Genomic DNA, 69,874 nt, shown 5'->3' on the forward strand with positions numbered 1-69,874 from the left:
TCTCTCTGCTCCACCGATTTCAAAGCAGAGAGGCTGTTTATTCTTTTGGCGAAAGGCATAATTTGAAAGGCGTAATTATCTTACAATGTTATTACCAACAGTTGAAAGAAAAATACACATTGGCAGCTGCAGCTGCGTGTTTGTGGGAAGAAGCTGGTTTTACGCTGCCTTGCCAACCCCCAGGCACATGTTCACACTAGGGACTAGAAACTTCCTCCCACCTGAGCCTTCAGAGATTACACTTCCCAATAATCCCGGGGAGGAATTGTGAAGCACAACAAGTCTTGCATCCTGCATTATTATTATTATTATTATTATTATTATTATTATTATTATTATTATTTCTTACATTCATATACCACCTTTTCATCCAAGGAGCTCAAGATTTCCCCCCCCCCCACCATTTTATCCTCACATAAACCCTGTGAGGTAGGTTAGGCAGTGACTGGCCCAAGGTCACCCAGTGAGGTTCATGGCTGAGTGGGGATTTGAACCCCCGTCTCCCAGGTCGTAGCATGTGTGGATTTGAACTCACAGGCTCTGGATCCCCAGCCACTGGCTCCCCCCACCCCACGAGTAACAGGCCCAATGGTCTCCCCGGCTGGGACAGTTGCCCCTGGCAACATCAGTCTCCCTCCCTTCTGTTCAGCCAGGTGTGGCAAACAGGATGCAGGGGACAGGTGGGGAATCTGTTGCTAAGCAACAAGAGACCAGGGACCTCTCAGTGGGATGATGGGACTAAGAGAGATGCTGGAGTTCTGGCTGTGTGTTTGTATGTGTGTGTGTGTCTTTTTTTCTTCTGAAGTTCAGCGTGCCTGCCTTCGTTCTTAAAATCAGCAGAGAATGGAACTGTTTTTCAGCTGTTTTCTTGGAAATAAACCTCTTTGTGTACAAAATACAGATAAATAAACCTCTTTGTGTACAAAATACAGAGATAGAGATCAAGAGAGAGAGAAGTGAGGAGAGGTAAGGGAGAAAAACCAGCCCTTCAGCCCTTCAGCCCTTCAGGGTGGGGCAGGGTTGGGTTTGGAAAGGGACCCTGCAAAGGCAACAAGTTCGAATCCTTTACTGGGGAGTGAACAAGATCTACACCCAGTATAGGCCTGACCAGGCACTTCGTTCTGCAGAACAGAGCTGAGCATTAAGTTCACACTTGCAAGGAATCTGTCCTTCAGGACCTAATCTCTGGAACTCCCTGTCCCTTGATATTAGGCAGGCGCCTTCGCTGTTTCTGGAGCCTGTCTAAAGACTGCGTTGCTTTCAGCAGGCCTAACCAGACGTGTAATTTGGACCGGTAATTATATTTTCTAATGTATGTTTTTCATAGCTGCTGATTTTGCTTATCTTTGGATCAATTTTGGGTTAGCTTCCTCTTACTGTTAGCTAAGTTCAGTAGCCTGTTGCAGCAGCCAAGCCCTTCTGATAGTCTTACGGAGCCTCCATATCCAGGCACAGTCTAACTCGTTCCCTAGGTCTTATGGGCATTTTGGCCACTGTGAGAACAGGATGCTGGGCTATGATGGGCCATTGGCCTGTTCAAGAACTGGGCTCTTCTGATGTTCTTAATTGTCTCCGCCAATCCTTCTGGCACGCTGACATTCTCCCCAAGCCACGCCAGCCACCCCTCCAGGCCCCGGACGCCAGTCAGCCCACCACAAAGACACTTCTCCTGTTTGACAAGAGAGCACCCTGAGCCGGCTGGGAATAAGCGCTGGGTGGCTCGGCAGAGTCCCGTCTGGGCTTGCAGGCCTGAGGGGAGCAGCAATGGGGCAGGCGGGGAGCAGGGGTGGGTCGAGAATGCCCGCACTCAGCAGAAACGTTTGCATCCCGTTGAAAATGCAGCCTTGGCAGTTTCATTCAAAGGCAAAACTCTCCGGTGCTCAGCGTGAGCTACTGGTAGACGAGGCCGGGCCTCAATTGGTAGCTGGAAAATCAGGCCACACGACTGGAAGTTTCTACTCATTCACAACTTTTACAGCGAGAGAGGGTGGCTGCCATGAGCAGGGTTGGTGTGTGTGGCCCTCTAGGCCGCTCTGTCTGGCCCTTGCAACTTTCCTCAGGCCACGCCCCTTAAACACAGGCCACACCCCCTCAACAGCCCTGCTTCTCACATGGCCAACATATTATCTGCATTAGCTTAATAACTGCTTTTGTCTCTTTATGGCCGCTGCAAGTTCCAAAAATGATTTCCTGAAGCTGACTACACCAGGGGGTGAGGAACCTCAAGCCAGCAGGTCAAATGCGGCCCCCCGAGGCGCTTAGCCCGGCCCTCAGAAACCTGCCCAGGGTCACGCCCCTGTTTTGCACACTCCCCAAGTGTTTTTGCCTGACTGGATTGTGCCCTTGAACGATGACCATGCCTTTTGCTCGATTATTGGATGGAAGATGGAGCATATAGTTCTAGATCTGGGAGGGGACCCTCCCCTACTAAACCCTAGAAATTAATAAATGGTGGGGTTTTTGGTTATTTGGGATGTGAAGGGAGAAACGCCAGCTGCAGAGGAATTCCCGGGCTAGCCTCTGCAAAAAAAAATGACTTGCCCAAGCCAGGGCCATTAAGAAATAATGCAGGGCCACTGAGAGCCATTGGCAATGCAACAGAACTTTCCCCCTGGTCCTGAGGTGTGAACAGATCCTGGGGGGTTTGGAAGGTTGCCAGGGTTAGGTGACAGAAACAGAGGTGTTTTGGGAAGAAGAAAGACTGGGTTCCATCTTTGGCAGGCTGGCTGGAGGCTTCTTGCAGTGCTGTGGGGGACAAGCCCCTCATGAAATGACCATGCTGTAAGATCCGGACTCCCTCCATGCAGACGGAAGGGGTAAATAGGTGAATAAACCATATTTCTTAAAGCTACGCCAGTCTCCGCCGTGTCTCAATTCCCCAAAGGAACACAGACCCTGGAAGACAGCCTGGAGCCCCCTGGGATGTTGCTATCGCTCAGCAAAGCGTGGGGAGCTATGCCAGATTTACGTATAAGCTAAACAAGCTATAGCTTAGGGCCCCACTCTCTTGGGGGCCCCAAAACAATTTAAAGGAGAAGAAAACCCTCAAATATTTTAGGGGGGGAGGAGCAAAGAGACCTCAACCCTAGAAGTTAGGTCCTATGTCTGGAGAAGAGGGGACTTTGGTAGCTGTGGGACGGCAGGGACATTCAATCTCTACAACTGCTTCATAGGCGCAAGACCTACCGATGAGCATTAGCTGTGCTCACTAGGCCTGACATCCCTGTGCAAATCCTGTTTTTTTTCTAATAAAGAGTTAACTCTCCTTGCTTTGTGTGATTTACTGCTGGCTTGATCCTGACACTGTGGTTTCCAGCAACTGATATTCTAGGGCTGCCATATTTCAAACAGCGAAATATTTTGTTTTGCCCAAAGTTGTCGAGCTTTTTTGGCAATGCTGCTGACTGCAGTATTCCGGATATATCAAGGAAATGCTGGTTTCAAAAATCATGGCTAGTAGCCATCGATAGCCTGCTCCATGGCTGCTCCACCCTCTTTTGCCTCTGGCATGTGGTCCCTGGAAGGCCCTTGGGCTGAAAAATAGCAGAATCATAGAATTGTAGAGTTAGAAGGGACCCCCAAGGGTCATCTAGTCCAACCCCCTGCAATGCATGAATCTCAGCTAAAAAGCATCCACGGCAGATGACCAATGAGGGCCCAAAATACATAGCTCAGTTGGCTAGAGCATGGTGCTGATAATGCCAAGGCTGTAGGTTCGATCCCCGTAAGGGACAGCTGTGTATTCCTGCACTGCAAGGGGGTTGGACTAGAGGACCCTCAGGGTCCCTCCCAACTATGTCATTGTATGAGTCTGTGCTTCTAATCTTGCCTCCCTTCTCCCCCTCCAAAAAAAAGAAGAAGGCAGCAAAGAAACAAACCCAGTGAAGTTTTAAAGCAAACTTTATTGTGGAAAGAGAAAGAGGTGTGGAATAATCTCCTCACGGCACAGCCTCCAGATCAGAGAGGTGTCGTTGATGGGGCCTTTGTGAGGGAGAAGGAGAGAACAGGTGCGAGGCTGAGCTCTCAGGTCTCCGGCCTGCACAGACACCACAATTGCCCTTGATTCTGCCCCACCCCTCAGATCACTTGCTCCTCGGCATCTTGTCGGGGTAGCCCTGGAAGAAATCGTTGCACATCATGGCGACGCAGGCCAGGAAGACGGCGTACTCTTGGAAGTCCACCTCGTTGTCTTTGTTGTTGTCTAAGTTGCTCAAGATCTTCTGGAAACTCGCCTCGTCCTTCTTTTTCTGGGGGAGGGAGGTTGGATTTCATGGTAAAGGTAAAGGGACCCCTGACCATTAGGTCCAGTTGAGACCGACTGGAGTTGCGGCGCTCATCTCGCTTTACTGGCCGAGGGAGCCGGTGTACAGCTTCCAGGCCATGTGGCCAGCATGACTAAGCCGCTTCTGGTGAACCAGAGCAGCGCACGGAAATGCCATTTACCTTCCCGCCGGAGCGGTACCTATTTATCTACTTGCACTTTGACGTGCTTTCGTACTGCTAGGTTGGCAGGTGCTGGGACCAAGCAACGGGAGCTCACCACGTTGCAGGGATTCGAACCGCCGACCTTCTGATTGGCAAGCCCGCGTAGGTTCTGTGGTTTAACCCACAGCGCCACCCGCGTCCTGGATTTCATGCAGGAGGTTTAAAAGGAGATATGGGGTTGTCACAACATGGCCGGGAAGGAACGGGGCTGTCGGACGCCTGCTCCATTGTGCGAGAGCTTTTGTCTCACCAGCTTCGCAGGGAAAAACCGGCTGTTTATTGCTGAATCGGAACGAACGCTGATTCGCAGAAAACCCAGTTGGCATTCATTCTGATTCAGCAGTAAACAGTGGAGGGGGGGAGGGTGTTTCCCTGTTGCCCCAGCCACTCTGGGTTGCTTCTAGCCACAGAGGCTACCTTTGCCCTCCAGGGGCAGGGTCAGACCCAGAGAAGGACTAACCTTTTTGCATGTGCGTGTTTTTAGTTCTTGGACAAAGCAGTGCCATCTGCTGCCTTGGTAAAGGGTTGCTGAAAGGCACACCTTTCAGTTACGTCTGTCTCTCTGACTTGCTTATGCGTCCTGCTTCCCCATTGGGCTTTTGTATAGCCGGCACATGGATGGAGGACGATGGACACTGATAGCCACCAGACTGCTCCAATGGCTTGGAGCGCAAGGCACACCCATCTGCCAGACTGCAGGGCAAAACCAGTTGGGTCTTGCCCAGGGATGGGGAGCCTGTGGCCTTCCGGACTCCAGCTCACATCAGCCCCAGCCAGAATGGTCAGGGACGAAGGGAGCTGGAGCCCTGACCATATCTGGAGGGCCACAGGGCCCCGCACCCCTGTCCCAGACACATGTCCCAACCAATCAGGGATCACCTATTAAATGCACATGCAGAGGTGTGAAGCAGGAATGGGGAGCCCGTGGCCCTCCAGATGTGGTTGGACTCCAACTCCCATCAGCCTCAGCAGGGATGCTGGGAGTTGTTGTCCAACAGCAACTGGAGAGCCCACAGCTCTGCATTAGAAGATGCAATCGGGATAGATGTCGGAAAGGCAAATGTCAGTCTAGTTCAGGGATAGGGAGCCTGTGGGCCCACTAGATGTTGCTGTATTCCAGGCCCCATCATCCATCAGTCAGAGATGATGAGAGCTGTAGTCCATCTGGAGGGCCATAAGTTCCCCACCCTTGTCCTAGGCACATGCCCCAACCAATCAGGGATCACCCAGAGATTCTAGTCCTCATGGTTCAGAATAAAGGGCAGCACGTCTCCAGAGTTTCAGGAAAGGATTCTGTTGCAGCCCTACCTGGAGATGGCAGGGATTGAACCTTCTGCATACAAAGCTGATGTTCTACCACTGAGCTGTCGCCCTTCCCTGAAAAATAATGTACGTTTCTAGTCCTCATGGTCTAGTAGCTCTCCAGGATTTCAGGAAGCGATTCTCCTGCAGCCTTCCCTGGATATGCAGGGGACCTTCTTGCGGAGGAGATGTCCCCCCCCCATTGAGGTTCCCTCCTTTGACTTACCCCGAGGAACCCAGGCAGCTCCTTCAGAAGCAGCTCTTTCAGCTCTGCCTTGTTCAGCTTGTACTTGTCTCCTTCCTTTCCGGAGTAGTTGTGGAAAGTTGTGACCATCGCCTCCAGGGCTTTTTCCAGGGGACTCGCCATTTTTGGGTGCTCTTGGAACCTGGCAGTGGCAGAAGAGTGGGTTGGGAATGAGAAAGCTGGCCAGGTGTTGGACGGTGGGGACACTTGCCCATTGAGACTGACCGGGCAGAAAACAGGGAAGCCAATTCCGCCTTTGTCCCCATCTTCCTCCTCCTCCTCCCTTCTGCAAAGGCAACACTAAGGCTACGTTCACACCAGATATTTAAATCACTATGATACCATTTTAAACACTCATGGCTTGCCCCAAAGAATTCTGGGAGCTGTGAATTGTTATGGGTGCTGTTAGGAGACCCGAACTTCATTCCCAGAGTGGTTTGACAAGCAATCCCTTTTCTTCCCGGGGAACTCTGGGAATTGTAGTTCTGTGCCTCGCATAGAGCCCCAAGTGGTTGGAATTTGTACTGCAACATAATTGATATATTCTTCACGGGAGTCTTGTAGACATAGCCAAGGGTCAATATACTCATTTGAACAAGCACGGTGCAAGTGCTGTCAATCACATTATAGTCTCTCCTTCATCAACAAGTTAATGCAAAGCGGCTAAGAAAGTTATGGCTAAGACAACTGGGGATTCTCGTAAGAATCCATCAGAGGAATTCATGCAAACTTTGATCAAACGTTGTTTGGGTTATGAGACTCCGCTAAACACCAAGAAACTGAACATTAAACAGGTTTAAATGGTGGTACGATTGGTGCCTTTAAAGCATCACAAGGAGTGAATCAAGGTTGCATTCTGGCTCCCACTCTTTTAACGTCTAGATTAATGATTTGGTGCCAACGCAAAACTTCCCACTGCAGTAATTAGGGACAGAAAAATCTCAATAGTGATGTATACAGATTATTAAGTGCTCCTCTTTCTTTCCCGATTGGGCGTCAAAAAATCTCTTGGAGGTGTTCAGCACATACTGTAACCAGGAATGCCTATCTATAAATTAAGATCAACAGTATGATGTTTGGCAAACATAGTCCTAGGTATAAATGCTGCTTAGAAAGGGACACAGGTAGCACTGTGGTCTAAACCATTGAACCTCTTGGCCTTGCTGATCAGAAGGTCGGCGCTTCAAATCCCTGCAACAGGCTGAGCTCCCGTTACTCTGTCCCAGTTTCTGCCAACTTAGCAGTTCAAAAGCACACCAGTGCAAGTAGATAAATAGGTATCGCTGTGGCGGGAAGGTAAACGGCGTTTCCATGCACTCTGGTTTCTGTCATGGTGTCCCGTTGCACCAGAAGCAGTTAAGGCAGGCATCCCCAAACTGCGGCCCTCCAGATGTTTTGGCCTACAACTCCCATGATCCCTAGCTAACAGGACCAGTGGTCGGGGAAGATGGGAATTGTAGTCCAAAACATCTGGAGGGCCGAAGTTTGGGGATGCCTGGGTTAAGTCATGCTGGCCACATGACCCGGAAAGCTGTCTGTGGACAAACGCCGGCTCCCTCAGCCTGAAAGCGAGCTGAGCGCCACAACCCCATAGTTGCCTTTGACTGGACTTAACCATCCAGGGGTCCTTTACCTTTTTTTCTTTTTACCTTTGCTGCTTAGATCAGCAAGCTATAGGACAGGTGCGCTCATTTAGAAACCTGGGTCTACTCATTAGCGAAACCCTCTCTTGGAAGTGTCATAATGGAGACAATGCAAGTCAAAGCACAGAAAACCATAGGGGCATTGATGAAGTTCAGTTGCAATAGGAGAGGGTAGCTGATTGAACCTGCCCTAAAGATATTTGGTAGCAAAATGCTTACTCAAGTGCTCTATGTTGTTGAAATCTGGGGCTCTGATTTGAACTCTTATTAAAATTTTGTAAACGGTGCAGAAGATATATATTTGGAAGCTACACTTTCTACCATCAGGAATATTAGCAGTTCTTCTTCGTAAAGAATACAGGTGACCAAAATTCAAGGCATGAGCAGACTGCACTCAATTAAACTACCTTTAAAAAATTGCTCCTATGCCTATTGAGCATTTTCCTGTGCTATGGAATTGGGTGATAACCAGCTCTGGAAAGCAGCTTCTCAAGATAGTTTAGACTATTATTATTTCCCAGAACTGAGCTCTGCTTCGTTGAGGAGTAAATGCGAACTAGGTAAAGGTAAAGGTAAAGGTACCCCTGACCGTTAGGTCCAGTCGCGGACGACTCTGGGGTTGTGGCACTCATCTCGCTCTATAGGCCGAGGGAGCCGGCGTTTGTCCACAGACAGCTTCCAGGTCATGTGGCCAGCATGACTAAGCCACTTCTGGCAAACCAGAGCAGCACACTGAAATGCCGTTTACCTTCCCGCCGGAGTGGTACCTATTCATCTACTTGCACTTTAACGTGCTTCCAAACTGGTAGGTGGGCAGGAGCTGGGACCGAGCAACGGGAGCTCACCCCATCACGGGGATTCGAACCGCTGACCTTCTGATCGGCAAGCTCAGTGGTTCAGACCACAGAGCCACCCGCGTCCCAAGTGCGAACTAAGGGATTGCCTTTTCTGGATAGAATCCAGAAGGAACCTCCCACAAACAATTTCCCCCTTGGTATCCAGGGACCCAGGTGGCGCTGTGGTTAAACCACTGAGCCTAGGGCTTGCTGATCAGAAGGTCGGCGGTTCGAATCCCTGTGACGGGCTGAGCTCCCGTTGCTTGGTCCCAGCTCCTGCCAACCTAGCAGTTCGAAAGCACGTCAAAATGCAAGTAGATAAATAGGAACCGCTACAGCGGGAAGGTAAACGGCGTTTCCATGTGCTGCTCTGGTTTGCCAGAAGCGGCTTTGTCATGCTGGCCACATGACCTGGAAGCTATACGCCGGCTCCCTCGGCCAATAATGCGAGATGAGCGCGCAACCCCAGAGTCGGTCACGACTGGACCTAATGGTCAGGGGTCCCTTTACCTTTTTATCCGCTCTCGAGAAAAGAGCATTCCAGAACTAATTATCTGACCACACTCTCGCCAGACAAGAAATGCTTTGATTGAGCTGCATCATTTCCAAGTGATGCCCACTGCAGTCTTGGATGGTCGCTTCAACAAGATCCATCATTCAAATGAGTGGTCGCTTCCACCTGAGGTTAACCAAAAATACAAAGTCTATTTTTGGTTAACCTCAGGTGGAAGACATTACTCATTATCTGTTACCTTGTCCCTTGTATAGAGAGCCCCAAGAGATCGCTTTCTGAAATCTTTGCACATACAAGCAAACAGGCCCATCCTGGCAGAAATGGATTGGTTTCTTTTGAGTGACAATAAGACCTTTGTATCATACAGAGTGGCCCTTTTTGCACTGGCTGGAAGAAAAACAACAACAAGCAGGAAAAAGGAGTTAGATAAAATCACTATAAATTGTTGTGGTGATTTGGAGGTTTAATCTGGAGTCAAGCTGGAATTTGAGTTTGTTGGTGTCTCTGGTAATTCTGGAGGTTGGAAAATTGGATTCTAAAAAGGCAAGATAATATTAGAACTGCAGATGTCAGAGATGCACAAGGGAAACTGTGTTTTAACACTAAGGAAAGTCTTTTTTATATTATGGATTTTTACCTTATGGGCGTATGGTCTGTATTATTTTATTAACGCTTTTGCTTAATGCAAGCCTTTGTCTAGAACAATAAACTTATGACATGGGTGGCATCAGAGTCTATATTTTTATTTTTCATCGCCTCCAGACTGAGGTTTGCTGAAGGAAGACAACACCCAGCTTTAGTCAGCCACAGAATCTGGAGATGGTAGAAAAAGGAAATGGGAAACTCTGAGTCATGATGAAATAATCAGTAGTAGAATTTGGTGGCAAAGTCAGAGGAGGCTTGAGTAAAACAGATGGGAGGGGGGAACTCCAGAAAGGAATCCGTACTTATTCGGGTGGAGGTGATACCCCTGTCCCCTAAACTGATGGTTGTTCCTCTTGATCCCAGACATGTGGGAGAATTTAGTTGCAGTCAGTCACTGGTTTTGGAGGGCAGGAGGTGAGGAAAGTACATTGTGTGCATGTTCTGGCACACCTTTTAGAGTTAAGTGTCAAGAGGCCAGTCCTTATGACTAGCAGGTTCTACCTGGAGGGAGGGACCGTTTTAGGGATGAGAAAACCATTCCATTTCACTTTCCCGCAGTTCCTCATTTTTCCAACTTTAAGTTCAGCACTCCACATTTCCACATCAGCTTTCTTCCTTGAACCCCGATTAAAAATATTTTTTTAATTTTTTTAAAGAATTGAGCCTGAGCTTGTTCCCCCCCTCCCTCCCATGAAAATTCATCAGCAACTTAGTGCAAAATTTCCCCCAATAAGACACATCCTTGGAGGTCGTTTTGCCTAATATAATGCATTCTAGTTTCATGGATTAGCACATTTTAAGGCACACATTCCCCTAATCTATGCCTTTTGGGAGGGGGGGGTTACACATTACTTGGCTGGAGAACCGCTTGGCAAAATTCAAAGAAGTGCGAATTTTCAAAGGTTGGTTGTGTTTTAGTTCTTGTGCTATTTTGGAAAGAGTGGGTTATACTGTATAGGTTTGTTTGCCTTTAAATACAAATTGAGCTGAATCCCCCCCCCCCAAAGTCGCTACCTAGCTGATCGTGATCCACAAGGAGAAAAGTCGCTTTGTGATCAGCTGAATGCGCAGTCTGATATAGGGCAGGATAGACACACATAGGATTGCACTGAGAATTGCTGTACCGAGTATTTGAAGCATCCTTCTGTATTTGTCATGGCTTCCCCACCACCACCACAAATAATCCTGGGAACCGTCATTTGTTAGGGGTGCTGAGAGTTGTTAGGTGACAAACACTCCCCCCCCCAAATTCTCCACCCAGAGCCCCAATTTCCAGAGTCAATCCATCTCTCTTCCTGTGAAACTGGCAATTGCAGCTCTGTGAGGGGAATATTTGCTGTCACACACAGAGAGACACACTACTTCTCATTCGAAATGAAAGGCAAGGACCAGCTATCAGGTTCTGAAAGAATCAGTGCCTTCTAGTTGTCCAGAATCTGACCATGGGTTGTGGGGGGGGGCGGCGGGAAGCAATGCCTCCTACTTTAAAAAGCCACACCCTTTAGCCACTGGGAATCTGAGCATGCGTAGAGTGCTATTATTTGGTAGGAAAGTCCTATTATAGTCGTACCTCGGCTCCCAAACGTCTTGGGAGTCCAATGTTCTGGCTCCCGAACGATCGAAAATCGGAAGTGAGCGTTCCGGTTTTGGAACATTCTTTCGGAAGCTGAACGTCTGACAAGGCTTCTGCGGCTTCCGATTGGCTGCAGGAGCTTCCCGCAGTCAACCAGAAGCTGCGCTTGGGTTTCCGAACGTTTCAGAAGTCGAACGGACTTCCAGAACGGATTCCGTTCAACTTCCGAGGTACGACTGTATAGATAGATGAATAGATAGATACCTAGGCAGCCACACCCTTTATTCACTGAGCATGTGCAGAGTGCTGTTTGGGGATGGGGAGAGAAAGCCCTGGCTGCTATAAAAACAAACCCACAGCCATTAGCTGCTGGGAACCCGAGTGCATGCAGAGTGCTACCCTTCCTGTTTGCTGAATAACAGCCCCTTTGCAAGCATATTGGATTGCGTAGGAATCAGAGGCGTCCTGTTGTAGAGTCGCTGTTCTGCTCTCTGTTGCTACCTGTGGTAAGACTCTGGCTGAAGGGAGTGGAGGGACACAATGCTGTGCATGCCACTCACTGGAGAAACAAATTGCACTTCTGCAAAATATGGATGAAATTTGGGTGAAAACAGTCATTCTTACATCTATCGAATCCTGGCGTAATTCACTGAAGAACATCTGGGGACTTGAGCTCCTTTCCAGGGCTGGTAGCATTAAGTGCCTACCTCGCTGCAAAGAGGTCTGTTTTTTGTGTGTGGGTGAGATCCCACGTCAAGAATCATACTCGGAAATGGACACATTGAAATCGATGGACTTACGTAACGTTGAGTTGCAGCCGTATTACTCCTCCTCACAGCAGACCCACAGAAGTTAATCAGCATGGGGTTGTATCCAACCACATTCTGCTCAGGGCCATTGCAGTTAACAAACCTGAGTTCGTGTCGATTAACTTCAGTGGGTCTACTCTGAGTAGGGCTACCTTTGACTACAGCTCAACGGTGAATTTTGGCCCCTTAACTTCACTGTGCCTGCTCTAAGTAGAACTTAGTTGGGTAACCACCATAGCTGCCAAGTTTTCCCTTTTCTCACGAGGAAGCCTATTCAGCATAAGGGAAAATCCCTTAAAAAAAGGGAGAACTTGGCAGCTATGGTAACCACCCTAAAAAAACCCACTGATTCCTGTGGGTCTACTCTAAGTAGGGTATATTTGGCTACCACTCCCAAGCCACAAGGAAGTTCTGCACTTCTGGAACTGCTCCTGGACTCCGGCCAGCAGAACATCAGGCTGAAACTGATCCCCTCAGGAAGACAGCATCATCCTTGTTCTATTGACAAGGGTTTAATTTAATTTAATTTTTTTAAAGAAAAACAGACTAGGCGCTTAAAAATAACAAACAAGACTTACCACAGCAACCAAACACCAAAGCGATCGAGGAGGCTACAGGGCAGGATATGAGGGCTTGTGACAACTCAAGCCATATTTAAAGCCTCGGCAAATCCGGCCTTTTATTTCGGTTGCGAAAAGTGTACACCCACCGGGTTCAGAAAGAGACCAATAAGGATCTCCCCCCAGGGTGTGTTTTTGTGGGGGAGGCTGGTGAGGATGCCAGGGCCATTGTGATCGCTGCCCCGCCCCTCTCTTTTGCACTCATCCTCGCAGCCCTCTCTCCAAATTCCCAGACCGATTCTTTCCAGCTGTCTGGCACAGAACGGCCTTGAAATGCCAGCTTTGGAAAGGCCGGCGTAGAAGTTCCAGAAAACAGGAGCGGGAGGGAAAGCAAGGGATGGCAAGTCAGAACAAGGGGAAAGAATAAGCAATGGGAAATGATGAGAGATGTGTCTTTAATGCACCAGGTCCGCTGGTAAAATAATTTTTATTCTTGGTAGTCGCGCCTGCCCTGTGGAATGCCCTCCCATCAGATGTCAATGAAATAAACATCTATCTGACTTTTAGAAGACATCTGAAGGCAGGGAGGGTTTTGTTCTACTGTTTGAGGTTGTGCGTTTTAATATTTTGCTGGAAGCTGCCCAGAGTGACAGGGGCAACTAGTCTGATATAGAAATAATAAAATAAAATAAAATAGTTATTGCTGTTATTGCTATTATTATATAAATGTCTAAGACTGATAAGTCTGAAAGTATCTAGTAGCCTCTCCTGACACATTCAACTCCCACTCTCACAGCTCAGTTTTCGGAGACAGTTCAAGACAGCAGTCTTCCATGATCCTTGGTATATACACTGGTACCTCAGTTTATGAACAGCCCTGTTAATTAACTATTTGGTTTACGAACTCCGCAAAACCAGAAGTAGTGTTCCGGTTTGCGAACTTTACCCTGGTCTAAGAACGGAATCCGAACGGTGGAAGGGCACTGGTAGCGGGAGGCCTCATTAGGGAAAGCGCGCCTTGGTTTAAGAACGGATTTGGTTTAAGAATGGACTTCAGGAGCGGATTAAGTTCGCAAACCGAGGTACCACTGTATAACATTTCTATGACATTTTACACTTCTAACTTTGAGGCTCTTTCCCTCAAAGGTATGAGATGCTAAGGATCTGTCGCTCCACTACATTGTTGTTACTTTTTGTTTTATCCTTTCAGAAGCCCTTTTTTCTTGTTCTATTTCCCCATTTGTCTTGAGGCCCAAAACTGCTTTCTCGACTTAAGTAACAAAACGAAATAAAGACAAAGTTGATGAGAAAGAAGACGTGTCTCGAGATTTCAGAGACGGACACGGGGACCTCCTGGCACGGTTTTCCAACCTGCTTTGCAACCTTGGGCGAGTTGGGGCGCCATCTTGGTTTTCATAGCAGTCGGGGCTGGACCGGAGGGCTGTTCTGAAAGAAGTCGTGGAAGAAGGTGCAGGCCGCCGCGATGAAGCGAATGTACTCTTCAAAGTCCACTTGGTTGTCCTTGTTCGTATCCAGCAATGCCATCAACTCTTCCAAAGCACCGTCTTTTATTTGAAGCTAGGAAAGGAAAAGAAATGAATGGTTGAGAATGGAGAGGAATGATCGGGGACTGAGGGTCCCTTACAGAATTATCAGCCTAATCATCACCATCATCGAATGAGGGATCATTAAAGAATTATTATTATTGTAATTTCCCCAATATATACATAGAAATGTAAGTTTGTCATCATGCTGCAGTTCAGGTGGCCACCAACTGCAGCATGATGAATAGCAGGCAGACAGGAGGGTGAGGAAGCAATGCAGTCCAGATGAGATGTTTGTGGTTTAGAAAGGTGGAGGAGCTTTGGGGAGAACTGTGGGGGGATATGTAAAGGGGTGGGTGAGGTGTAAAGGAAAGGGGGCTAGTCAGATGTGGGGGAATGGTGGTTGGCAAAAGGTAGGTGGGTTGGCGAGCAGCCGCAGCAGCCCCTAGTTGTTGCTGTTGTTAGTCTTGACTGATGGGACCTTTAAGAATTATCAGCATGGTACAACAACAACAACAACAACAACAACAACAACAACAACAACAACAACATGATCATAGACTTGTAGACTTGGAAGCAACAATGAGGCCTATCTACTCCAACCTCTCTGTAATGCAGAGTGACTGGGGCAATCCAGCCAGATGGGCAGGGAATAATTCTTATTATTAACCTTACATGGGGCTCAAACCCACGACCCTGAGATTAAGAACCGCATGTTCTTACAATGAGTTGGAAAAAAAATGTTTAAAATAACTTTTTCTAAAAACCCCAAAGCTTTTCTTTTAGGAATTCTAGGTGCTGAAATCCCAAGGGAGCAGAAAAGACTATTTATGTAAGCGACCACGGCTATGTGGATGTTATTGGCCCAGAGATGGAAAGAAATAAAGTCTCTACCAGAGAAGAATGGCAGATCAATTGATGGATTATGCTGAATTGGCAAAAATGACCAGAAGAATCAGAAATCAGGAACACCAGAATTTTAATAAAGAATGGGGGGAAATTATAATTTATCTTAAAAACCATTGTAAACAGTTAAAAAGGTTAGTAGGACTGGAATAACACTTGTAGTTTAATGGTGAATTTTGGACATAACGGAGATGTAAAAGTTTTGGATTATCATCAAAGAGAAAGGAGGAAATGATTAACAACAGGACCCACAAAGGGGAGGAGGAAAGTCCAAGAGATTCCTTGGAATTTTGTTTTTATGCTGTATGTTTGATATGTGACTGTAAAACTTTGATTTGTAAAACCAAATAAACAAATCTTTAAAAAGCACGCTTCATGTTCTACCAACTGAGTTATCCTGTATGATGATGTATTGATGACTGTGATTATTGTGATGCTGTTGCTGCTGCTGATAATAATAATAATAATAATAATAAACAAACAAACAAACAAACAAACAACTATTTATATACCACCTATCAACTGAGCCCCCTTTACAGGGATAATTTGGAAATCTACGAAACTGCCCCAGGCACCTCAAAATACACATTTCACAGAAAGAATACTGGTGGCATTCAGAATCCCCCTCCAAAACAGGCAGATTTCTGATGAATTTTCATAAGGATTTTCTCTCACACACGCACATACACACTGCTGCGAAAATGTGGAGAATGGATCGGAACAAATTCCATCCGCAACCCATAATGCTCAGGAGACCGAGAATGGGGTTGGAAGGAGACCTACGGTTTTCAGGCTGGGAAGCTCGTTTTCCAGCAGTTCCTTCAGTTCCCCTTTGCTGAGTGTGCGCCTGTCGCCTTCCTTCCGGCAGTAGCGCTGGAAAGTGCAAACCAGCCCGCCGAGGGCCTGCTCCAGAGTCTGATACTGCTCCATCGCTGAATCCGTTGGCCAACAACCCTGCAAGGCGAGGAGATGGGTGGATGAAGGGGGTGGCTATTTTTATGCATTGATTAAAGACAAAACATTTGCATCACTTCTCAAGCGATGTTTCCCAAAGCCATGTAGAAATAAAAACCGTAAACAAAGGTAGTGCATTTAATATGCAGTCCCTGATTGGTTGGGACATGTGTCCAGGACAGGGGATGATGGGAGTTGGAGTCCAGCAACTTCTGGAATGCCACAGGTTCCCTGCTAGGGATCTACCTCAGGGATGGGGATCCTTTTAAAGTCCAAGTACCAAATTTTCTTTTTGGCAATCTTTGGCATGCCAGGGGTGGGCAGAGCTATAAGCAAAAGTGAGCAGAATATTAATCTACCCATATCATCGCCCTCCATCCAGGCAAGCAAGAGGATACCTTCTAGCCAGTTGTAAACACTGAAGAAAGGTGGGAAGGTGTGTGTCCTAGACAGAACGGGCATGGCAAGGAGATAAGTATGGCTTGGGAAGAAACCTAGGGACCAGATGGAGGACTATGTTCATCTCCAGACCTGAAGTCCACCATCTATGTGATTTTCCCTTCTTGCAATTCCTAGCATACTGCCTCCAACAGAGGAAGCAGAACATGATCATCAGAGTTAGTAGCCACTGAGAGCCTTACGATCTTCCATAATTTAGTCTAATCCCCTTTTAAAGCCATCTAGGCTGGTGGCCATCACAGCAATGTCAACCACTTACAGGCTACATAAGGAGAGTGCTGCTTGGATCACACCAATGCCCCATCTAGTCCAGCATCCTGTTCTCACAGTGGCCACCCAAAGGGAAGCCCAAAAGTTTTGTTGAGCAAAACAGCAAATCTTCCAGTCCTGTGGTTTTCAGCCACTGGTATTCAGAAGCAGAGAATCTCAACATTGGAGGTAGATCGTAGCCATCAGAGTTGGATAGACCTTTGGGTTGTTGAGTGAGTCCTTGAAGGCTTCTTCTTCCAGAGACTGTCTCTCCTCCCCTCTGGCTGAGCCACATTTGACATAGCAAGATACGGCACCGACATGTAACAAAAGCACCAGCAACTCTCCCCGCCCCTCCACACACAAAAACGGGTAGCAGCATAATACCCACCGAGATCTCCCAAGTCTCAAGTTCCCTTGTGCAGGAGGAAGGCTGAGCTTCAAGTCTCCCGACCTGTCCAGGATTGCCTTCTGCTGCTCCTACCAATGCTGCCAAGCCCTCCTGCGCCCAGACAGGCAGGCCTTGGGAACAGAGGTGACCCACCCATCAGTTGCATCACATCACCTGATCCTGATCCACACCCTGCCTTGCTTCGGGAGAAGATATATACTGCTTTTGTCTGGCACCCTCAAAAAGCCCCAAGCTCATTTTAAAAAACCACTCTTCCACCCAGCATCTCATTTTCTTAAAATGGTTTTCTGCCCAGGAGGTATGGGCACATTTCCCTGCCTGCAGTTTCAAATTCCTCTATCGATTTCGCCCCAAAGAATCCTGGGGGCCACAGTCGGTGAAGGGTGCTGAAAGTTGTTTAGAGATCCTTATTCCCTTCACTGAGCTACCATTCCCAGAGCGGTTTCAGGAGGGGAGCAGGGGCATCTCCTAACAACTCACACCACCTTATTTAAACTACAGCTCCCAGAATCCTTTGGGGGAGCCATGACTGCCTAAAGTATCGTAGTGCTTTAAAAATCTGGCATGAATGTGGCCCAAGATTAAGGAGGAGGAAGTATGGGTGGGGGCTGGTTGAGGGCAGACTGTGTTCGGCAGGGCAGTGCCTCACTTTCCCTAATCGGTGAGTCTCCACTGGACTGAGTGGAGCGTCTCCGCCCCCATAGTTCTGCCCGGACACTGAGGTCCAGCGCTGAGGGTCTTCTGGCGGTTCCCTCGCTACGAGAAGCCAAGTTACAGGGAACCAGGCAGAGGGCCTTCTCGGTAGTGGCACCCACCCTGTGGAATGCCCTCCCACCAGAGGTCAAAGAGAACAACAATTACCAGACCTTTAGAAGGCATCTCAAGGTAGCCCTGTTTAGGGAAGCTTTTAATGTTTGATGGATTTCTGTATTTTAATGTTTTGTTGGAAGCCGCCCAGAGTGGCTGGGGGAACCCGGCCAGATGGGCAGGGTATAAATAATAATAATAATAATAATAATAATAATAATAATAATAATAATAAATTGTCACAATCACCTGCTCAGCAACCATGGTACAGGTGCTTTGAAGTCCACCTATATGAGAAAAGCCTGGGCAATGCGACTGAGCTATCAGTTCTTCTGCCTGAATGTGTGTTTTAAACTGGGGTGAATTCTGAAAGTGCTTCTGTTTTAAATGCAGAGGGGGTTTTGCGCGGGTGTGTGGAGTCTTTTAATTATGGAATTGCTTTTTTTAAAAAAATGTAAATTCTTATGGGGCTATATATGTATGAAGAGTGGTACAAAGGTACTCTAAACAAAATCCCTTGATGGTACAGTCTTCTTCTTCTTCTTCTTCTTCTTCTTCTTCTTCTTCTTCTTCTTCTTCTTCTTCTTCTTCTTCTTCAGCAATCACTCGTAGCCAAGTAATATTGTCTTCCATGAACACGGTTTTAACTGAAGAAGTGTGCATGCACACAAAAGCTCATACCTATGACAAACTTAGTTGGTCTCTAAGGTGCTACTGGAAGGATTTTTTTTATTTTGCTTTGACTACATCAGACCAACACGGCTACCTACCTGTAACGGTTTTAACAGTGATTGTGGAGGCCAATTCTGGATCCACATGTCCTACCACAGTGGGGACATAGGTTTCCAGGAGGGAGTCGATCACGGTGTAGGTTTGCCAAGGGTGCCTCCCTCTTAGCACGTTTCTCCCTTGCGTCCTGAGTTCGAGCGTCTTCAAAGCATTACAGTCATATATATGTCAACGCTGATGTAAGCCTCATTGAACTTGGTAGGATTTACTGCCAGGTAAATTTGTAAGATCCCTATCCATTCTGAAGGAAATCAGCCCCGAGTGCTCACTGGAAGGACAGATCCTGAAGCTGAGGCTCCAATACTTTGGCCACCTCATGAAAAGAGAAAACTCCCTGGAAAAGACCCTGATGTTGGGAAAGATGGAGGGCACTAGGAGAAGGGGATGACAGAGGACGAGATGGTTGGACAGTGTTCTCGAAGCTACGAAAATGAGTTTGACCAAACTGCGGGAGGCAGTGCAAGACAGGAATGCCTGGCGTGCTCTGGTCCATGGGGTCACAAAGAGTCGGACACGACAAAACAACAACATGAAGCAGGATTTGAGCACAAGAGCAACCTCCCCTGCTGCGGTTTCCAGCAACTGGTATTTGGGAACATTTGCTGCCTGCAACATGGGGGAGAGAGCACAGTCTCCATTATGAGCTAGTAGCCTTCTCCTCCGTCAATTTGTTCGATCTTCTTTCAAAGCCATTCAAGCTGATGGCCACCACTGCCTATCTTGTGGCAGCGAGTTCCATAGTTCAACTATGCGATGCACACACGCACAAAGAGCCCAAGCCTACACCGGATCGTCTACTCGGAAGTAAGCCCCATTGAGTTCAGTAGGGCTGACTACCAGGGAAGTGTGTGTACAGGATTGTGCTCAAATAATCTCACAGGAGGCCTGTTAAGATCATGCATGTTTCTCTCTCTGCCTACCGAGCATGAATGAGATCAGAATTGGGGGGGGGGGGACGGGACAGCTCCTTTCTTTTGCCGAGCAAGAACACACTGTCTTAAAAATAGTATCCGGTGTGTATATAATGTGTCATTTTTGGACGAAGGTAAATTATATGCTTCTCTTCTCTCTCTCTCTCTGGCTTCTGCTCACGAACTTTTCTGTCAATTACAACACTTCAGAGTTATAAATGCATTTGCACAATTGCAAGGGTGCATACGAATGCAGTTTTCTAAGAGACACTTGTAAAAATCTAAAGTTAATTTGTTTTTAAGTGCTCTGGAAAAGTGGATTGGCTCCTCCTGAGAGATTTTGTGTGCTGCTGTGGAACTAGGAAGTAGGGGGGGTATAAGAAGAGAAAGGAGAATCAACAGTTTCGTTTTGGGGGAAACTATGGAAAAATTGAGCAAGGGCTTTTCTTCTTCCCTTTTTTTTAAAAAGGGAAACAACTCAGTGGTTCTGCTCTGTGGGTGTCTTCCTCAGCCTTTAGACTGGGCAAAAGCTTTTATAAAAAATGGAATAAAGTTTGTTAGTGGGATTTTTGTTTTGTTTTTAAAGAAACATGCAAGTTCTATCCCAGACAAACACCGTTCCCAATTCTGCATAGGCAGACAGGCTGCCTTTCATGGGAGCCCCATGTCACAGTGGTGTGAGAAAGTTACATTTTTATTTGGGAATATGGGGTGTCTAACCTACGGAGGGAGGGGGGTGGGATTTCACAATTTTATATTCTGCACGGAGAGATGTCAGATCTTTCTGCCTACAGAGAGGTGATGGAACAGAAGAAGAGAACAGTGAGAGGCAGGTCAGAGTGGCTTTTCTCAGGGCGTGAGACTGAGGAAGAGGGAAGCCTTCCCAGATGAGAGCTGGGAGAATTCAATTCTCTGAATGTGGATTGAAAATTAAAATATCATGGAGGGGTGTGTGGAACCTCGGTTTATGAACACCTCGGTTTATGAATTTTCGGTTTACGAACACCGCGGACCCATCTGGAACGGATTAATTCACTTTCCATTACTTTCTTTTTTTCTTTTCTTTTTTTTTGGAAAATAAAAATCCTTTATTGATATATTCGAATAAAAAATACATGTGCACGAACAAATCAAACATATACATCTACAAAAATTAGTTACATGACAATGTCCTATTGCGATTAAAAAAAGAAAAGGAAAAGAAAGGAAAAGAAAGATAGAAGGAGCAAGAAAATTTTGATCACAATAAGGATAAGAAAGAAAAAAAAGAAGAAAGAAAAGAGAGGGAAAGTACAGACACTTTCCATTTCTTTCAATGGGAAAGTTCGCTTCAGTTTATGAATGCTTCAGTTTATGAACAGACTTCCGGAACCAATTGTGTTCATAAACCGAGGTATTTTCCCTTTCCCCACATTTTTCTTCTCCCCCACCTTCTCTTTCTTTCCTCCTTTCTACCTCTTCTTTTTTCTGCATTATATTATCATCATCATCATCATCATCATCATCATCATCAAATCATAGAGTTGGAAGAGACCACAAGGGTCATCCAGTCCAACTCCCTGCCAAGCAGGAAACACCATCAAAGCATTCTTGACATGTGCCTGTCAAGCCTCTGCTTAAAGACCTCCAAAGAAGGAGACTCCACCACACTCCTTGGTAGCAAATTCCACTGCCGAACAGCTCTTACTGTCAGGAAGTTCTTCCTAATGTTTAGGTGGAATCTTCTTTCTTGTAGTTTGAATCCATTGCTCCGTGTCCGCTTCTCTGGAGCAGCAGAAAACAACCTTTCTCCTTCCTCTATATGACATCCTTTTATATATTTGAACATGGCTATCGTATCACCCCTTAACCTTCTCTTCTCCAGGCTAAACATACCCAGCTCCCTAAGCTGTTCCTCATAAGGCATTGTTTTCAGGCCTTTGACCATTTTGGTTGCCCTCTTCTGGACACGTTCCAGCTTGTCAGTATCCTTCTTGAACTGTGGTGCCCAGAACTGGACACAGTACTCCAGGTGAGGTCTGACCAGAGCAGAATACAGTGGTACTTATCATTATCATTATTATAGACTAGTTGAGTTTCCCCTTTTTCCCTTTTCTTCTGCCCCCCCCTTTCCTCTCTCTTTCTTTAGTCCTCTTCTTTTTTCTGTAATTTTTATTATTATTTTAGACCAGTTGCGTTTTTATTGTACCCTGTGTTGAAAACTCCTAATAAAATCGAAGAGGCATCAGATCCCTTCCACAATTAACCTTCCTTGACAACAAGGAGCAGGGAGGGGTACCTATTACACCCTCTCTGATAATTCACGTTTAGGAACTTGCTTTCATACCCGGTCATGCCATTGAATCCATCTGGCTTAGGGCTGTCAACTCTGACTGGCAGCCTCCCTCCAGGGTTTCAGGCAGGGAGAATTTCCCAGGTTATGCCTGGAGTTGATGGGGATTGAAGCCGGTACATTCTGTGCGCAAAGAATGAGATTAACCCCTGAGCCCTGGGCCTTCCCCCCGAAGAACAGAGAAGTTATTGCCACCTTCATAATAAAGAGCTGCTTTTTGAAATTAGCTAGCTGCCTTCGACTGAGTCAGACCATTGGTCTGGGTTAGGGATGTCAACACTGACTGACAGCCACCCTCCAGGGTTTCAGGCAGGGAGTCTCTCCCAGTCCTATCTGGAGAGGCCGGGTTTCGAATCTGGGGCCCTCTGCATGCAAAGCAAGGGCTCTACCAATGATCTACAGTCCTTCCTCCTATAAGAAACAGGGATGCTGTCTTACCCTCCAAATTTTCAGAGATGAAAACAGGAAGACCCCCGGGCAACCTGCCTTTGCTCTGCCAAAACCTGTTCCATCTTGTGGCTTCTGGGGAAGAGTGGTATAAATAAGCTGGTCACGGGGTTCCTTTGAAAAACAAGCAGAAATCCCTTTAAGGATGTTTCGTTGCACAATGAATGCGGTTGCGCTTAGTTTAGAATTGGTGCCACTGAGACCCACTTTGCAAGTTTGTTTTGTTTTGTTTTAAATAAAAGAGAGATAAGCAGTTAGGCAGGGTGGAGACATTTCTGATCTGATTTGTACCTGCTCTTTTATATCACAGCTGCATGAAACGAGGGGACGTGCGGGGACCTGCAACCAAATGTTGCAGCGTGGCGAAGTTGCTTCTGTTTCAGATTCCAACCGTTTCGTTCTCTCCTTTCCTCCACATTTCCCATTCTCCGAGGAGCCACAGGTGAGAGCTGAGTGCAGGCGGGGGGGGGACCAAAGGTTGACAAACTACCCCAGAAGAAGCACCACCAGAGGTAGTGCCCCTCCCCAACGCTAGGGCTGCCATGCACTGGGAATTTCCCAGACATATCCGGGATTTGTTGGTCGAAAATAGTGTCCAGGCGGAATTTGTGAAAAATTGGTAAAAATGTCCAGGGAAACCCAGGCGTATGGCAGCCCATAAGTGTTGGGTTTTCTTTTGGAGAATTTCTTTTAAAATAGCTCAAAAACTGCCCTGCGTTTTAGGATGCAAGTAAGAAGATGAGTGGAGGCTGTCTGAGGGCAGAGTGTGCCCCCAATGCCAATGAACGATGGGCATTCACCTTTTTGCCCCCTTCCAGAGATCCAGGCGAGAGGGCCTGCCCTTATTCATCATACCAGTACAGTGGAACCTCAGTTTATGAACACCCCGGTTTACGAATTTTCAGTTTACGAACGCCGCGGACCCATCTGGAACAGATTAATTCACTTTCCATTACTTTCAATGGGAAAGTTTGCTTCAGTTTATGAACGCTTCAGTTTATGAACAGACTTCCGGAACCAATTACACCCAGGCTTCGGGTTAAGTATGCTTCAGGTTGAGTACTCCGCAGACCCGTCTGGAACAGATTAATCCACTTTCCATTACTTTCAATGGGAAAGTTTGCTTCAATTTATGAACGCTTCAGTTTAAGTACTCCGCGGACCGTCTGGAACAGATTAATCCACTTTCCATTACTTTCAATGGGAAAGTTCGCTTTAGTTTATGAACGTTTCAGTTTATGAACAGACTTCTGGAACCAATTGTGTTCATAAACCGAGGTACCACTGTATTTATATACCGCTATAGCATAATTTTGAAAAATCAAAGTGGTTCACAAGAATATAGTAAAAGACATATCAAATGTTGACGATGTTTAAAAAATGTTACCTTTGCCGCTCTGCAAAGCGGAGGTGGCGTTTTGCTGGGGACAAGGATAGGAAAGTGTTCTAATATGGAGACTTTTGAAACCAGATATTCCCTAGGTCTGAATTCTCACACACAGCTTAAAATGGGTGCAGAAACTTCGGCTTGAGGGCCAAATGCGGCCCTCTAAACATCTCTACCTGGCCCTCAGGACTCTCCCCAGGCCACCCCCCCTCCAAAGGCACATCCCATCACCACCCCTGCTTCACACCCTCCTTGAATGCTTTTGCCTGGCTGGGTTGTGTCTCTGAACTCTGACCTTGCATGCCTGGGTGGAGGATAGGGAGAAAATAGCTCCGCCCCTTTTTGCTTGTGGCCCCGCCCACCACTGGCACATGGCCCCTGGATATTTGCCCGGAAGGGAATGTGGCCCTCAAACTGAAAAAGCTTCCTCAGCCTTGGCTTAAAAATTGCCACCCGAAAGAACACACACACACACACACACACACACGGACGATTTGAATAATCTTTATTACTGTATTGTCAGCCCCTCCTGGCAGGTTTCTGGCCGGGTTGGTGTAACGGTGAAAGAGGTCCCCTTGGAAACGCTGACCTCATCTCTTCCGGTTGCTCTCATCTGAGCACTCCTGGAAGAACTCGTTGCACAGGGAAGCGGTGAGAGCCAAGAAGACAGCATACTCCTGGAAGTCCAGTTCCTCATCTCCGTTGTCATCTAGTTTCTTCATCAAGTACTTGAACCCAGGTTCATCTATCTTGCCCTGCGGGAAGGAGAAGAGAGTAAAGCCGATTTCCCTGCATAGTACCGATGCCCCGTGTGTGTGTATCGAATTCAGGTTTTAAGGCATAAAGTGCGAGATTCAACAAAAGATCTGAAACAAAAACTTTATTCAGCTATGCCTGGCAATGACGCTGGGAGTGGTCCGCCTGGAAGCAGCTTCCCTCCAGAAACCTGCTCTCCTGACCTTTAGTTCCATTAATTCATGGTGCGGAGAGACTAAGGGCCGTGGTTCGGTGGGTGAAGCATCTCCTTTGCACAAAGAGGCTCCCAGGTTCAATCCCGAAACATCTTCAGGAAGCGCTGGGAGAGAGTCCCTGGCTGAAACCCTGGAGAGCTGCTTCTTCCAGTCAGTATGCTGAGATAGATGGACTAGTTGGTCTACCTCTGTCTAAGGAACTATCCTGCTTCCTCAAAAGATTGCGTTCTTTCTCCCTTGCTTTCATGTGTGCCTAGAGCTGCATCCTGGAACACAGTATGGTGTAGCAGTTAGAGTAGTAGACTACGGCTGGGGAGACCCAGGTTCAAATCTCCACTCATTCATGATGCTGACTGGGTGACCTTGGTCCAGTCGCCAACCCTCAGCCTGACCTACCTTACCAGGGCTTGCAAAGCACTGTGCCTTTTCCTGTATGGCTTGATTTCAAAACTGTGCAGGTGGAAACATGTCCCCTAACTAAGAATGAGCAAGTGTGTCCATTTAAGTTTCTTCTCACTTTCTCATTTTTCCTCTCTTAAGTTCAGCCCTCCACATTTCCACCTCAGTTTGCACTTAGGGGGGAAATGTTCTATTGTAAAATCATCAGCGTTCGTGCAAATTGATCCTAATACAGTGGTACCTTGTTTCTCGAACTTAATCCATTCCGGGAGTCCGTTCGACTCCCGAAATCGTTTAAAAAACCAAGGCGTGGCTTCCGATTGGCTGCAGGAGCTTCCTGCACTGAAATGGAAACCGTGTCGGATGTTTGGCTTCTGAAAAACGTTTGCAAACTGGAACACTTACTTCTGGGTTTGTGGCGATCGGGAGCCGATTTGTTCAGCAACTAAGCCGTTCAGGAACCAAGATCCCCCTCTATACATATTTTGCGAAGCATATTTCTCCTAATATATGCACATCAGTGGTTGTGTAATGGTTAGAGTGTCAGACTAGGACCTGGGAGAGACCTGGGTTCGAATCTCCTGGGTTCGAATCTTCACTCAGCCACGTAGCTCACTGGGGGTGACCTTGGGCGACTCACTGCCTCTCAGTCACAGGGATTAAATGAGGAAGGAGAGAAGGACCATGTATGCCACCCTGAGCTCATAGAATTGTAGAGTTGGAAGGGACCCCGAGGATCATCTAGTCCAGCCCCCGGAATGCAGGAATATGCAGCTGTCCCATAAGAAGATCGAACCTGCAACCTTGGCATTATCAGCGCCACACTCCAACCAACTGAGCTACCCATGCACTGCTCCTTGGAGGAAAGGGTGGGATATAAATATAAAGGATAACATAAAAAATAATGATAATGATAAGGCAGTATATTGCACTTCTGTACAGTATGTTATGTTCCCTATGAAATGCATTTTTATGCATGCTTTACCCCAGTATATACATTTTTGTACGCATTCCTTGGCTGGAGAACAGTGTTGCAAAATTCAGAGCAGGGCAAATTTTGCCGGACATATACAATTTGGATCCTCTGTCATTTAGAAAACTGCCAATTAGACAGGTTTATCTTGAAATGCGAACTGAATGACATTTCTCCCCCATCCCTCACAACTGACTTAATTGGGATGCAGGTGATTGACAGGGGTCCTGCTAGCGGCAGGTGCTCAATAAGAATCTGGCCTGCCTGTCAGATCCAATTCCTTTGTCCTTGACTTAGATCCTAAAGATGTATGGCAACATTCTTTCCATTGTTTAGGGGGTTTCGTTGGATTTTGTTGCTGCTGCTGCTATTTATATTAGTTTTTGTATCTTTATTTTTAGATCTTAGAATGATTCACGTGGAAATTGTTCAATTACGGTCATGTACTTTTTGATACATTTTATTTGTTGTTTATGGCTGCTTTTGCTATGCTTCTAATTACAGTGGTACCTCCGCTTGCGGACGGGATCCGTTCCGGAGCTCCGGTCGGATCCCAAGGTTTTCACTACCGGAGGTGCCTGTTCTGCGCATGTGTGCGGTGGAGCGCTTCTGCGCATGCGCACGTGGCGAAACCCAGAAAAATACTTCTGGGTTTGCCGCATTTGCATCCTATAGGAGGGTTACATAACACAAGGTACTACTGTATGTATATCTTTTCATGTCAGGGATAGCTCAGTTGGAAGAGCACAAGGCTCTTAATCTCAGGGTCATGGGTTCGAGCCCCACGTTGGGCAAAAGATTCCTGCATTGCCAGGGGTGGACTAGATGACCCTCATGGTCCCTTCCAACTCTACGATTGTACGATTCTATGTTGTAAGCCGCCTTGAGCATGGTTTTAGCTATGGAAAGGCTGCATACGAATAAAATGATGGGAATTATTGCCACCTCCCTGCCCTCTCCCCGCCACCACCTCGGAAGGGAAATCTTCCGCCATAGGATCTCACCCTGACAAAGGTGGGCAGCTCGTGGAGAAGCAGCTCCCTCATCTCAGCCTTGTTGAGCTTAAGCCGGTCACCTTCCTTGCCAGAGTATTTGTGGAAGGTCTTCACCAGAACCCCCAGGGCCTCCTCAAGGGGAGCTTGCATCTTGATGTCTGGAAGGGGGGGAGATGCAGAGAGAGGAGTAGGATTAGAATTCAGCCCTCAGTGGTTAAAAAACTGGGCATGGGTCCCTGCAGGCTAGATAAATTCATGGAGGAAGAGGCTATCAATGGCTGTCAGTCACGATGGCTGTGCTTTTTCTCCATGGTCAAAGACAGTAATTCTTCTGAATCTCCATTGCTGCAAACTGCAGGAGGGGAGAGGGCTCTTGTGTTCGAATCCTGCCTGGGGGCTTCCCACAGACATCTGATTGGCCATTGTGAGAGTAGGATGCTGGACTAAATGGGCCTTTGGCCTGATCCAGGAGGGTGATTCTTGTGTTCTTATGCAACAGAATAAGACTTGGGTAGCTAACATCCTTGCAACAAGGAAAGGCTTCTATCTCGGTGCTTTGCATGAAGGAGGACCTGGGTTCAATCCCCAATGGCATCTCTGGGTAAAGCCAGGAATGTGCCCTGCCTGGAACCCTAGAGAGCTGCTGCCAGTCAGTGTAGACAGTACTGAGCTAGGCGAACCAATGATCTGATTTGGTAGAAGGCAACTTCCTATGTTCTGCCTCCTGGATGTTGCTGAACTCCAAATCCCACCAGCCCCAGACAACATGGCCAGTGGCCAAGGGACAAGGGGAGTAGCCGTCTATCAAAATCTGGGGATGCCCCATAGACTTCCTCCATTACTGTCCTAGCTAGACCAACCGTGTCCCAACCAATCAGGGATCACTATTGAATGCACTTAGTAAAGCAAGGATGGGGAACTTGTGCCCTTCTAGATTTTGTTGGACTCCTCCAACTCCCTGCAGCCCCGGCCAGCACAGCTGTTTGTTTTTAAAAGATGGGGAAGAGAAGGGGGGGGAAGGACTCACCCAGCTAAGTAGAGGGAGAAACCCAGCCGCTGTGAGAGGGAAGTACGGTACGCCGTAAACTCAGCCGAATGTTTCTTTTCTGGAGCCCAGCAAACAACTGCTCTGCATAGCCTCCGCTTCCAGAAATGCTGGTGTCTCGAGCTCAGTTCTGCAGCGGGAACCCTTGACTCTGAGCCACCTCTTCGCTCCTAGCAAGCCCTGAGTTCGAGGCTCCTCTCGTTCCTTTCGCCAGCACAGCCTGAAGCAGAGAGAGGGAAAATATCCCTTTTGGGGGGGGGGGAACCGAACTCTTCTGCTGTCAGAGTGACTCCAAAAGCCTAGCATATGTTAGGAATGTTATAGATAGAAGCCTAGATTTCAACAAGGACATGTTTAATTTCCCCATCCCTGCAGTGCTTACGAAATAAATAAACTGGATCTGCCGAAAGTCTGCCTCTGAAGCCTGGATAGGCGGCCTGTGCGTGTGGGAACATGACTCCAAGGAAGGGCTCAGCGACAGGGTAAAACCTTTGCATGCAGATGGCTCCAGCTTTGGTCCCTGGGAAAGAACATACCTTCCAACATTTTTCCGATGAAAGTAGTTACAGGTATGTCCTGATCAATGATAATGATGATGATACTCCTGCCCAGCTGACAGGGTTGCCCCAGCCACTCTGGTGGCTTCCGACATATATAAAAACATAATAAAACATTAAACATTTAAAAACTGTCCCTCTACAAGGCTGCATTCAGATGCCTTTTTCGTATTTTTTGTATTAATTTTATTTTCTCTCATTACAAATGTACTTATAACATACAGCTTATATAAACATCTCTCCCTCCCCCCTTTTGACTTCCCTTTACTTCCATTTCTGATTTATTAACCTCATCAATATAATCTGCTATTTCCTACAAATATCATATTTTTCCTTTTATTGCATTACCTATTCCCTATCCATAAAATTGTGAAAGTTTATTTAAATTTAAAGTTTATTTAAATCAGGTGTCTTGGCTTGGGGGTCGCATAACCCTCCCACATTTATCCAGTGAAAATAGGGCATGGGTAGGCAAACTAAGGCCCGGGGGCTGGATCCGGCCAAATTGCCTTCTAAATCCGGCTCGTGAATGGTCTGGGAATCAGTGTATTTTTACATGAGTGGAATGTGTCATTTTATTTAAAATGCATCTCTGGGTTATTTGTGGGGCATAGGAATTCATCCCCCCCAAAAAAATTGTCTGGCCCCCCCACAAGGTCTGAGGGACAGTGGACCGGCCCCCTGCTGAAAAAGTTTGCTGACCCCTGTTTGAAGGAGAAGCAAGACATTCCAGGATCAAATCAGAAACCAGGAAGGCTTGTGTAAATCCCTGGAAAACAGGGACACTTGGAGGGTCTGAAGGCTCCGTCTGAAACCATGGACACAGCTGCTGCCAGACAGATAGGCTACAATTCCCGCCAGCCCCGAGAGCCTGACCACTGGCCATGTTGCCTGGGGGCTGATGGGAGTTGGAGTCCAACCTCATTTGGAGGCCACCAGGTTCTCCATCCTTGGAAGGGGCAACTCTGAGCTACTTGCACCAAAAGTCTGACTTGGTAGAAGGAAGCCTGTTACGTTCATTCCAAAGTATTGCATTGGGTAAATAGAGCTTTGTATGCAGGTTTCACCCCCCAGGAGCTCTAGGTGGGACCAGGAATGCTGCCTAGCCCGAAGCCTTGTAAAACCGCTGCTGGCCAGTGCAGACAGTACTGATCTAGATGGAGCAGTCTGACTCAGCATAAGGCAGCTTCCTATGTTGCTCTGTTGTAGGGAAAGACCTCATCATCTGCTCTGCATCCAGAACGTTTGAGGTTCAGTCCCTCCAGTTAGGATTGCCATTGAACTCATGGTGAGCTACGATTTCTGCTGGGAATCCTTGAGAAACCCAGTAATCGCAGCCCTTTCCTTTGAGAACATTTTCAAGTGCTGTTCCCTCCCTCAACCCCCAGTCCCAGCGGGAGACACAGCCTCAGGCCTTCAAGTCGAAACCTGCTGAACAGGTGTATGAAAAGAGACCCGCCCAGGTATCTGGACTTTTTTCAGGTTGCCAGGGTGCTTCGTGCCTTGGGTGGTTCATTTCCTGCATTGCTGTGGTCTATTGCCTGCCCATATGCACTGAGATGGACACCCTCCAATCTCCCCCCCCCCAGCTTTAATTGTAGACACCAAGTAAGAGTAAACAGCAAGCATCTCCTGTCTCCCTCCTCTCTCTGATCCACACCAACGTACAACTCAAATACAGTACTCATTACTGCCTCCATCCCAGAATATTCTCCAACCCGCTAAATAATAATAATAATAATAATAATAATAATTTATTATTTATACCCCGCCCATCTGGCCGGGTTCCCCCAGCCACTCTGGGCGGCTTCCAAAAAAACAGAAATTCTAAAATACAGAAATCCATCAAACATTAAAAGCTTCCCTAAACAGGGCTGCCTTGAGATGCCTTCTAAAGGTCAGGTAATTGTTCTCTTTGACCTCTAGTGGGAGGGCATTCCACAGGGTGGGTGCCACTACCGAGAAGGCCCTCTGCCTGGTTCCCTGTAACTTGGCTTCTCGTAATGAGGGAACCGCCAGAAGGCCCTCGGAGCTGGACCTCAGTGTCCGGGCAGAACGATGGGGGTGGAGACGCTCCTTCAGGTATACCGGACCGAGGCTGTTTAGGGCTTTAAATGTCAACACCAACACTTTGAATTGTGCTCGGAAACGTACTGGGAGCCAATGTAGGTCTTTTAGGACCGGTGTTATGTGATCTCGGCGGCCGCTCCCAGTCACCAGTCTAGCTGCCGCATTCTGGATTAGTTGTAGTTTCCGGGTCACCTTCAAAGGTAGCCCCACGTAGAGCGCATTGCAGTAGTCCAAGCGAGAGATAACTAGAGCATGCACCACTCTGGAGAGACAGTCACTGGGCAGGTAGGGACTCAGCCTGCGTACCAGATGGAGCTGATAGACAGCTGCCCTGGACACGGAGTTGACCTGTGCCTCCATGGACAGCTGTGAGTCTAAAATGACTCCCAGGCTGCGCACCTGGTCTTTCAGGGGCACAGTTACCGCTAAATAATCCGGTAGAAAATCTGGAATGGATTATCTGGTAATCAGAGTTTTATTTTTCTGTAATCACGGCTAGGAATATAATACAGTGGTACCTCGGTTTAAGTACACAATTGGTTCCAGAAGTCCATACTTAACCTGAAGCGTACTTAACCTGAAGCAAACTTTCCCATTGAAAGTAATGGAAAGTGGATTAATCGGTTCCAGACAGTTCACAGAGTACTTAACCTGAAGCATACTTAACCTGAAGCAAACTTTCCCATTGAAAGTAATGGAAAGTGGATTAATTGGTTCCATACGGGTCCGTGGAGTACTTAAACTGAAAGTACTCAAACCGAAGTGTACTTAAACCGAGGTATGACTGTAATAATAATAATTTTATTATTTGTACCCCGCCCACCTGGCTGGGTTTCCCTAGCCACTCTGGGCGGCTTCCAACACATATAAAAACATAATAAAACGTCAAACATTAAAAACTTCCCGATACAGGGCTGCCTTCAGATAATAATAATAATAATAATAATAATAATAATAATAATAATAATAATTTATTATTTATACCCCGCCCATCTGGCCGGGTTCCCCCAGCCACTCTTCTAAAAGTTGTATAGTTCCTTTATCTCCTTGAAATCTGATGGGAGGGCGTTCCACAGGAACGGGCAGAACTGGGTCTTCATCTCCCGCATGGCAGCAGAGTCAAAGGTTCTCCAATATGCCATTCAACAGTGAAAGCCTATAAACGGACGACTCTGCCAATGCCTCCATCACTGTTCACAGCAAGAGGGGGTTAAAGAGCGCTTTGCGCTGTCACCTGACTTGTACAGTGGGTGAAGCAAACCCGTGTGCCCCCACCATCCCTTTCTCAATCCATGCTACTAGTCCCTGTGAGAAATTTTTTGCCACCGTCCAATTTTCTGTGAATTACGGAATCCTCTATGTAAACTAAGATCATGGCCACTGGTCCCATCACCTACTGGCAAATAGAAGGGGAAGAAATGGAGGCAGTGAGAGATTTTACTTTCTTTGGTTCCGTGATAACTGCGGATGGTGACAGCAGTCACGAAATTAGAAGACGCCTGCTTCTTCGGAGAAAAGCAATGACAAACCTAGACAGCATCTTAAAAAGCAGAGATATCACCTTACCGACAAAAGTCCATATAGTTAAAACTATGGTTTTCCCAGTAGTGATGTATGGAAGTGAGAGCTGGACCATAAAGAAGGCTGATTGCTGAAGAATTGATGCTTTTGAATTATGGTGCTGGAGGAGACTCTTGAGAGTCCCATGGACGGCAAGACGATCAAACCTATCCATTCTGAAGGAAATCAGCCCTGAGTGCTCACTGGAAGGACAGATCATGAAGCTGAGGCTCCAAGACTTTGGCCACCTCATGAGAAGAGAAGACTCCCTGGAAAAGACCCTGATGTTGGGAAAGATGGAGGGCACAAGGAGAAGGGGACGACAGAGGACGAGATGGTTGGACAGTGTTCTCGAAGCTAAGAACATGAGTTTGACCAAGCTGCGGGAGGCAGTGGAAGACAGGAGTGCCTGGCATGCTCTGGTCCATGGGGTCACAAAGAGTGGGACACAACTAAACGACTAAACAACAACAACTATGTAATCACCAAGGGAAAAAAGACAGGAAGGTCAGAGTTAATATTAAAAAGAAAATTTTATTGTTTTGAATTGAAATTGGAACACACCACGAGTGTGATCCACCAGGGCTTATTTGGGGCAACCCCTTATTTGGGGAAGTGGGCATTTGGGGCAACCCCGAAAGAATTCGTCGAATCCCATCGCCACACAAGCCAGGAAGCACAAGAACTCCTGGAAGTCCACTTCCTGATCCCGGTTGTGGTCCAGGTCATTCATGATCTTCTGGAATTCTGCCCCGTCCATTCGTTTCTGGGAGCATTGGAAAGAAAAATAGAAACTGTTAGCTTCAATAATTCAGAGCCTGTTTTTCTCTTCCTTCCTCTTCACTGTTTCCTTTCATGCCGTGTCTTTTTTTAGGTTGTGAAAAGGAGGGTTGGGATGGCATTGGGATTTTTTTAAAAAATAAAAAATAAAAATCTTATGAAATCAACTCTTGGAGTGGAGGTTTTTTTAATAATAATAATAATAATAATAATAATAATAATAATAATAATAACCATTTTAAATAAACAAGATCCACTCAAACAGGCCAAGCAACAGGTACACTGAGAAGGCAGGCAAATAAATATGCCCAAGTTCCTTTGCACTATTTCCTTTGACATTCCCCTGTTATAAGCCTTTTAATTTTATTTAATTTGTGAATGAGAAGGGAAAGGAAGAAAAGATGAAATAGAACTTAAAGATGAAAAATAGAGAAGAGAAAAAATACTAATGATATATAATAAGACACAAACGGTATTACTAAGAATAGACTGCTATCAGGTCACATTGTGGTTATAGTGATCAGCAGCGCACAAATATTAAACTTCATCCAGAAGGCATTTACCCTAGATGCCTTTGCATCGGGCAGTTTACACATAAATAGTCCCTTTAGGATATGACCACAAATTGCCACCGGTACACGCCCAAATTTCAGCCACTTATCACTTACCGTTTTCCATCTGAAAGCAAAAAACCACCTTCAGCATAAATTGCCCCCAAAATGCATTGGTGTGTGTTTATAAAACATAAGCAGAGCGTGCTGGATCAGGCCAACAGCCCATCTAGCTCAGCATCCTGTTCCCAGCAAGCAGGATTCAAGCACAAAAGCCTTGTCTCCCCTCCAGCAACTGGGATTCAGAAGCATGAAGTCAGAGCCTAGCCATGCTCTTTCAAAGCTACCTACGGTGAAACCTTGGTTCTCGAATGGCTTAGTTGACGAACAAATTGGCTCTTGAACGCCGAAAACCCAGAAGTAAGTGTTTTCAGAAGCTGAACGTCTGATGCGGCTGTCAGCTATTGTTTCTGGGTTCCCTGCACCAATCGGAAGCCTTGCCTTGGTTTTCGAACGTTTTAGGAGTTGAAGGGACCTCTGGAACGGATTAAGTTTGAGAACCAAAGTTCCACTGTATTTTGGTAGCCACCCCGCCTCCTATCGGAGGGAGTTCCAAAGTTTAACTATGCGCTGTGTGAAAATGTACTTTCTTTTATCTTTCCTGAGACAGATAAAAGACCAATGTTAGCGGACTGGGGCAGTAAAACACCCCATCACACACACACCCCAAGTTAAAGCAGGTAACTATCTTTATTGTCCATTTAAAGCAGGCATAGGCAAACTCGGCCCTCCAGATGTTTTGAGACTACAATTCCCATCATCTCTGGATGCCTTCCTGCGCACTGCCCTGATTTCCTGGAGCTCTCTGGTGGCAGGGGGGGGGGCTTTGGGGCAGGGGAGGGGGAGGAGGACAGAGATCCAACCATAAAATGGACCATCTCTGACTGTTCACCTGCGTGGGATACTTCTGTGGCAGGGGAGGACCCATGGAGGGGGGTGGGAAGAAGGTGGAAAAGGTGTTCATGTATGTACCGTTTTTTGTAATTTGTAAAACCAATAAAAATTATGTTTTAAAAAAAATACAATTCCCATCATCTCTGACCACTCGTCCTGTTAGCTAGGGATGATGGGAGTTGTAGTCCCAAAACATCTGGAGGGCGTGTTTGCCTATGCCTGATTTAAAGACATCAAGATCCACTAATTCGAAATATCATCTTCCCTACCCTTTGCAGGAACTGCCTTCTGGATATTACAGTTTTAAGCTAATCAGCAAGGTCTGGATTCGAGATGCGGCCCAGAGGCCTCTCACCATGTCCTTTGGCACCACCAGACATGCACTACACATTTCCCAGTTAATCCGAACGTTTTTGCACAAACGACGACTTAACATCCCAGGGTTTGTTTTTGTTTTTTTGCTGGAAGGACTTACGCCATGGAAGGCGGGGAGTTCGTTCATCAGAAGCTCTTTCATCTCCGTCTTGTTGAGCTTGTACTTATCCCCCTCCTTCCCGGAATATTTGTGGAAGGTTGCGACGATGGTGGCCAAGCACTTCTCCAAAGGAGTCGCCATGGTGAACCTGAAAAAGACAAAGGGGAGGGCAAAGTGGGAACATCCAAGGGGGAAAGAACCGAGGAGCGTGTGTTTAGGGGAATAGAGTGGACAAACAAATCTGTAGGGTAGACAGACAGATGGTCGAAGAGAAGGGTGACTAAGATGATCAAGGGTCTGGAAACCAAGCCTTATGAGGAGCGGTTGAAGGAGCTGGGTAGATTTAGCCTGGAGAAGAGAAGACTTGGAGGTGACACAATAGCCACCTTCAAATCTCTGATGGAGGATAGAGCAAACTCGGTTTATGCTGCTCCAGGGGGAAAGACCCAAATTATAAGAAATGAGATTCCACCTAAACATCAGAAAGAACTTTCTGACGGTAAGAGATGTTTGACAGGAGAACAAGACCACCTTGGAAGGTGCTGGACTCTACATCATGGGAGGTTTATTAGGAGAGGTTAGGTGGCCACCTGCCAGGAATTATTTAGCTCTGTTTCCTGCATTGCAGGGAGTTGAACTACATGACCTCTGGCTTCCAGGTCATGTGGCCAGCATGACAAAGCCACTTCTGGCGAACCAGAGCAGCACACGGAAACGCTGTTTACCTTCCCGCTGTAGCGGTACCTATTTATCTACTTGCACTTTGACATGCTTTCAAACTGCTAGGTTGGCAGGAGCTGGGACCGAGCAACGGGAGCTCACCCCGTCGCAGGGATTCGAACTGCCGACCTTCTGATCGGCAAGCCCACCTAGGCTCTGTGGTTTAACCTACATAAGGACCCATAATTGGTAGAATGAATTTGCTATCAGTATATCTTATAAACAGAAAGGATGAGCACCGTGGGGTATACTCAGAGAAGACCTACTAATGTTAATGGACCTGAGTTCATCTTGCTCATGGATTTCAATGGGTCTGCTCTGAGTAGGATGAACATGGTTTGCACTGAGCCAGACCATTGATCCACCTAGCTTTTAGCAGTCTAACCATTAACGGTCCTTTTCTTCCTTCCTTCCCGATCCTCTTGTTAAAAGTTGGACGCGGGTAGTGGTTTGAGCCTGGGAGAACTTTCCACATAGAAGGGAAGTGCTCTACCACTGAGGTATGGTCCTTTCCTAAAGCAAGTCTAGAGGACACATGGTTCTCCAGATGTTGTCAGGCCACAACTCTGGCCATTGGCCAGGGATGATGGGGCTAGAGGAACTTGGGAGTCCATAAAGCCTGGCAGAGCCATATGTCCCTCTGTCCTGCTCTAATGGGAGCCAACATCTTCAGAACATCCTAGCATCCTTCACTACCTTTCCCTTAGCAAAAAGTTCTGTCTGAGCCAGTTGAATGTCATCCTCCCCAACACAAGAATTTGAGCCACAAAGAAGGGGAATTCTACAGGATTTGCGAACATCTGTCTCTCGACCTCGTTCCAAGGCCCTGGAGGGCTCTATCGGGGACATCTCCTCTCGGGATTTCACAAAAACACACACACTGCCAGCTGTTTTGAGTTGCTGATGGAAGGGAGGACAGGAAGAGACTTACCAAGAAGAATAGTAGCACGGATTCTTGAGCCAAAGTAGAGGGATGCTGTCTGAGTACAGTTGATGGAGGCCCCTTATACCCTCTCCAGGTCCAACCTCCCAAGGCACCACCTGACCTGATGGACTCTGTATTGGCCAATAACAAAGCACATCATTTGTGGAGTGTTTTCCCTGCCCAACAGCTGATTGGCTCGTGGGGGTCTCTGGACACGGCAAACCAACCAACCAGCCTGTCCCTTGCCCATCCTGCATCACCCACCGACGCCCCATTTTTGCCCAGCCAGGTGTGTAACCTCATCAGGCTCCATGCATGGGCCACTGGCCTCGCATCCTGACAGGTCACAGGCTGCTGATGTGCCGCCCCCAGATGCGATCTGACACTTGAGCATATCCCACGAGGCGCATGGATTCTGATGGTTCAGTTGCCTCGCTTAACCCCTTCTGATTGGGGGAACCATGAGTAAGAACACCGGAAGACTGCTGGATCAGGCCGATGGCATGTCTAGTCTGGCATCTGTTCTCACGGTGGCCAACCAGATGTCCCTGGGAAACCAGCAAGCAGAATCCAAGAACAAAAGGATGTCCTCTTCCTGTGGATGGGCCATTGGCCTGGTTCAGGAAGGATCAGTTTCTGTTCTTATGTCTGTCCCAGGCTAGATTTGGGGGCAGGCAATCTTGGCGGCTGCCCCAAACAGGGAGAACAGGATTCATGTATTCCAAAACAACATGTGAATTGAAATTCAGCGCTCCTTTGATATCCCCACTCCTCTGAATTTTGCAGTGCAGTTCTCCAGCCACGAAACATGTCCCAAAATGCACATACAGTCATACCTTGGCTCCTGAACGCCTTGGGAATCGAACGTTCCAGCTCCTGAATGATCAAAAACCAGAAGTGAGTGCTATGGTTTTTTAACGTTCTTTTGGAAGCCGAATGTCCGATGGGGCTTCCGGTTGGCTGCAGGAGCTTGCTGCAGCCAATCAGAAGCCGTGCTTTGGTTTTTGAACATTTCGAAAGTCGAACAGACTTCCGGAACGGATTCTGTTCGACTTCTGAGGTATGACTGTACTAGGATTAAGCATGCTTAAAATGGCATGTATAGCAGAAAACAACATGCATAGATGTGTTGCGTTTTGGAAAGTTCCTTTGCGCGCACACACACACACAAAAGGTGTCCTATTTGTAACTGAAGGTTACCTGTTGCACCTGGAGCGATGAGAGAAAAGAGAAGCCCTTGGAGGGATGATCCCATTCATAATAAAATAAAATAATAATAACAATAATTTATTATTTGTAGCCCACCCATCTGGCTGGGTCTCCTCAGCCACTCTGGGCAGCTTCCGACAAAGATTAAAAATACATTAAAATGTCACACATTAAAAACTTCCCTAAACAGGGCTGCCTTCAGATGTCTTCTAAATCTCTCTTTGTGGCACTCAAAGGAGTTTCAGAAGACCCTTGGCCAGCATTTGTGCTAGGGTAAATCCACTGGTAAATATTCAATAATTGACCTGTTGATTAAAAATATTAATAATTAACCGTGGATTTCAATAACTGGCACTGCAAGCTAAATTCAGCCTGCAAGTTGTAATGCATATCTCTCTCTCTCTCTCTCTCTCTCTCTCTCTCTCTCTCTCTCTCTCTCTCAGAGATCGCCTGATGAGCTTTGTGGCCGAGTGGAGATTTGAACCCAGGTCTCCTGGGTGCCAGTCCAATGCTCTAACCACTAAACCACCACTGGCTCTTATTTGTTGCACATGCTCCACGTATTCTTAGGTGTCCCACACTGGAATTAAAATACTCTTAATAAATAGAAATAAACAATAAAAGAGGAGTGTGCTGGATCAGGCCAAAGGCCCACCTAATCAGGCACCCTGTTCTAACATTTGCAAGACCCAAGAACAAGAGCACTCTTTCCTCCTGCGGTTTCTAGAAACTTTGTGTGATACAGATAATTTCATTTGGTCTCCCAACCATGATTTTACATCTGAGTTACCAAGTTCTTTCGGAAACTAGGGTGTTGTTTTTTTTTAAAATTTTTGAGTATGACATTTTTCTTCTTCTTTACATACAAATCCAATCCCAATTTGCATTGCTTGACTTCCCCTCACCCCCACCTCACCCCGGTTTCCAATTTCCCCCCTTTTTTCTTCTCCTTGCATATAATTATATTTCACCAAATAATTTCAGCTTCTTTTCCAATCCGGATTCTATTATTACTTCATAAATGTTACATCAATCCTGCCAATGTTTTAACATATTTACAGTGTTCTTTAAAGTCATCTATAATTTATTTTCCCCATTCTTGGTTAATTTTTGGAACAGGATCACAGAGGGCTTATGGGCAGAATATCTCCTTGGTTCAGCAGCCAAAGTTTCTTGTGTTTGTAAGGGGGCGGGGAGAGATTGGCACAAATTGTTACCTCCTGCTGCGTTAGAGGGGAGGAAATGTGAGTTTGTTTGATAAGGAGGTGGCACGCTGGATGAATCACTCTGCTCCGATCCAGTTTACAACAGAGAGGCGTAGCCGGCATTTGATCTCGGAAGAGACAAGGGGTGGGAAAACCCCCCACTAAATAAAAAATTGTTTGAAGAATTGTTATCCCACCTTTCTGCCAAACAAGGCTCCTAGAACAACTTACAGATCAACACAAACAAGGCCTGCCCTCGGGTTTACAATCCTCAAACAGACATGGCACAAAAGGAAAATGGATGGGGAGGGCGGAAGAAATAGCAAAGTCACGTGCAAGATCTGAGTCTACAAGGTCTTCTCACGACCAGCTGGGGTGGGGCATTTCAAGGAAAGGCGGAAGCAAATGTCACTGGTATCTCAGCAGAGCTGATGGAATGCCCCCCCCTTTCTCCCAGTATCTGCTGGAGATTGACAGCTGATGGAAAAGGAGACCACTGGAGCTGCCTTCTAGCAGAGATGATGGAGAGATCCTGCTTCTTCCCTCTCGTTCCATCTGCTACAGCCTGATGAATCGGCTGCTCCTTAACGGGAGGGTCACTTTTTCCTGCCCCCCCTCCACCCTCATAGGGGACCCTCTGAGGACTGCAAGAAAGGGGTGGGCGGGACCAGAGGTCACAAAAGTGGGTGGGGCCACAGTGGCGAGTCTGAACCTTTTCATGAGGAAGTTTTCTATTGATTTTGTGAAGGTGTGACGGTGGCGTGAGAGCTCTTTGTGAACTAATATTTTCCCTCCCAGCCCCTGCCTTGTATAACCGTGCCTATTTTTTCTGATTGTTCTAGCTTTCAGCGAACATTCTTCTTTTTAATTGATCCACACACCTTAAAGAACAGGTCTAATCTGCACAGCCTTGTTCTCTGTCACTGGGCTAGCAAATCACTGAGCTATTCCACTCCCAGCTGCAGGTGGAGGAGGTCGAATGATTTGGGGGGAGAAGAAAACTTCCCGCAGGCATCTCAGGGATAAGGCTATCTCCTAGAATATTTGCTTCTGGTGTCTAGGTTTTTTATATGCAGGCAATTTTAACACCACCCCCCCCCGAAGAACTACATGAATGTTCAGCCAGGTGAGCTCTCGTTGGCAACCATACGTGGTAGAAACCCTAGAGCCCCAGATACAGGTTTGTTATCTCAGAGAACAAGCCAGATCTTACAGCGGAGATGGGGAACATTCTCCAACCCAAGGACCACATTCCATTCTAGGCAACTTTCCAGGGGCCACATTCCAGGGGTGGGTGGAACCAGTGGCGGAGGAACCTTCTCTGGCACCCGGGGCGGGAGGCCGAGGGGTGGGGCAAACCGCTCGGTGACACACGTGTGACGTCTGTACGGAGTGAGCATGTGTGGCATCGCATACGGAGTGCGCATGCGCGGCAGCCCGTACGGTTGCGGTGCGAGAGGCAGCCTGTACGGATGCCTGTATGGACTGCGTGTGCCCTTGGCCGCTCCACAGCTGGGGGGAGGCAGGGGCCATATTGTCACCCTGCCCCCAAGTGGCACCCGGGGCAGACCACCCCCTCCGCCCCCCACTTTGTACGCCCCTGGGTGGAACCAGTTGCCATCTCTCAGCCCAACCTACCTCACAGGGTTGTTGTGAAGGTAAAATGGGGAGAACCGTGTATATGGTGTCTTCAGCTCCCTGGAGGAACAGGTGGGATCTAAATGCCATCATAAAGAAAAAAAATGAAGACAATATCGGGAGGTATTTTGAAAGAAGCAACTACAATTGTCCTTCCTTTTGCAATAAGTTTACAACGGTTTTTGAATGGCGCTGTGAATCTCCAACACTCTTATTAAAGCTGCCTTTTTAGGCAGGTATATTGTGCAGGATGAGCCCCCAGATATTTTTCTAAATGCTCCCAGTGAAAGTGATGTGGAGGGAGAGGGGAGAGATTCCTGGGTAGGATATTTTAAGAATTCATTTCAGATAATGAATGGATATAATTGAAGTGGGGGGGGGGAGATTTGATCTGAAGCAGGATCTGTTCCAAAATTAACCTGGAGTCAATGAACTGAAGAACTGATTTGGTGGTGATCTGAGGTGTTGTGGCAGGTTAATTGATTTGGATGGGGGTCTCGGTTGTCTTGCCACCTGTCGCTTTTTAATTCTGAAATTTGCATATATACCTACAAACCAGCGTTTGTACCTTTTTGCATCCCAGATATTTGCCCCTTCCTGTTTAAATCTTGTGATTTACCGCAAAGAAGGGCTGGGGGGGGGGTCAGTTTTGCATGGAGGGATAAAAGCTCGCTCCCTTTCTGTGGAAACCTTGATGCAAATGGCAATGCTTGCAGAAGCACACAACCCTTCCGTACGAAAGCAAAGGAGTTGTCCAAGGATGCAAATCAAGGATGCAAATTCATGTTTCCCTTCTTTGGATTCAGAAGTCTGGAGTTGGTACTGTGCCAGTCCTGTCTCTGGTCTCCTCCCCCCTCCCCCAGTGCACACGAAACCGCGAGTCTCCGGGTGTTCAAAAAACGAGTAAGGTGGGATGAATCATCCTAGTAAGGGGCATAGCTCAGTGGCAGAATCTCTGCCTTGTAAGCAGAAGGTCCCAGGCTGAAATCTTGGAAAGCTGCTGCCAGTCAGAGCAGACAGTGCCGAGCTAGATGGACCCAGTGGTCTGACTCAGCCTATGAACCCACAACCGAGAGCTGCATCCCTTTTTGCAAGGGTGGGGGGCAAGACTTCCTTCCACACCGCTTCCCTTGCAGCCTGGCACTCTGTCTCCATGCCAGGGTGTGGCGCCTCGGGGCAAAGGGTGGGAGTAGCTCCATCACGAGGAGGGTGACTCAGCCTTGCAAAACTTTGGGCAGCGGAGACTGAAGGAATCGCTCGGAGGAACACACATAAACAAAACACACACACTGTAATCGCAGCGCCCATCCCAGCTGCCTCGGGCCTGGCCTGCCACAGGGGAAAGCAAGCAAAGCCGCTGCCATCTGGAAAGAGGCAGAAAAGCTGGACCTCAAACTCGCAGGCTTCAGAAGCTCTGAATGGTTTTCTTGCCCGGCCAGGAAAAATTGAAACCAGCTTTCTTTGCAAAGGTCCTTTCAGTGGGTGGACTGCGCAGATACCTCTGTCCCTTCAGCCCAGTAAAAAAGACAGGAAGCCTTTTTTCCGTTCAAGGGCCGGATTTCCTCCAAAGGAACATTCCAGGGGCCACCTGTCAGTGGCCGATGGATCCAGGGGCAAAGGAGGGCAGAGCGAGGGCTGTAAATGTTGCTAATGTTTCTACCCACACCTTTTTGCCCTCCAGATGTCCACGCAAGAGGCACAGTCGGAGTTCAAGGACACATCCCAGCAAAGCAAAGATACTTGAGGAGGGTGACGAGGAAGACCACTGGGGGGGGGGTGGCCTGGGAAGAGTCCCAAGGGCCAGGCAGAGAGGTCTGGGCCCCTCCCTACACCTGACCCCTTGGGCCTGAGCTCCCCTATCCTTGTCTTAGTAGATGAGGAGGAAGTTTAATTCAATTTTACTTGACTTCCTTTATCTGGGTTCTGAGTTCCTGTCCCAGCTTAGAGGGCCTCTTATTCAGAGGTAGACTGCCTTTGCTCCTGGAGGCTTCGTCCCTAACTAGCTGGGCTATTAGCCTAAGCAGAGCTCTGCTGGGTCAGACCAAAGGCCCAACTAGCCCAGCATCTGTCACCCACAGCAGCGAGCCAGATGCCCCAGTGGGGAAGCCCCTAAGCATGAGAGCAATCAGCCTCTCCTGCTATTGTCCCCCCAGTGATGGGTCTTCAACAGTAGAGTGTCACTGTCCACAGAGGGTTTATTTAACAATTGTGTCTGGTAATTGTATCAGCACTACCTCCTGATGAGCAGTAATAATAACAGTCACCATCATCTTTTAAAGCTATTGACCATCCCAGCCTCTTGTGGCAGTGAGTTCCACAAGTCAACAGGATTAATTTGAGGGGTGAGATGGGAATGGAATACTGGCCAAGTCCTAAATCTCATTGCTGCTCGATTTCACCAGTTGATATTGAGTTCAAGCCTCAGGATGGAGGTACTGACCCCCTCCACCTGTTGATTTTCTGCTTCTTTTCACAGAACCATAGGAAGGGACACCAAGAGTCATCTAGTCCAGCCCCCTGCGATGCAGGAATTCCTGCCGGTGTCTTGCAGCGCTGGGCCGCTCCATAAGTCAAAGCTGCAACTTTATGCCTTTTGAATCTTTTGCCATTCAAAGCTACATTTTTTATGCAGCTTAAACAAATCAATACTTGCATCTTCTCAAGGGCGCCGTTTGGGGCCGGAGTGTATTTTGCCCTTGGATCAAGGCTGCTTGCACAAACTTGCAGACCTTAGTTCTCTGAGCTGCACACATGATGGGCAGCTAGACATTTATTTAGCTGCACACACAGGCACACAACCCCTTTTGTCTTCTTGTCACACTCTGTCCCGTGCCCGACTCTCGAATCCTCTCTGCCTTTCCCGTCGCCCAGCACATCAGAGTAGCTGTCTGCATTGTCCGATGGCCAGTCACCCGTAAAACAGGCCCCGATTTCAGCAGCAAAGACCGGTGACTCCCGAAACAAGCAACCTCAGCCCGGTGGGAAATCACCCACCTTCTGGAACCTGTCTGCGTCCTGCTCAGAGTAGACCTACTGGGGCAACGGGCATGACAAAATCAAGTTGGCGAGGCTCATTTCAAAACAGCGAGAACCTGAGCTTTTAGTGTCAGTTGGCACGGTCCTCCGGAACTCTTTGCCACTAGAGATTTAGCGGGCGCCTTTCTGTGCCAGCTTTTAAATACCCGCTGGAAACTTTTTCTATTCCGCAACTTCATTCTGCCGGTTAAGAATGCATCCTTCGACAATGGTGAATTAATACCTGTTTTCGTGGTTATCGTACTGCATAGATTCTACATCTTATTGCTGTAAAGAGCTTTGATATCTTTTTTGAATCCTCAAATGGCGTTGTGGTATATAAATAAATAAAGCAGCTGTTTGGTCTACTTTGAGTAAGAACATAAAGAGTAAGAGCCCTGGTGGATCAGGGCCTATCTAGTCCAGCATCCTGTTCTCACAGTGGCGAACCAGGATGCCGCTATGAAAAGGCCCGTAAGCAGGATCCGAGTTCAAGAGCAGCTCTCCCCTCCTGTGGTTTCCAGCAACTGGAATTCAGAAGCATCGCTGCCTCTGATCGCGAGGGCAGACCATAGCCAGTGTGGCTGGGAGCCATCGATAGCCCACTCCTCCGTGAATTTATCTAAGCCTCTTATAAAGTCATCTTTGATAATAAAATTTAATAATAAAATTATGATGATCATAATTATCTGTTAGGACTTAGTGGGCAAGAGGTTTGGATCAATATTTTAATCAGTTTTTTCTCAGTTTCTCACCCCCCACCCCAAATTCTGGTCTTTTCTCCACATTTCCACATCTGTCTATTGTTATTGTTACTGCTGCTGCTGTTATTATTGTTGTTGTTGTTCTTGTTATTGTTGTTAACCAATCCTTATGAAAATTCGCCAGCATTTCAGTGCCTCTTTCTCCTGAAAAAACTCATGGTTTTATTGTTTTTGTGAGGGGGAAAGAGTACAGAGAGCCCCCCCCATCTTGAGGAGCAGCTCCTCCACCAGCAGCAGAGCCAGCAGGGAGGGGGAAGAGTCCAGTGGGGAAGGAGGAAGTAGGAGACAGGGCTCTGGCAGGATAGCAGAGCCTCTGCTGCACTTGGGAGAGGAAGAGAGAGCGGGGGAAAGGGGGGAGAAGGAAAACATGGAAAGGAGACCCTTTTCCCCTCCGGTTCCGGAATTACGCAGGAGGAAACGCGGGAGGAGATTTGGGGTGCCCAGACTCTTATGTTGGAAGAAAACGCCATTCCAGGGTTCTGGGTCAGACTAAGAACATGTATCCTGTACAGCTCTAGCACTGTAAATAGCCTGCACACAATAAAAGCATGAAAAGGCAACGGTCTGGAGAGTCGTTACTCTAGAGTAGTCGCAACCCATCGCCGGTGACAGTTTTGTTTTTTTGCAATTTGTGTGCAGTTTTCCTTAAGATGTACATTAGGCCGGTAACATTTCCCCTAAAATAATGGATTATTCTGCGTCGTTTTCACTGGCAAGCCCATTTTTTATGCACAAGTAACGTTGCCCAAATATATGCATTTTTGTGTGCATGATGGGGCATGGCAAAATTCGAGGAACCGAGGGCTTTGGAAGGCGGCTGCCTTTTAGTTTGCCTAGGGTTTCAGAAAGCACAAATTAGGGGGGAAAGAAAGAAAGCACAAATAAGGTAAAGTTGCCTTTAAATGCACACACCTCACCCACCCACCCCCCACTTCTCTCCCCAGACATTGTTAGACTCTGACTCCCCACAGCTGCAAAAACTCTTCAGTTCCTTGATGTTTGAAGATCTTCTCGGGGCTAGGAAGAAACAAACCTGCGGCTTTTTCTTTATTTCCCTACATCTGTCATGCATGCAGGCAAATTTATGGGTGTGTTCCCATTTCTCGTTAAATCAGGCCAGCCAGATCTTGCATTGGGGGTCAGGAAACGGGCAGCCAAACAGCAATTAGAAAATAATTGATCCAGGGGAAAGTTTGCCTCTGCTGCGTTTGAATGCAAACAGTGGAATCCTCTAACACGTTTACTGCTGAAGCCCCACCAAGTTCAGTGGGGCTCACTGCCAGGCAAGTGTGTTTATGGGATGCCTTCCCCCAAGCTGGTGCCTTCCAGCTGTTTTGGAGTACAGCTCAGTCGGTAGAGCACGAGACCCTCAGGGTTGCAGGTTTGAGGACCATGTCGGGCAAAAGGTTCCTTCATTACGGGGGGTTGGACTAGATGACCCTCGGGACCCTTCCAGCTTTACAATTCTATGATTCTGTGATGGACAGGGCTGGATTTAGGTTTGAGGAGGCCCTAAACTACTGAAGGTAATGGGGCCCTTTATATGTCCGGCTGTCCTTTGTCAACAACAAATTGTCGATGTTTTTTGTGTTGAATAGATGCTATATGGTAATGTATGAACCCAATAGGTATCTAAAGCCGTTTGCACGTGTTGCCCTGCAACCAGTCCATGCAGAATGTAGGCACCCTGTATATAGAAAGGAGCAAACCAGTGATATTTTAGGGAGCAGGCTAGCAGGCAGGGGCCATGACTAACATCATAGGAGCCTACACAAAACAAAACACTGTTGCTGTATGTAGGTTTTATTTTATTTGTTTTTAATCTTGTATTTTGGAAACATACACCCAGGTTTTTTTCTTCCTTTTGGGGGCCCCCAAGAGAGCAGGGCCCTAAGGTATAGCTTGTTTAGCTTATACCTAAATTTGGCACTGGTGATGGGAGTTGTAGGCTAAAACATCAAAAGGTGCCACACACAGCCCGTTGATGGCGATTCTTTTATCCTATACTAGGATAAGACACCAGTCAGATGGGTGGCATATAAAATAATAATAATAATAATAATAATAATCACCTATAATAATACCTGTCTTAGCCTTTAGATTTTACGAGGGTGTTATTTAAAGAGTCGTCTGCTAAGCACCCAGAGGCGTGTGACGAAAATAGCCTCCAACTGGGTGCAATCCAAAAGCCCAGACGTCTATAAAAAAGGATTGGACAAATCTATGGAGGGCCAGGCTTCTCCCTGGCTACTAACATTGTGTTCTCCCTCCACGATATGCCTCTGGGCGATGGTCCCTGGCAATCACAAGCAGGGAGAGTTGCTGGCACTCTCAGGTCCTGTTTGAGGCCTTTGCAGAGTACCGGTAAGCAGGGCCGTCTCTAGGCCCGGGTCTGGTGGCGCGGGGCACCAGGGCGGCAGGCCACCAGGGCGCGCCTCTCAGCTGCCCCAGGCGCGCCTCTCAGCTGTTCAGTGGCTTCAGACCGCTCTCCGGAGGCGCGCGGGTCTGGGGCCGCCTCCGCCGCGCGCAGGGGCGTCACAACAGGGGGCGGCCAGCGCCCCCTGGCCCAGGGCAGGCCCTACGGCAGGTTGGGTGGCGCAGTGCAGCTGTGCCCGCGGCAGCCGTGCTGTGCACGGCGCCCGCCCCCCCCGCCCCGCTGGGAAACGGGGTGGGGCGCCGGAGGGATCCATCACACCACAGCGCCGGGTATGCTTAAGACGGCCCTGCCGGTAAGTACCTGGCTGGGCACTGGGAGAATGGGAAGCTAGACTAGATGGGTATTCCCAGAGACCCCTGTAAATCCTTGAGCTTTTTTGGCCAAAGTTGTTGAGCTTGGGGTTTTTTTTGGCGGGGGCAAAATTGTGGAGCTTTTTGTTGTTGAGCTTTATTACCCCCAAAAAACCGCACACCATGTTTTTGAGCTTTGTTGAAGGAAATTCAGCACTTCCTACACGGACTGCCGTACATCATAATCATAATCATAGTAATTTATTACTTATACCCCCGCCCATCTGGCCAGGCCTCCCCAGCCACTTTGTACGGCTTCCAACAGGATATTAAAAAACACAATAAAACATAAAACATTAAAAACTGCCCTAAACAGGGCTGCCTTCAGTTTCCCCCGGACGTTACAGTGATTTACACCCAGACACTGTTTCCGACGGCCAAATCCGGACGTATGGCAACCCTGGGTAAACCAGTACGGGAACTGTAGCTCCGGGAGGGCAACGGGGGTGTCTCCAAACAACTCTCAGGACCCTTAACAAACTTCAGTTCCCAGGATTTATTGTGGGGAGCCATAACTGTTTAAGGTGGTAACATAGGGATTGACACCTCTGGTAGGAACGAGGCCTTGCCATTGCTTTCTTCGACCTTCAGCCACCACCATCAAGAGGATTCGTGTATCTCCTCATCCACACACATACACGCTCCTAATTTCGCCCAGAATCACCATCCCAACCATCTGTGTGCCTCTTCCTTCTGTATAAGGTACAGTAAAGGTAAAGGTACCCCTGACCATTAGGTCCAGTCGCGGACAACTCTGGGGTTGCGGCGCTCATCTCACTTCCGGGTCATGTGGCCAGCATGACGAAGCCGCTTCTGGCAAACCAGAACAGCACACGGAAACACCGTTTACTTTCCCGCCGGAGCGGTACCTATTTATCTACTTGCACTTTTGGGCGTGCTTTTGAACTGCTAGGTGGGCAGGAGCGACAGGAATCCCCGTCATGGGGATTCGAACTGATAGGCTCAGTGGTTTAGACCAGGCATGTCCAACAGGTAGATCGTGATCTACTGGTAGATCACTGGATGCCTGTGGTAGATCAATGGTAGATCACTGGCTCCCCCCAAAGAAGCTCAACAACTTTGGCTCCCCTAAAAAAAGCTCATTTTTTTTTGCCCTGCACCCCCCAATGGCGTTCTCCGTCTCCCTAAAAAAAGCTTAACAACAACTTTGATCTGAATGCCTTAAAAAAGGGCCTTCCTCTTCCCCAAATAAGCTCAACAACTTTGACCTGAAACCCAAAAAAGGGGGTAGATCACTGCCAGTTTTTAACTCTGTAAGTAGATTGCAGGCTCTTGGGAGTTGGCCACCCCTGGTTTAGACCACAGCGCCACCCGCGTCCCATTCCCTCTGCATAGTCTGGTCCAATCCCTCCACGCTTCCGCCAAGTGAGTCAGCTCAGCTCAGCCCAGCAGCATTCAGGAGAGCAGGATGCCTGGGGAGAGGGAATGACTCACTCGGCAAACACGCACCCTCCTCGGGTTGCCAGGAGACCAGTGGGAGGCTCCTCCCCACCTCACTAGTTTTATTTGCAAACAAGGAAGGGGATTTATTTGGTCCCTCGCCGCTAGCCAGGACAAACGTCCCACTGGTCTAAAGGTTGGGCCAGCTGCTGAAACGTGTTGCTAGATCTCTCTCGCTCTACAGCCCTGCATGGAGAGGAGCTGGAGGGATCTGAACAGGGAGTGACGCATTTGGGGCGTGCTGCCCCAAGAACTTCTGCCTGCCCCTCACCGGACCACACCTGTCTTCTTACTTACAACCTGTTTAGGTGGCAACCTTGGCTGCCAGCTCCCCCCCCCCTCCTTTGTCTCGACATTGCCATTTGTAGAACTCAACAGGGAGGACATACGCACCCTGCAAATGTCCTAGAAAAACTACTGGACAACTTCTTCTTGTTGTTGTTTAGTCGTTTAGTCGTGTCCGACTCGTCGTGACCCCATGGACCAGAGCACGCCAGGCACTCCTGTCTTCCACTGCCTCCCGCAGTTTGGTCAAACTCATGCTAGTAGCTTCGAGAACACTGTCCAACCATCTCGTCCTCTGTCGTCCCCTTCTCCTTGTGCCCTCAGTCTTTCCCAACATCAGGGTCTTTTCCAGGGAGTCTTCTCTTCTCATGAGGTGGCCAAAGTATTGGAGCCTCAGCTTCAAGATCTGTCCTTCCAGTGAGCACTCAGGGCTGATTTCCTTCAGAATGGATAGGTTTGATCTTCTTGCACTCCATTAAAAATAATAATACTGTAAACCACACCCTGTGATCCTCTGATGAAGGACGGTATAGAAATTGAATAAATAAATAAATAAGCATGCAAGCAAGCAAGCAAGCAAGCAAGCAAGCAAACAAACAAATTTGAAAGGGTGCGAGCATCTAGCTCTCATTTTAAAAGTTTTTCCAATGCTGGAAGCCATTTCAGAACGGATGTTGGAATGAGCATCTCAGAGGGAGCGATTGGCTGGCCTGTGCTACCACCGTGTGTTGACCATCGCCCACTGCAGGAGTCTTGTGATGTGTGTGTGTGTGTGTGTGTTGCACATTCCACAGGGGAGGCCCTTTGAGGCCCCCCTGTGTCTTTGCCAGCTCCCTCTGCTGCCCTCTGGTGCTCAGGACGCAGAAGTGCATGAACATGCATTTCTGTTCAATGCAGTCGTCATTCCGGCTCTCTTAACGGGGCTTAGGAAAGGGATGGCCCTGCAGGTGTTGTCGGGACACATCCCTGATCATGGGCCATCCTGGCTGACGGGTTAGATGGGAGTTGGAGTCAAACACCACCAGGAGAGTCACAGTTTTCTCCATCTATTAGTTAGCAGTTGTGTGAAAAGCGGGTTCCAGATCTGGTCCCCAGATGTTGTTGACCTTTTGGGACTTCTTAGTTTAGAGAAATGATGACAGAAGTCTATAAAAATTATTCTTACAAAAGTTGGGTGCCCCTCTCTCTGCCGAGTGGTGGCAAGAGCCCATGGGGTCCTGGGCACACACATAGGGTCTGTGCAACAGCAATAAAAACAAGAACAACAACAATTTATCCCCCCCCCCATCTGCCCGGGTTTCCCCAGACACTCTGGGTGGCTCCCAACAGAATATTAAAAACACGATAAAACACCAAACATTAAAAACTTCCCTAAACAGGGCTGCCTTCAGGTGTCTTCTAAAAATCAGGTAGTTGTTTATTTCCTGGACATCTGACAGGAGGGTGCCACTACCAAGAAGGCCCTCTGCCTGGCTCCCTGTAGCTTCACTTCTCGCTGTGAGGGAACCACCAGAAGGCCCTCGGAACTGGACCTCGGTGTCTGGGCTGAACGATGGGGAACTGAGACACAGCGGAGACTGTTGTGGCTTTAAGAAATATGGTTTATTCACAGATTTACACATCCAGTCTGCACGGAGGGGGTCCAGATCTTACAGCATGGTTACCTCAAGAGGAGTTTGTTCCCCACAGTAGTGTAGCACTTCAGTCCAAGACATCGCCTAATCTCCTTTATTCCGTTTCATTCTAATGGTCCATTCTTTTGATGCTTTTAAGTACTAATGTTTAATCCCCCCAGGTGGCAGCTAGCCTGATGTTATGTACTGAGCTTGGAGACTAGAACAACAGGCAGGTAGGATCCTAGAATGCAACAATCTGATTGGCCTGCAGTAGCAGCCCGATCAGGCTCCAGGAGGGAAGCAGAATCAACCAATCAGACGGGACTCATTGTGTAAATAATGTACGGTATATAAAGCCTGAGGTTTGGGGGGGGAATTTCATACACTGTTATACGAGCTGCAATAAAGACCTTGAAATCACTACGTGACACTTGTTGATTGACTAGGATTAAAGAATGGTATACATAAATCTTTTGCATACCTATTGAATATCCAAATTAACTTTTGTTGTTGTTGTTTAGTCGTTTAGTCATGTCCGACTCTTCATGACCCCATGGACCATAGCACGCCAGGCACTCCTGTCTTCCACTGCCTCCCGCAGTTTGGTCAGACTCATGTTGGTGGCTTCGAGAACACTGTCCAACCATCTCGTCCTCTGTCGTCCTCTTCTCCTAGTGCCCTCCATCTTTCCCAACATCAGGGTCTTTTCCAGGGAGTCTTCTCTTCTCATGAGGTGGCCAAAGTATTGGAGCCTCAGCTCCACGATCTGTCCTTCCAGGGAGCACTCAGGGCTGATCTCCTTCAGAATGGATAGGTTTGATCTTCTTGCAGTCCATGGGACTCTCAAGCGTCTCCTCCAGCACCATAATTCAAAAGCATCAATTCTTCGGTGGTCAGCCTTCTTTATGGTCCAGCTCTCACTTCCATACATCACTACTGGGAAAACCATAGTTTTAACTATACGGACCTTTACCTAGGTTAATTAACTGTTCACATGCTCATTGCTGATGCTCAGAAGTACCGGTAGGTCCACCCATTCAAATACACAGTGGATCTTTATTACATTCTCACAGTCTTTACATATAAACACCTCAGCCCCCTTGCATAACCCCTTTCTAAGACACATTGAAACTGTCTTAGAACATATTCCAGTTATAACACATGAGTTCTAATTAAATCCTAATATTTACCATACCTAAACATTTAGCGCTGCAGATCGATTCCATTATGCACGTCATGGAGGAAGCGGATAGAGAAAAGATGTTCTTTCCCCTCTCGCTTAACACTAAAATTTGTGGAAATCCAGTGAAGATGTTGGAAGTTTAAAGCTAAAGGGACCCCTGACCATTAGGTCCAGTCGCGGACCACTCTGGGGTTGTGGCGCTCATCTTGCTTTATAGGCCAAGGGAGCCGGCATACAGCTTCTGGCAAACCAGAGCAGCACACGGAAACACCGTTTACCTTCCCGCCGGAGCGGTGCCTATTTATCTACTTGCACTTTGACATGCTTCCAAACTGCTAGGTTGGCAGGAGCAGGGACTGAGCATGGGGAGCTCACTCCATTGCGGGGATTCAAACCGCTGACCTTCTGATCGGCAAGCCCTAGGCTCTGAAGGGCCTCATGACAAGGTGATTATTTTTCTGTTGCACATCCAACCTTGGGACTTAGCTCTAGGATGATTGCTAGCAGCAAGGCACAAATCCTGGGAGCATCAAACAGCTGTGGACCCTCCTCATAAGAGGCAGGCCCTGTTAGAGAAAGCCTAGGCCAACAGATGCTTCAGTTCTGCACTGGGACTGAATTGCAACAGGAAAAAGGTCCTAGAAAGCAGAACATGCCTGCTGTGGCCGGAAAGATGCTTTCTTTCTTTCTTTCTTTCTTTCTTTCTTTCTTTCTTTCTTTCTTTCTTTCTTTCTTTCTTTCTTTCTTTCTTTCTTTCTTTCTTTCTTCCACTGTTCAGATTCCATTCTTAGACGGAGGTAAAGTTCGCAAACCGGGACACCACTTCCGGTTTTGCAGAGTTCGCAAACCAAATCGTTCGCAGACAGGGCTGTTCTTAAACCGAGGTACCACTGTACATGCAAGTTATCAGGTCGGCTAGCCCAAGGGGAGCAAGTTAAGGAGGTTGGAAAGCGAGTCTCTTCCACCCTGGCCTGTGCAGGCCACAATGTTTGGGAACCTGCTGCTTCTGAAGGAATAGGAAACTCCAGCGGTTGACACTGTTTTTAACAAAGCAAACCAATACACCAACTTGGATTTTAGTGCGCAAGGCTCTGTTGTAATAAATGGTATTTTCTTTTTATATTAAAAAGTGCCTAAACTATGGAACTCACTGCCACAAGAGGCAGCAGTGGATGAAATTAAAAGAGGATAAGAATGTAAGAAGAGCCTGCTGGATCAGGCCAATGGCCCATCTAGCCCAGCATCCTGTTCTCACGGGGGCCAATCAGATGCCTGTGGGAGGACAGCAGCAAGCAGGATGGATGTAGCCTATCTTGATTTCAGCAAGGCCTTTGACAAGGTGCCCCATGATATTCTTGTAAAGCGGAGCAATGGATTCAAACTACAAGAAAGAAGATTCCACCTAAACATTAGGAAGAACTTCCTGACAGTAAGAGCTGTTCAACAGTGGAATTTGCTGCCAAGGAGTGTGGTGGAGTCTCCTTCTTTGGAGGTCTTTAAGCGGAGGCTTGACAGCCATCTGTCAGGAATGCTTTGATGGTGTTTCCTGCTTGGCAGGGGGTTGGACTGGATGGCCCTTGAGGTCTCTTCCAACTCTAGGATTCTATGATTCTAGGATCCAAGCTGGTGGGCATCATTGCCTCCTGTGGAAGCAAATTCCATAGCTTAACTCTGAGCTGATCAGAAAGAAAGTCACATGACTCTGACACTCGGAGTCCAGTCTTTATCGCCACAGTCTGACAGTCTGGCTGCAACTCCCCGAGGCGTGGCCAGCCCCTCCCTCCAACCACCCAGCGTCCCGAGTGCAGCCGTCAAAAGGCATGAAACAGATGGATATGCAATTTCTACGGACAGGTCTACATTCCCGGTCTTCTGTAGAGTTCGGCTTCCAGAAGATCTGCCATTGGGAAATGTCCTGTTCAGCCCGGCTAGTAGGGGGAGCTGGAAAGAGGCAAAGTTAAGGCAGGGAGTCAGAATGGGGCGGGGGGCTCGGGGTGGGGGTGGGGAGCAGCTGACATGTTCTCTCCTGCGGGCTCTCATTCTCCATCACACTCCTGAACCTGTTGCTTCACATGCAAACAGTGGTTGATGATGCCACCAATCAGCCTCCAATATTCGTCAAAGCTCATTTTCCCGTCCTTATCCAAATCCATGTCGGCAAACATTTCTTGGGCGGCAGTCTTACTGTCGGTGTTCTGGATGGGAGTGACGGGGAAGGAGTAGGGAGGAGAAGCAACGAAACTAGTGAGAAAAGCAGGAATGGAAGATCTAAAGCCTAAAGGTATGGTAACCCTCCCACCCACCCCAAAATAAAATACAATTAATCAAACATTTTCCAGAATACTTTCACTTTTAAAATTTGACTTTCCTCCTACCCTTCCGTGGTTTTCTCCTGGTTATCTCTAGCTGCTGGTGCTGTATATTATAATTATAACTTCTCCCAGCTTTACAGTCGTACCTTGGAAGCTGAACGGAACTCGTTCCAGATCTAAATCTGTGTTGTGATCCACACCTCTAGCCCACGGAATCATGGCAGATTTAACCATTTCATCTTTTGTTTCCCATTCTAACAGTATCTTATACATCATATAAATTAGTTTTTCTCTATTTTCTACTAGTTCCCTCTCAAACTGGGAACTTTGGTCCATAAACCTGTGTTCCTTATTGCCTTGTAGTTCAACCCGTCACATACTTTCTGACTTCCTCTAGTTTCTTCAGTTCTACTTCTTGGTTGGTAAAGTCCAAAATGTCCAAAACATTAAGTTTTTTTCAATGAGAGTGCTTCTATAGCTGAAAGCTATAGAGGTGTTTTCCTTTCCAAAAGGTTTTGGACTCTATACAAATTCTTTCTAATAATATGGTTCAGATGTTCTTATGTATTCTAGCATTGCCATACTATAGACCTGCATGCCAACCAAACTCAATACCATAACCCTCCAAGTCCAACAATTGAGTGTTTTCCAACACAATCCATTCCTTTAACCTACAATGACAGGCTGCTTCATAATATAAATGAAAGTCTGGTTGGGAAAAGCCACCTCTTCCTGGCATCTATCAAAATTTTATGGTATATTGCATTCTCCGTTTCTTCGCCTGCCAGACAAATCTAGAGATTTCTTTTTGCCATTCTTTGAAGCAGCCCGTGTTATTAACAATTGATGCAGTTTGAAAGGAAAACAACATTTTTGGTAATACATTCGTTTTTATGGCTGAAATTCTTCCCAACAAAGAGAGTTTCAAACCCCACCCCCCATATTTCCAAATCTTTTAAAAATTTCTTTCTATACTTTAACAGAGTTGTCTTGGAATATATTGGGGTCCTTTGCTGTCAGCCATAATCCTAGATATCTCTGCCTCAAATCCTGGCAAGCTGCTGACAGTCAGTGTTGGAAATACTTAGCTAGATGAGGAAGCATGTTCTGTAGCTGCTGCCACCACCACCACCGCCCTTCGCCTCACCGATAGCATGTGGCTGAGTTCCTCGTTGAGCATCTTCCCAAAATTCTCCTTGTTGATCTTGCCCTGTTTCCCGAAAAAGTATCTGAGGAAAAAGGACTTCTCGGCGTATTTGTCGTAGTTCCTCACCAGTGTCAGAAGGGCCTCCTCCAGCTCGGAGAGGTTGCCTGCCATGGTCTCTCCTCCCTTGGCTCCTAGAAGAAGAGCGGAGGTGCGTCACCCACTAGCAGCATCCTTCTCTAGTTCATGTGCAGGACATGTGTGGTGTAGTGGCTGGAAGATCGGCACAGGACCTGGGAGAGACCTGGGTTTGAATCCTCCTTGTGGCCATGAAGTTGCTTGGCTGCCCTTGGGCCAGCTGCAATCTCTCCGCCTAACCTACTTCGCAGGGCTGTTACGAGGCTAAAATGGGGAAGAAGAGAAGCCTATAGTCCATCCTGAGCTCTTTGGGGGGAAAGGGAATATAAATATTAGAATCACAGAACTGTAGAGTTTGGAAGGGACCCGGAGGGTCATCTAGCCCAACCCCCCTGCAATGCAGGAATCTCAACTAGATCAGGCACCCCCAAACTTCGGCCCTCCAGATGTTTTGGACTACAATTCCCATCTTCCCCGACCTCTGGTCCTGTTAGCTAGGGATCATGGGAGTTGAAGGCCAAAACATCTGGAGGGCCACAGTTTGGGGATGCCTGAACTAGATCATCTTTGACAGATGGTCAGCCAACCTCTGGTTAAAGACCTCCGAGGAAAGAGAGTCCACTACCTCTTATGGGAGACCATTCCACTGTCGAAAAGCTAATAATAATAATAATAATAATAATGCAAGGGTGGTCCTTTGCTGTGAGGTTGCCCTTACCTCTTCCTACCCACCCACTTGGACATACCTCTAAGTTTAATGCACGTGGGGGTCTGGCTTTCTGCAGGAAGCGAGACCTGGGAATTTTTCATGAGGATTTTTTTTAAAATGCAAATTTCTGCAGAAATTTGGAGAACTCGATTTAAGTTGGGGGGGACGGGATGGACGGACGAGAAACTGAAGGAAGCTAAATTGACAGACCCTTCCCTTCTTAGCCAGGACAGGGGAAATCTCTCAAACTGAGGTTGTCTTTTTCCAAACTTAAGTCCAGTTCTCCACATCAGGTTGCAATGTATTTCTTTAAAGTCCTCGTGGAAATTGCACCAGCATTTTTTTTCGTGCGAATTTCACCTGCTAGGTACAGGTTTGAGATGGAATCATGCCTGGTGCACACACATTTCTGCAGAGTGACGGAGCTCGTTTTTGCAAGGGAATGCCTCTTGCTACACCCTTCTGCCCTTGTCCCTTGGCACACTGCGAAATTCGGAGATGTGCGAATTTGGAAGAACGGCTACCGAACCAGGTCGCCCGCAAACCGCTGACCGACCACCCAGCGGCGGTACTCTTGCTAGGAATGTAGAACTAAGTGTGCCGTGATGGGATCCAGCTGAGAGCACTTTCGATGCTCTAAGCCAAAGTGGAGAAGAGGGAAGGCCGCAGCTCAGTGGCGAATCACGAGTTTTGCATGCAGAAGGACCTAGATTCAACCCCCAGAATCTCCAGGTAGGGACGAGAGCGAATCCTGCCTGAAATCCCTGACAGCCTCTCCCAGTCTCCCACAGCACTAATGCTCTGACTCAAGTGTTTGGCAGCTTGCTCTGTTCCTATCTTAACCAGCCCTTTCTTCACAACCATGAGGACTGGCGCCTTACTGGCCTCGGTCCAGTATACCTGAAGGAGCGTCTCCACCCCCATCATTCTGCCCGGACACTGAGGTCCAGTACCGAGGGCCTTCTCGCTACGAGAAGCCAAGTTACAGGGAACCAGGCAGAGGGCCTTCTCGGTAGTGGCACCCGCCCTGTGGAATGCCCTCCCATCAGATGTCGAAGAGAATAACAATTACCAGACCTTTAGAAGGCATCTTAAGGCAGCCCTGTTTAGGGAAGCTTTTAATGTGTGATGGATTTCTGTATTTTAATATTTTGTTGGAGGCCGCCCAGAGTGGCTGGGGGAACCTGGCCAGATGGGCGGGGTATAAATAATAAATTATTATTATTATTATTATTATTATTATTATTATTATTATTAATTGTTTTCTTTTTATTACATGTACAGCCGTATCTTGGATCTCAAACACCTTGGCTCCCAAACAAATTGGCTCACGAACAATCAAAACCCGGAAGTGAATGTTCTGGTTTTCAAACAATTTTTGGAAGCCTAACATCTGGCACAGTTTCCGCAGCTTCCAATTGGCTGCAGGAGCTTCCTGCAGCCAATTGGAACCCGCGCTTTGGTTTCCGAACGGACTTCTGGAAGGGATTCTGTTCAACTTCCAAGGTACGACTGTATATACATACCACCTTTTCCTCCAAGGAACTCAAAATGGTGTACCTGGTTCTCCCCTCCTTGTTTTATCCGTACAACAGCCCTGTGAGGTGGCTGGTGTGGCTGTAGCTAATTTACAGTTCACATCCTTCCCGTGCAGAAGGTTGGATCCTCGGAATCTCCAGGCAGGGCTCAGAGAGGGAGCGAGACTAACTTCCGGAAACCTTGGAGGGCCGCTGCCAGCCCATGTAGGGCACACTGAACTAGATAGATATCTGAAGAAGTGTGCATGCACACAAAAGCTCATACCAAAATAAAAATTTAGTTGGTCTTTAAGGTGCTACTGAAGGAATTTTTTTATTAAGCAGAGATTAGTTAGGGGGGAATCCGACCATGTGCCTTTGCCTTGAGTCAACTTAACTCACCTCGGTGGGCCTAGGGGAATACCAATGAGGTGATTATACAAGACTGGTGTCAGCCCAACTCCAGTCAAGATGCAGTGGCTTGGCAAGACCCTTCCCCAAACACCAGATCTGAGTTCTTTATTCCTGATTCCTTCCCCCCTCCCTCCCTCCCGCCTCTTTGATACCAGATGTTTTCCCTTCTGTGGAGTCATTTCTCTGGCATGCCGGCGGGACAATGGCCTGTAGAAGCACGTCCTTTTGCTCAGAGTTTGAAAGAAAGTTTTGCATTTCACCCTTTCCGGCCCGTCCGATAAGCAAACGGACAGTGGCATGTTGAACATTCCTTACCTTGCACAATTGCAGAGTTTGTGGCGTGTTGGCCAAAGAAATCTGGGTCTCCCTGTCTGTCTCGGTCCTGTTCCCCCAGTGCTTTCCACGGGGGGGGGGGGGGTTCCTATGAGATTAGGCACCTCCCAGCTCCAGTTTAGGTACCTACGTCACGAGGCTGGCTCCAATTTCCTTTTAAAGAGGAACATTGCCTCCCCACTCCCCTTTTCCCAGACACTCCCTTTGGGACTTTTCCTCCGGATAGCACTGCACGGCCCACCTGGCACTGGGATCAGGAAGCAAGCCAGAGCGCGAGGCCGTTGCAAAATCAGAGGACCTTGTGCTCAAAGGCAACTGCACTGGCTGCTGATTTGCTACAAGCTGGGACAAGTTCAAGTTGTTGCTGTTAGTAAATAAAGCCCTTAGCAACTTGGGACCAGCTCACCTGCAAGATCGCCTTGCCCCATGGCATGCCCACGCAAGTGGGGCCACACAAGACCCATTCCATCTTTGGAAGAAATCAATATTTTAGTGTGACAGCAGCCTATTGATATCTCTGAATTCTTTTTTGGCACCTGCTGAAATCATTCTTATCTTTTGATACCTACATGTTTAGAAAGTTGGTGCAAATTTTGATCTGGATTTTAGGTTATTTTGTTAAGGTTTTAAATTATCACCATTAATTATTATTGGCAATTGGGTTTTTTTGTTGACAGCTTAGACTTTAAAAACAAAACAAAACAGTCAAGTGGTGAATAAACGCTTGTGAAACAAACAAATAAAGAAGAATGAGCTTTCTCATTCTTCCTGCTGGAGATACAGAGTAAGGAATCTCAGCTAAAGCATCCATGACAGATGGCCATCCAACCTCTTCTTTAAAAACCTCCAAGGTTTTTGGAGACCATTCCACTGCCGAACAGCTCTTACTGTCAGAAGGCGGGAAGGTAAGTGGTGTTTTCTTGCGCTCTGGTTTCCCTCACAGTGTTCCGTTGCGCCAGAAGCGATTTAGTCATGCTGGCCACATGACCCGGAAAGCTGTCTGTGGACAAACTCCGGCTCCCTCGGCCTGAAAAGTGAGATGAGCGCCATAACCCCATAGTCGCCTTTGACTGGACTTAACCGTCCAGGGGTCATTTGCCGTTTGCAGCATCTACATTTCTCAAACGCCTTGGTTCCCAAATGTCAAAAACCTGGAAGTAAGTGTTCCAGTTTTCAAACGTTTTTCGGAAGCCGAACATCCACTGCGGCTGTGAGCTATTGTTTCCGGGGTGTCTGCACCAATCAGAAGCTGCACCTTGGTTTTCGAACATTTTGGAAGTCAAACGGACTTCCGGAATGGATTAAGTTTGGAGCTTTTGTTTTTGCTATTTATTTTGCGTTTTTGTTTTTGAGGCTTTTTCAGTTAATTTGTTTTTGTGGCTGTGTGGAACCCAGTTTGATTGATTGATTGATTGATTGATTGTGTGACTGTGGAAATGGATGAAAGCCATGGCTATCATCAGTGCAGGTAAGGAAAAAAATTATTTTAATTTTTGTCATCTACAATAAAGTCTTCTTTTTTTTTTAAGAGTACAGTACATTGATTGTTGCTTTCATTTTATGGATCAATGGTCTCATTAGATAGTAAAATTCATGTTGCTTTTTTAGGGGTTGTTTTTAAAAGTCTGGAGGGAATTAATCCGTTTTGCATTACTATCTATGGGAAAGCGCTGCTTGGTTTTGGAACGCTTTGGTTTTGGAACGGATTTCGAGAACGAATTAAGTTTGAGAACCAAGGTTCCACTGTATTACCATTTCTGTCAGAAAGTTCTTCCTGGCGTTTAGTCAGAATCTCCTTTCTTGTAACTTGAAGCCATTCTGGACCAGAAATCAAGTTTGCTCCATCTTCCATGTGACAGCCCTTTAATTATTTGAAGATGGCGATCATATCTCCTTTCCAGTCTCCTCTTATCCAGGCTAAACATACACAACTTGGGTAAAAAAAAGCTGTGCGTTTAGTATTATGGATCCAACCGTGGAGAACTCTCTCTCCAGTAAGATTAGGCCCCTGCTCTGCTGAGCTTTCAGACTGTTAACAAATGTCTTTCCTCTTTCAGCAGGCATTTTGAGGTTGTTTTGCTGCTCCTAGGCTGAATTTTAATTGTTCTTATTTTTTGCATTTAAAAAATAATCATCTTAAGTACACCACTAAAAAAGTAATCTTGAGAAGTATTTGGTTACTTTATTAGCCAATCAGAGTTATTTATTGATCTCTAATAAATATTGTAAAAGGCATTTGATTAACAGTCCAATCCTGTGCATGTTTACTTGGAAATAAAGTCCAACTCTTTTCAGTGGGACTTGGTCTCAGGTCAAGGTGCAAGCCAAGTGGAATAAAATTCATTCCTTCATAGGCAGTTCTAAAGCAAATAAAACCCAATCTTTCATCTTTGGTCGGGAGGGGTGAACCTTGAATAGTATTTTGCATGGAGGAAGTCCCAAGTTCAATCTCCGTCATCTCCAGGTAGGACTAGGAGAGAATCCTACCAGAAGCTCGTGGGAGATTTGCAGTCAAACCTAACAGTTGAAATAAAAAATTTAATGTCATATATAAATTTGACCATATATATATATGATGTTCATAAATGACCAAGCAAACACGTACAACGTCCTGAAACCAATTTCTCTCTCCCAAAATGACCTCAAATATTTCTCTGCAAAGGTGGGGAGGGGTATTACTCAGAAGGGTGGTGGAAATGGGTGATTGGCTGACATAGGTGCCAAGTTCCAGATTGAAAAATCCGGGATCAGCAGCACCGCAGCACTGGAAGTCGCTTCTACGCATGTCCGGAAGTGCGTAGAAGCGACTTCTGGCGCTGCGGACATTTTGGAAATGGGTACAGCGGCATCGGAAGTCGCTTCTTCGCATGTCCAAAAGTGTGTAGAAGCGACTTCCAGTGCTGGCGTGGCACCAGAAGAACATGGCCGCTGGCAGGAGCTCCGTAATCCAGGAGTAAGAAAACACGGGGATTTCCTGGGGGAAACGGGGTACTTGGCAGCTATGCACTGACTCCCTTTTTCTGATATTCCCCAAATGAGTATAAATAACAAACGGGGTCTCCAAATCTTGGTCTATTTCCTCCAGTTTTTCCTGGTCTCCTCCTCCCTGCACCTTCCGCACCGACTTCCTTTATTCCCATAGATTCATCTCAGCTGGCTCTGCCCCCAAGTAACTGGAACTTCCAGTCAAATAGGGTCTGTTGTCACAAAGAGCAATGAAGATCCACGGATGTGATTCTGGCCCTGCTTAATCGATTCTCAGTGCATTGCTGTCTCCCTGCATTCACAGGACCTCTCACCAAGGACGTCTACTACACACATTTGCACACAATAGTACCAGTGGTCACAGGACATTTTGCCCTCACAATGCTGCCGTTCCCAACACCCCTAAGAGTCTACAGTGCCCAGAGTTCTATGAAGGGGAAAAGATGCTTCCGGTGTGGTTTAAAGAAGTCTGTATGTAGGTTATGCTCCACAGATGATGCTTCAGAAGCCTGGAGGATTCAAGAGAACGCCCTGAATTCCAACACAGAGAACATCATCCAAGGTGAAGCTGAGCCGAAATTAAGCAAAGCAGGTTCCGAGCCAAGGTATAACCTGACATGCAAGATACCTTTTGGAACATAGCATGTGAAGGTTGAATATTGTCCTGATCTTCTGGTTACAGCTTAGGAATGCTTGTCCCTTCAACCTGTCAATCTTAGATATCTCAGTTTCTCACTGTTTCCAAATGTGAATGCAGCAGTTTTTGATTTATTTATTTTTTAAGTCTTGTGAAAATTCATAAGCACCAGTACAAATTTTCCTGATTCCCCACATTTCGGCATGGAATTTTAAAATCAAAGTCCTTTGATATAATGCACATTCTATATTAACCAAATTCACTAATCTATTCATTTTATGCACTTTTTCATCTTAACATATGGGTGTTTTTTGTCTTCAAAATATTGTTTGCTTGGGGAATAGCATCACAAATTCATACAAGTGTGTATTTCGAAGGGTGCCATGTTTTGGCTATTATGTCAACTTGCAAATTATGAATAGGATAGATTCCCCTCTAAATGCAAAATAAACTTTATGCCCCTAACCCCATTCCTGGCAAAAGTAATCTCGGAAAAGTCCTCTTTCTGTTGACTTCATCACGACTGGACACATTGGAACTGCAGAAACAGCTTCCAAGGAGTAGATGGGAATCCCTCCTTCAAACTGAGCTGTGCCTATCTTTGCAGGGACTTTCAGGTAGGAGAAGCTAATAGAGGTTAGCACAGACGGGTGTAGGACAGGATCAGAGACATATCAAGGAAACATATTTGCGATTACCAGTTGCACTTCATGAAAGGTGAGCTGAGAACCAGTAAAGCTGGAGAAAAACACACAAGAGGCCTCTGTGATGCTGCAGTGAAGCTTTAATGGCTAGGAAGGATTCTCTGTGATCAAGCAGGAGAAGACATTCAACATTGAGAGATTAAAGGAAACCAAAACACTCATAAAATGAGATTGTTGAATTGGACAAGCGGGAGGGAGGGAGGGAGGGAGGTTCTCCCCAGACCTTCCCTTTGCCCTGACCAGCTGGCCAAAAAGGGCCCAGGTACCCGTAAGAAACTCTGCATGGGAGATGTGCAGATCTTCCGCCAATTCTGGCTCAGTGAACTGAGGCTTGCTTCCCAGGTTTCTTGTCTCAGTTGCCAGTTTGGGGCTTTACATTCTGCAGCGTTAAACGAGAATAATGGCCACTTCATCCAGAAATTCGTCTAAGGTCAATAGTAGATTCATCTCGAAAGAGGGGGTTCCATTGCTGACACTGGACATCTTGGCAAGAATCTTGGATACTCTGAAATGATACGTTTTCAGAAACACGTGAAAACCGGGGAAATAAGACATCATCTCTCAGATAACCAAAGAAATACTTGTCAGACAGGGAGGAGGGAGTTCCTCTTTCTTTTCAGCTTTTAGATTGAGATTCCTATATTATGACTTAAAGAATGCACATCCAGGAAGGAGACAGTTCAGATAACGAAAGATATAAAAGATTAATTTAATGTTGATTTTTAATTGTTGCAGCAAGGCCTGGGACAGTAAGATGAATGGTAAAACATTAAAATAGTGACCCCCGCCCCCTATTTGACAAGTTCCTACCTCTTCGGGGGTCACACTGTTGGCCCATCTAGTTGAGTGTTGTTTCTACAGCAGGAATGGGGACTGTTCGCCCTCCAGAGCTTGTGGAACTACAACTCCCAGCAGCCCCAGCAGCCAGCATTGGCCAAGGCCAGAGGAGGCGGGAGTTGTTTTACATCTGGAGGACCATAGGTTCCCCACCCCTGCTTTAGCTGTCAGTGGGATTGACTTCCCAGGAGTTCAGCTGAGCATCTCTCCCTCCCTGACCTGCGTCACCCAAGAGAAGGAAAGGGTGTCTGCAGCAAGGCAGCTCTGCCTAAACTTGCATCAGTCCTCCCGTCAAGATGTAACGTGGGCATATCATGTGGCAATGGCACAGCACCTTTCTCAAAAGAAGATGAAGGTGGGGCACTGGCCTGAGATTCCCAGAGGGAGAAAAATGGGTCCAGGGATCCTGCCATTACCTCGAGCTGATCTTTCAAACAAAGCATGGCCGGATCCAAAACAGGACATCTTCCCCTTCCCTGCTCTGATCTCTAAGCAGGAAGAGATCCTTGCAGGGGTTTGAACTGGATAGCCCTTGTGGTCTCTTCCAACTCTATGATTCCTCATTCTTCACCCTCATTTAACTCCATCCCTGAGAGTGTCCAGCTCCACATTTCAAAAGTCCTATTAGAAGTGGGATTTCTGTTTGAGCCCAGGGAATTGCATGTAAAGATTTGAAGGTCTCTTCCCAAATCTGATTTCTATGTGAAACTCAGCAGGAAGGTATGTTGGGAAAAATCCCCAGTAAATTACTGCCCCACAGTAAATCAGTTGCTACCTTTGTTCTAGTAATCAATCTACTTAAAAGGAGCTTACCAAAAGCTGAAGAAGCTGAGCAGCCGAAGAGAGGAGATCTTCAAAAGCACTGGTGGAAAAGCTCTATGCACTGAGCCCTTTTATACAGTTTCTCTCTGCACTTGGAGCAAATATATTGGTGCAGCATCACTAATTTGGCTAAGTATAGACCACCTCCGGTTTTGGGACTGAACGTTCCTGGCCACTGAGACTCCACCCAACTGCAATGTAATGTGTTCCAAGAAGTTATTGGTCATTTTAGCCTCCTGCTTTGCTTTCTTTTGACTCTGCTTCAATTTGGGTGATGTTCATTGTGTTCCTTTTAATGTAATTTTGGGGCATTTTCTTGACTCAGCCCTGCTTTAGGACAATACGTCTTCGCACCTACAAACACACTGTCTGTTGCAATCGCAGGTGAAGCCCATTTTCTGCCTCATAGGATTCGGGTCCCTATAGATGGCTACAGGTGCTGGGAAACATAGCTCTGTGAGGGGTGAGCTACATCTCCCAGAATTCTTTGGGAGGAAAATGTTCTGTGATTTCCACTATGAGCTCTGATTCCCAGCACCCTTAGCCATACTGTATGTAGGGACCGAAGTCCTTTGAGGCATAAAATGGGTTTCACCTGTGTTATGAAAAATGTACCCCAAAATGCGTTGCCTTTTAAGAAGGACAGACGCGGGTCGGAAGCTCCAAAATTTGCACTAAGTTCAGCTCCGCCGGGAAAATGACAGAGACCACACGATGCTGTCAGGAAAAACAAACTGATCCCTTTATTGCAGAATGCAAAGCTACAGCTGTAGGGTCCCTGCCTCTGGAAAGAAGGAAGGAACCCCGGGAAATGGTGAAGTCCCCCTATATACCCTCCTGTTCATGCATGGAAATCTCTGGACTAGGAGGGAGGGGGAGACAAGGGCGACGGGGTGCGGAGATGACTCTTCCTTTCAGATGGAGAGATGTCAATCTCTCTTCTCCTGTCGTTGATGGTGCTCCCTGTTGTTTGGCAGGAAGGGCAATCAGTCAAGATGGGTGCAGAGGTGGGGCAGTTCCTGGCGATTTCCATGGGGTGGAAGTCCGCCCGGCAGTGTTTTCCTCCAGGCCATGGAAGGGTGGGCTACGTTGAGGATGGCAATTTATTTGAATAAAGTTGTCAAGCTAATCTTTCTATTGTCCGTGTCTTCCTTCGTTGGGTATGGGACGGTGATGGGGAGGTTTCAGGGGGGCTTGGGGTCAGAGAAGGGTTGCACAGAAAATAAGTATGGAAAACATTTCTAATACATCCTGACGTATACAGTTCTAAAATATAAAACAGTGGTTTTCTAATACAAAGAGATACTAACAAACCTATTTTCTAATACAGAGGAACACTAGTCTAATTAATCAAGAGTAATACTGAGGTTGTGGTTAGGTTCTTAGGCATATAGGGAGGGACGCCTTTCAAGGGATATAAGGGGTTTCTCACATTTAAGGCACATAAGGCCAGCAGACATATAATCACAAGAAGCAAGCATATAATCACGAGAAGGTAAAAGTTCATAGCAAGTTTGTATAAGGTTTGTATAAAATGGTAAGGCTGTATAAAAATGGGCTGCGTTACTTGGTGGAGTTTATGATAATTGTCTGTGATAATTGTCTAGGCGAGGGTTGCATATGCTTGTCCTTAGGCGAAGGGGAAATGCAGAGTTTATGTTGGATTTTAGGAGGTGTTTGAATATGTTAATCCCTGCGGAGGGGGTGCGGGTCTGTGGAGGGAAGGAGAGCCAAGCTGTGGCGGCGAAATGGTGGTGCGAAGGACTCTGGGTAGCCGTAGCTGTCAAGCTGTGGTTACCCCTCTCTGTTCATTAATAATGGTGTCCTGCAACCCCCCCAATATGATTTTATAACAGTGTCCCCTCTCTGAGGCAATATTGTTGTGTAACAACCAATCATTGCCTCATATAATCGACAGTGACGCATTCTCCATTTCACTGTATGCAGCAGTATTCTAGCACTTATGGGAAAAACAAGTGGTCTATGCTTTACATTTACCAGAAGATCCACCAATATTGACTGGAAAGCGTAGTTTGTTTGTTTGTTTTTACCTTTTTGTGTGTTGTCAGGTGTCAAAGCTAGCTCTCCTCTGGTCTCACACCTCCATCATGGCACAGCAGCAACAATCCCTGGTGAATCCCCTTAGGGCTTTCATATCGACCATGTCACCTGGCACTCACCATAGCTGCCACAGGTTTGGACATGTCATGAGAGAGATGCCTTTGCCTTGGGCTTTCTATGGGATTTTTTTATTATAGGCTCTGGTCTTGCACTGTAGTAGGGAGTTGCTCAGTTACTCTTAAAGGGAGAAAGCTACTTGCACCTTGGATTCACTTGCCCAATTAGAACTGACCCAATTATAATTTATACAGCCCCATAAAAACCATTCTGAAAAGGGCACATGTCCAAATTGGTCAATTTAATTCTATAAGGAATCATTCCAGGTAAATCAAGGCATATACACCTTCTTGTATCTGCTGGTTTCATGAATCCTGAAACTGCTTCTTGGTAAAAAGAAGGCTGGCACACTACAAAGTGCCAGGTGAGATAAGGAAATGTGGTCATAAATTGATCTAAATCTCAACAATGGACTATGCAATCGCCTGATCTTTTAGAAAACATGAGTCCTCCATTGGGCGAGTCCTCCATTGGGCGTATAAGGAATAATACCACCATTGGGTGCATAAGGAATGTTACACTATACAATAACTAACTATACATAAAACATGAAAGCAATTACACACAAAAATGCCCCCCCCCTTTTGTGGAAATAACATATACTTGTCAGACATAGGTCAAGGTTTCTGCAGAATATCACGTAACATAAAACATAATTATATATCAGTTGCACAATCTTGAGGGCACAGTCTAAAATAAAAAAAGAAATATCCTTGTAACTCATTCCCCCCCCCTTGTCCGTCCCATTTGACACATTTCAGCATTCCTACATAATAACACATAATGCATAAAACCTTCACATTGTTAAGTCTACACCATTTGTATATCTTGAGGCAATTGGGTGAACTTGAGATAATTCTTGCTGCTTTTGCATGTATTTCCAACCTTGGGCACAAGGGCTTTTCTTGTCTGCCTTTGAGTCACTGGGAGGAAGTTAACAGCACTTCTAAACCTTGCTGAAACATTATAGCTAAGAGATAAAATGCCCTTCATAATTCAATTACTTAGTTTCTCAAGTCTTTTATGGGAATAAATTGTTGCGGCCACTGTGATGCATTGGCAGGTTGGTAAGGTGGTGAGGGGATGGTATTAGCATTTGATTTCCTGTAAAACATCCTTTTGAAAATAGGCCTGTAGGGGGTTGGGGCCTGAAGATATAATTAGTTAAATAATAATAATAATAAAGGGGAAAATATTCTATAAAGTTCTTCTTGGGAAGCTGCAAATAATATGTGATCATAGTTAAGCATTTTATTCATTTAAATATTATTATTATCATTCATATTTAATTACTGCTGTTATTGTCTACTCAGTCTGTTTAATTTACTTCACCTAGTTTGGCTGTGGAGGACAACAATTTTGTTAATTAGGACACAATTGATAAGTTATTAACATTTTCCATGTGTGGTTCTGAATTCTCTTGGAGGTTCGCGTATCCTGTTTGAAAGGGATTATTATTACTATTATTATTTACAGGAAAGAATGACTTAGATGCTACATTCGTATGTACAGGAAGAAAAAGTAGAAATAGAAAAAATGCATAAATAAAAACAAAATGATATTTAGATTACCACTCAAACAACAATTTTTTTTTTTAAGAAGGACTTGACACAAAAATCTCAGATTTAAAAAAAATTATTATCAAATAATATGAAGACATTATAAAGACCATACAGGTTAATATTGGCATTCCACGTGATGGACTGATGGACATGCCCCAAAATATAACAAAACAAAACACTGACATATGAGGAACCAAAATAAATAAATAAATGCTAAAACACACAATTTCTAATAATGAGCATCTCAAATGAAAATAAAGAGTAGCAATCTAAAGTTGTACAAGTATGGTTAGATTAATTTCATAGACATAATGGAAAAACTGATTTAATAAATGGAAGCAGATTATTTGTAAGCTAAAGAGAAGCGTCAAAGCCAAAGAGAAATAATAAAAGAGGAAAAAGGAAATTACTGTTTGTATCACTTCACTCCCCCCCTTTTTTTTTTTGCTGTGGGAGAAAGGAAAAAATAAACACTTGTTACTGGAGTTTAGTCTTCTTAAAGGTTCACATATCCTTTAGAAATGTTCTTCCTGGGAAAGCTGTGAGAATAATTTTTGCATGTTAGGTTGGAACTTTGCAAGGGGGGAGGTTATGCAGGAGTTAATGCTTGGGGTGAAATGCAAATGCGAGATAAGTATCTGAAGGTGCTTCCTGAATACCCATTGGAAAGGGGGAGCAGACCCTTGGTTTGCATAGTCTGGAGTTTTTTTTCTAAGCCCTTGACTAAAATCACAATCAGTATCCTGTTGAAAGGGGAAACAAACAACAACAAAAAGTACTCAAGCGATGAAAGTACTCAAGCGATGAACTCAAAGTGGGAGTGCTGAGATATTTACCTCTGGAAAGAATTTTGCATATTAGATTTGGAATGATGGTCCAACACTTGACCCTTTTGTTTTCTCAAGTGACCCCCTGGAGTCAAAGACACATAAGGAAATTTAAACAAATTTTCCCCTGCATGGCACAGGCCCTTCAGCATTTGGTTGCTGTTTTTGTTTTGTTTTGTTTTTAACCTCCTTTTTCTCTCTATTTTTCTCTTCAAGCTGGCATAGCCTCTGTGCATGTACAAAGTTCATGATTCAGAAATCCATTGTACCACTTGAAAGTGTTGCTGGTGTTGGCTAAATTACCATTTGAATAGAGGAAGGGAAGGGTGAATAGGTTAGATTTTACACAGAAACCCAACAATTTACACTTCCACCAAACCAGCAACAAAAAGTGGTCAAATTAAATTATTTTTGGTCAGTTTAAATCCATTTCTATAGCTTTTGTGTCCTGAGATATTTCTGACACCTCTTACTTCCTGTTCCTTGCTGCTTAGGAAGCAGGCTTATAAATCTTAAACTTTAAATATATAAAACTTCAACATCCAGACAACCCAATGTTTTCACAGACAACCCAACCCAATACTTTCACAAGAAAGCTGCAATAAAAGTTTGGTCAAATTAAACTCCTTAATGAAGTCATGGCACTAATTAGCCATGTTTACTGTACTATATAAACATCTCATACCCCAGGCAAAATAAATCTTGATTTGCCCCCTTTATCTACAGGGTTCGGGGTGAATTCGTAATTGCAAATGTTTTCGTTTGTTTTTAATTAATTTATTACAGCCATGGCAGACTAAATTCTCTGC

General features: G+C 46.5%; 5 protein-coding genes across 6 annotated transcripts; all 5 read right to left on the bottom strand.

Moving 5' to 3' along the window:
- Positions 1-3,882: 3,882 nt before the first annotated feature.
- On the bottom strand, positions 3,883-12,718 carry LOC118076066 (protein S100-A4). The gene is made up of 3 exons (XM_035098591.2): positions 12,630-12,718; positions 6,014-6,173; positions 3,883-4,247 (listed from the first exon to the last, which is right to left on the bottom strand). Exons 2-3 carry the CDS (start codon positions 6,152-6,154, stop codon positions 4,083-4,085), a joined length of 306 nt encoding a protein of 101 aa, XP_034954482.1. The 5' UTR covers positions 6,155-6,173; positions 12,630-12,718; the 3' UTR covers positions 3,883-4,082.
- Positions 12,719-12,866: 148 nt separating this feature from the next.
- Positions 12,867-17,223, bottom strand: LOC118076064 (protein S100-A2). The gene is made up of 3 exons (XM_035098590.2): positions 17,115-17,223; positions 15,845-16,015; positions 12,867-14,189 (listed from the first exon to the last, which is right to left on the bottom strand). The coding sequence occupies exons 2-3, from the start codon at positions 15,989-15,991 to the stop codon at positions 14,025-14,027; spliced, it is 312 nt and encodes a 103-aa protein (XP_034954481.1). The 5' UTR covers positions 15,992-16,015; positions 17,115-17,223; the 3' UTR covers positions 12,867-14,024.
- Positions 17,224-24,296: 7,073 nt separating this feature from the next.
- Positions 24,297-28,559, bottom strand: LOC118076067 (protein S100-A2). The gene is made up of 3 exons (XM_035098592.2): positions 28,174-28,559; positions 27,156-27,304; positions 24,297-24,563 (listed from the first exon to the last, which is right to left on the bottom strand). The coding sequence occupies exons 2-3, from the start codon at positions 27,294-27,296 to the stop codon at positions 24,399-24,401; spliced, it is 306 nt and encodes a 101-aa protein (XP_034954483.1). The 5' UTR covers positions 27,297-27,304; positions 28,174-28,559; the 3' UTR covers positions 24,297-24,398.
- A 4,366-nt stretch (positions 28,560-32,925) lies between these two features.
- LOC118076068 (protein S100-A4) lies at positions 32,926-35,597 on the bottom strand. Its single transcript, XM_035098593.2, has 2 exons — positions 35,139-35,597; positions 32,926-33,144 (listed from the first exon to the last, which is right to left on the bottom strand). Exons 1-2 carry the CDS (start codon positions 35,277-35,279, stop codon positions 32,965-32,967), a joined length of 321 nt encoding a protein of 106 aa, XP_034954484.1. The 5' UTR covers positions 35,280-35,597; the 3' UTR covers positions 32,926-32,964.
- A 17,025-nt stretch (positions 35,598-52,622) lies between these two features.
- Positions 52,623-58,738, bottom strand: LOC118076449 (protein S100-A16). 2 transcript variants are annotated; one of them, XM_035099217.2, is made up of 3 exons: positions 58,496-58,738; positions 55,406-55,596; positions 52,623-54,141 (listed from the first exon to the last, which is right to left on the bottom strand). In XM_035099217.2, exons 2-3 carry the CDS (start codon positions 55,574-55,576, stop codon positions 53,983-53,985), a joined length of 330 nt encoding a protein of 109 aa, XP_034955108.1. In that variant the 5' UTR covers positions 55,577-55,596; positions 58,496-58,738; the 3' UTR covers positions 52,623-53,982. The 2 variants fall into 2 exon arrangements, with proteins under 2 accessions (XP_034955108.1, XP_060125958.1); XM_060269975.1 differs by having other exon boundaries at positions 55,406-55,695.
- Between the last annotated feature and the right edge of the window lie 11,136 nt (positions 58,739-69,874).

Source organism: Zootoca vivipara, chromosome 17 (assembly GCF_963506605.1).
Source record: "Zootoca vivipara chromosome 17, rZooViv1.1, whole genome shotgun sequence".
NCBI classification, from domain to species: domain Eukaryota; kingdom Metazoa; phylum Chordata; class Lepidosauria; order Squamata; family Lacertidae; genus Zootoca; species Zootoca vivipara.

What these genes read in the sequence shown, in the direction of transcription:
- LOC118076067 (XM_035098592.2), bottom strand. Translation starts at nt 27,296, where the DNA reads ATGCAAGCTCCCCTTGAGGAGGCCCTGGGGGTTCTGGTGAAGACCTTC. An exon ending in AGCTGCCCACCTTTGTCAGG is followed by an intron (nt 24,564 to 27,155) that starts GTGAGATCCTAT and finishes TCCTTCCCGCAG; the next exon opens with GGCAAGATAGATGAACCTGG.
- LOC118076449 (XM_035099217.2), bottom strand. Translation starts at nt 55,576, where the DNA reads ATGGCAGGCAACCTCTCCGAGCTGGAGGAGGCCCTTCTGACACTGGTG. An exon ending in AACTCAGCCACATGCTATCG is followed by an intron (nt 54,142 to 55,405) that starts GTGAGGCGAAGG and finishes ACTCCCATCCAG; the next exon opens with AACACCGACAGTAAGACTGC.
- LOC118076066 (XM_035098591.2), bottom strand. Translation starts at nt 6,154, where the DNA reads ATGGCGAGTCCCCTGGAAAAAGCCCTGGAGGCGATGGTCACAACTTTC. An exon ending in AGCTGCCTGGGTTCCTCGGG is followed by an intron (nt 4,248 to 6,013) that starts GTAAGTCAAAGG and finishes TCCCTCCCCCAG; the next exon opens with AAAAAGAAGGACGAGGCGAG.
- LOC118076068 (XM_035098593.2), bottom strand. Translation starts at nt 35,279, where the DNA reads ATGGCGACTCCTTTGGAGAAGTGCTTGGCCACCATCGTCGCAACCTTC. An exon ending in AACTCCCCGCCTTCCATGGC is followed by an intron (nt 33,145 to 35,138) that starts GTAAGTCCTTCC and finishes CAATGCTCCCAG; the next exon opens with AAACGAATGGACGGGGCAGA.
- LOC118076064 (XM_035098590.2), bottom strand. Translation starts at nt 15,991, where the DNA reads ATGGAGCAGTATCAGACTCTGGAGCAGGCCCTCGGCGGGCTGGTTTGC. An exon ending in AGCTTCCCAGCCTGAAAACC is followed by an intron (nt 14,190 to 15,844) that starts GTAGGTCTCCTT and finishes TTCCTTTCCTAG; the next exon opens with CTTCAAATAAAAGACGGTGC.